A 72,089-nucleotide genomic window follows, 5' to 3' on the forward strand; every position below is an offset into this window, starting at 1 on the left:
GTCTTTCAAATCTTGAGTCAGGGAGGGTCAATGCAGGGTGATGGTTGGGTCGTGGAGATGATGGTTCAGTCATTCAGAGGGAGCTATTTTTGTATCTACTGCCATTGTCTCTCAACCACCCTCATTCATCCCCATTCATCCAGGAACCAATTTACATAGGAGGGGTAGGTATGAGTCATAGGTTACAACATCAGGGACACAAGATGGAGGCTTGACATTACAAAATGGAAACTTGACATTACTTTACAGACACAGGCCTAAACCATACAGTATTAACATAGAGACACTTAAGACACAATAACCGTACAGTGTAACACATTACAGTAATCCAACACACACACACAGCAAAGCACTATTACAATAGCTCATGGTTACTATAAAAGGGGACTTAAGTACACAGGGTTTCACCTTAACTTGTAACTACTTATATGCATATATATATATATATATATATATATATAATATTCACCCATAGAGAATAGAGGAGGGGAGAGAAAAAGGCAGAAATGATGGGGAAAGGAGATGTCATATTTTTAAGTAAATAAAATTTTAAAAAAAGAAAAACCTGGGGGTTTTGTTACAAGCCCATAAGTGTGATGTGGGTTTTCTTTCTCCTGAGGTGGAGCACCTTGCATTTTTCCATGTTGAATTTCATCAAGTTTGGATCCACCCACCTAGTGAGCCTGTCCAAGTTCACCTGAATTGCCAGCCTAGCCTCTAGCATGGCCACACTTCCCTATAATTTGGTGTCATCTACAAACTTAGCCAGTCTGCTTCTGACACCTGAATCCTGATCATTTATGAATGTATTAAAGAATCCTTGTCTGAGTACTGGGCCCTGGGGGATGCCACTGGTCACCATGTGCCATGTTGACTCATTTTCATCTAGTATCACATTATGGGTCCAACTACATAGTCAGTTCCCCAGCCATCAGATTGTAAGGTTGTCGAGGTCACAGTTCCCCAATTGTATCATGAAGACAGCATGGGAGACCAAGTCAAAGCTTTTTTTGAAATCTAAATATATGACATCAACCTCTTCTCTTTTGTCTAGGTGATGCATCACCTGGTCATAGAAGGAAATGAGGTTGGTCAGGCAAGACCTACCCACAATGAAGACATGTTGGCTATCTCTCAGAATGTTGCCTTCCTGTTTTTAATGGTTCCTTTGATTGTTTTTTTTTTTTTTTTTCTCCAAGATCTTTCCAAGGATTGAGGTCAAACTGACTTGCCTGTAGTTTCCTGGATCTTCCTTCCTTCCTTTCTTGAACATAGGCACTACATTTGTCCTTTTCCAATCTTCAGGAACCTCTCCTGAGCACCATGAGTTCTCAAATATCCTTGCCATTGGTCATGCTATGATGTCAGCCACCTTGTTTAGCACTCTGGGGTGCATTCCATCCGGGCCAGCTGACCTGTGGATGCCCAGCCTCTCAAGCTGTTCCTTCACAAGATCTTCCCCAATTATAGGCATATGATTGCCCTTACCCTAGTAGTCCTCCATCCTGTCAGGCAAGATGATCCCCTTGGGCTGGTGGAAAACCAATGCAAAGTAATTGTTGAAGAGATTAGCTTTCTCCTGGGTGTCAGTTGTCAGCTGCCCTGTTTAATTCAGCAAGGATCCAATGTTGCCTTTTTTCTTTTTCAATTTCCCATGTAATTGAAGAAGGACTTTTTATTGTTTTTGATTTCCGTAGCCATTTTGAGTTCAGTTTCAGCTTTGGCTTTTCTGGTCCACCCCCTACAAGTGCAGGCCAGTACTGCATAATCCTCCTTAGTGGTAGTTCCTGACCTGTCTCTCTGAAGTGTGGACTGTGATCGAAGAAGCTGAAGCCTTTGTGATGGCACCAGCACTGCAGTCTTCTGTTGACTTCTTCAATACATCCTTCCCTCCTGTGCCCATGAGCCGTAACTGGAAGGATAGAGAAGAAAACTACTTATACCCCCAACCCTCTGAGCCCAGCCCCCAGAGCCCTATAGTCACTTATGACCCATCCAGGATTGGTCCAAGCCATGTCATTTGTGCCCACATAGATAAGAAGCATGGGATAGTGGACGGAGGGCCAGACAAGTTTTAAGAATCGTTTCTGCTACATCCCAGATATGGACCCCCAGGCGGAAGCAGATGTCATGGGCCAGGGGGTCAGAGTAGCAGATTGCTTCCTCTGTCCCTCTCAGGAGGAAGTTGCCCACCACAACTACCCTGCTTCTCTTCTTAGCAGTGACAGCTAGCTGCCTTCTCTCATCTAGCGCCGGTGCTTTTGCTGATGTCTCTGTTGGTGGTGTGAGAGGTGCATATCTGTTGCTCAGTTCCAAGGGAGGAGTGACACTGGTACTGCATATCTTGGAACCCAAGATGACCATCTTCCAAGCATCCCCCAGGTGTGGCTCCCAGTTGATCTTCCTGTTGTCCATCGTAAAATAGTCAGGCATCCATGCTCTTCTCCCTTCGTTCTGTAGGAGAAGAACATGACTGTAGTAGTCATCGATATCTTGTTTGTGGGCCCTGATGGCATGAAGTCTACCTACCTGGACCTGGAGCTGAGTCACCTGGAACTCTAGGGACCTCACTAAGGAGCATACACCACAGGTGGGGGTGATCTTGCTCCCATTCCTAGTTGCTGGCAGCTGTGCCAGGCAGCCTTCATAGCCCAGAGCCAGGGCTTCTGTCTGGGTGGAGTCTGAAACCATGCGTTCCATCTGGGCAGAGGCCTCAGTGGTGCAAAGGAAGGGAGCACCAGGTGGGGCCAAGGTGGGAAGCCATAGGTACGACGTGTCCCCACCGCTGTATGGTAATAGGCTAAGCTACTACCAAAAAATGGCCTAAGAACTGGCCTGCAAACTGCTTCCCCTTTTTGCATTCCCTGTTTGCTGGCTTCCTGGTCACAGGATCCCTGGTTGCCTGGGGAGTCTCCTTTTATACCCTTCTGGGCCTGGGCTGACTCCTTAAATATGGTATAAATTGCCAGCCACAATTAAAAAAAATAGTTGAAAGAATAGAAAATGTGAGAAGAGTTTTATTTAGGGAGATTTAATGAAAACATAAAAATAAAAATAATACTCCCATTTATTTGGATGACATGATTTGAAGAGAGCAGGAAAACCATTTTACAATAAAATAGCATTTCAAGTTCTGAACCAATATAGCTTTCAGGCTAACATCAACAATTTAGAACATTATACATCATTGAACATGGAACCAATTTGTAAAATTGATACTTACTTTCAACCATCATGGATGTCAACTCATTGCAAATAATATATAGATAGCCTAAGTGAATTATTCATATATAGATGCACCCTGAAAATCTGTTTAAAATATTCTTACACATTTTCCATATTTATTTTTGACAATCTCACCCTCAGTCCTCAAATCCCACAATGACCAAAGTCTTGCATTGTCCTTCATTTGTATTCATAATGTGTTTTTGTATGAGCATGCACAATATTCTGTCAAATTCTAGCACTTATACTAAATTGGCATGACATTTATTATATTATTTGGGGCTCCTTGTACAAAGATACCAGAAAGAAAGGAGAATATGGGTAACACCAGAAATACTTAACAAGCATATATTCTGCACCAGGATTTTTGTAGTATAAGATATCCTTGAGCCTTGCTAATCTTCTGGAATTCTTTGTTCACAACAAGGGAAGAAATGAAAGAAATAGATTCACAAACTTTTGTTGAATTCATAGAGTATTCTTTTGGTCTAAATGTTATAAACAAGTGGAGAGTTTCATAAAAGTGCAGAATTAAGCTTGGCCTATTCCAGTTTCTGGAGTCACTGAAACAGGCCATTCATTTTGGATTGTCAATGTGCAAGTTAATGTCTTGCTAGTTGATTATAGTTTTTATACAACTAATCAATAACATAATTAAACTTGGTCAGTTTGGTGTCTCAAGTCCTTCTTAAAGATTTTCTCTTTCTCATTAGAAGCAACAAATAGTCATGCAACCTTCCTAGTATAGGAAAACCTCATATGAGTTGTCTCATTAGCTTGAACTTATTGGCAATTGACTTAGTGATATCAGACTCTGAGGATATACAATATGTGCTGAATCTTGTCTGTTTCACTGACCTGAGTAGTTGTTACTTACAGAAAATTATATTTATCTGTGTGCAGAGGACCATCTCTAGGCATGTTAATCATACACATTTTAATCATACACATTTGGATATTATAGAATGTTTTGAGGGATCAAATGATACCTAAGACCCATGTATTCTTTACACTGGCCCATTTTGCAGGGGTAGATTTTGCTATCAGATATTAAAGCAAAACTGATTGTTAAATTGGTTTTGATGTTTAGATGCCAAGGAAGGGCTGTGTGACCTATATTAAAATTTGAATATTTAAGCAACCAGTTTTAGTAATATAGCAGGTAAGGAATGAAGGGCATCTTTAATAATTTCATCATTATTCATCTAAGGCTAAATACTCATTTACTTAATGGGCATCTTTACACGTGCTCTGGGATGGAGGTGGGGTATTCTAATTAAAGCATCCACAGTGTCATGTGTATTCAGCATCCCACACTTCAAAATGACAGCAGAGGTGCTTTAACTAAAGCTTGTCAAATGAGCTTCAGTTCAAGCACCCCTACTGCCATTTTGAAGTATGGGGATGCTGAATACACATGATGCAGAAGCTGCTGGAGCATGCTAATTAGCTAATTAGACTCGATTAATCTAATTAGCTAATTAGCACACATTGGAACAGACATCCAGCATATGTTTAGGTGCCCAATGTGCTTTGAGTAAGAAACATGTATCCACAAAACTCTCATTTACAAAACTCTCATTTTAGGCACTTTCATCAAGATTGTATGCAAGCACGAATGCACCAAGTCAATATGCTCAGGAGGGCTGCATTCTGACCAGGCAGCTATGTGGCAAATGGCGTTGCTCTGGTACACAGCTGGGTGAATTCTGAAATTTTAGCTAGGCAAAAGCCCAAAGGAGGTGTTAATCACTGGAAGGGGATGGAATTTTTATATTTCCACTAAGTGATTAGAGCGTGATCCCAGGGAGCAGGAGACCCAGGTTCCACACATCCTTCTCCCAAAAGAGGTTCAAACTTGCATCTCTCATCTTCAGACCACAGGTTAGGTATTAGCTATACCCTTCACCAGCCCACCTTTAAAGTATGAGCACTGAGCAGCTGAGAAAGGGAGATACCAAGGGCCAGGAACATAGTAAACCATCACTATTCATTCAGCTGTGAAGTTGATGTGGCTGACAGCACCATATACTTCCCCTCTTATTATATTGCCCTGGATAGCTAAGAAAGCAAGAGTTATGAAACCAAACGTAAATTAAAGGAAGCCCCTAACTATGGCATAGAGCTGGGTATTGCCTGGATGAGGAGGAAATCCTGACATTTTACTGTTGTTCCCAAAGCTGCATTTTACCCAAGTGTATCAGACACTGAAAGGTATATGGAGTTTTTACTTATATGCTTCCCCTAGCACTGCTCTCCTCTCTCCCTCATCCTCTCCCTCCTCTTCTTCCCACCTTTTATATTCAAATAACTCACTCCACTATATACTCAGTTCTATGTTGCCCTTTCACTACATGTGGTGAAGTAAACTCCATTTCATAAAAGCTTGTACTCTCTATATATCATATGTAGTTAGTCTATAAAATGCATATAGTTTCTATTTGGAATCAAGTCATTGTAAGTCACAGCACAATAATACAATGCATTTAATAACAGGGAGAGGATTCTTGTAATTGATTGAGTGGAATCGATGCAGGTCAGGGCACCTCTAGCCTGCATTGCACAGGGTGATCACAATCCTTAGCATGCCCACTCTACTGTCCTGTGTAAGGTGGAGCTGCAGTGAAAGGTGCCACATATAAAAGCATTTTCAAGGGAGGTCTTACAATAGAGAGAGTAAGCCAGTGTCCCATTAAGCAAGGTGGACTAATAACAGAAAAAAAGAGCACTGAGTATAGTATGCATGTAGGCTTTCTTATTTTCTGAAAGATATGTGAGGTTTGTTGTAAATAGTCTGGCAATCTATTTTCTCCTGTCTTCAAGCACAGGCATAATCCCCTTCCTTTTATTGATACTAGATCATGTCTCCCAGTAGGCCTTCCTTACCTGGATGAAAAGGTACAGTTAAGAGCAGGGATCCTGGTTTTCTCTGATTAATAAAAAAATTAAAAAAAAATCCCCAATTTTCAAATAAAGTAACCCAAAATCCACATTTTTCCATGATTAAAATGAAACACCACTATATCATCTATCTATCTATCTATCTATCTATCTATCTATCTATCTATCTATCTATCGTCACAGTCCTTACTATGCCCTCTCTACCCTCCTATCTCTCTCTCTCTCTCTCTATATATATAATATCTTTAGATCTCTCTCTCTCTCTCTCTATTTAGATATAGAGAGAGATCTACATAGATATATATCCAGATATATATATATATATAGAGAGAGAGAGAGAGATAGTGGTGTTTCATTTGAATCATGGAAAAATGTAAATTTTGGGATACTTTTTATCAGAATTGGTGATTTTATATATATTTATATTTGTATAAGCTAAGAGCTTACATTTTTAGAGAGGTAGCTTGCATCTAAAAAGGTTGAGAGCCATTGACTTAAAAGGAAGGAAAACTAGGTTAGTTTATTTCATTATTGTCACTTTTATTGTATTAATATTATCACATGTCTGTGGTCAACCCAGAAACTGATCTTTGTGAATGAGTTGAATGAAAGAAGATAGGTTTTAGATTGTTAAACTGGCTCATTACTGTTGGAACATTAATATTTGTATTTGTTTGGGGTAAGGCAAACATGTCATTATTTTACCACAGTCTGCTCACATTTAATATAGTAAGTATAGCTTGTTTATATTTGAATAATATAGAAATATTTATATGTGCAGTAATTAGTTATACAACAACAAGGGTTTTGTGAACAGAAAAGAGATTGCTTCCCTCTAGTGCATTCTTATGTAACTGCAAAGGACCTATGAACATTTAACATTTGAGTCAATCACATACTGCTGGGTTTATGAGATGGCTTTTTTTCAAGATATGTAAAATTTGTTCATCAACTGGTTATTTGATCTGAGTGTCCTGCAAGGCTGAAAATAAAATGATAGTCTCACAAGTCATCATTCATCTGAAACAAACTTGTGCCTTTGTTATGACAAGATGCACACAAATACTTGGAAAAATTACATTTCAAGCATGAAATATTTACTTTAAGTGCACTGACTTCTAATAGCAGCTCTTAGGGTGACAATATTAGGATCTTGGGGAGCACTGTGTGTGCAGCTGAATAAAGGCTTTTTCCTGTGTCTCAGCAAAAGCTGCTGGTCACAAGGCAGAATGATATATTAAAAGTTACTTTGCAAATACTTAAGCAAACAGTTTTCTAACAATGGGATAGTGTGCAGGATGCATGATTTACTGTGTAAGGAGAACAAGATGCAGCCCACCAGCTATCGTCAGGAGATAAAGCAGAAGCAAGACCTTGGGGACGGCGCTAAAATCAGCAAAGAACCAGAAAGAACCAGCAAGAAACCACAATTGACTGAAAGAAGCCAGGGTCAAAGTCTTGAGCATGCACTCATAGCAGAGAGGCATGTACATGAATAAAATGCATAGACAATTCCATACTAATGAAGTAAACAGTAAACTGAGGCAGAGCTTGAGATGGGAGAAGAAATGGGTGGAACAGAAGGAGGGACAGAGGTGAAGTGAATGTTAACGAACACGAACCAAAGTGTATAAATGTGGAAAGAACTATTGTCTGGGCAGGTCCCCCCCGCTTGTTGTTTTTTTGGGACCTTTGCTCAAAGCTGTCTCCATTTTGAATAAAGCTGTTGTGAGCAATGTGTGCTGATGTTTGCTCCCTGCTTGTTCTGGCTACTGAATAACAGGATCCATGAGCAATTGGATAGTCATCGCCTTAGTCGTTGGGTGCCACATGTAGTCAGGGTCTAACTGTAGCTATTTCATTATATATTCTGGGTCATGTTGTAAGTGTAATAAGCTATGGAAGCCAGACATTCCAGTCTCAGAGGAAGACATCAACCCAAACTTGTAGAATAGAACATGTGATTCTGTACAAGAGTTCTGTTAAATGTCTGTTTATATTTTTCAACATCTGGAAAACATACTATATTGTGAATGTTTTTGGCTGACTGGTTTTATTTTGTAATTTAGTTTTATTGTACAACCTCAGAAGTCTGTTTATCTAGTTACACATGAGAATAGCAGCTCATTCAGTTTTCATCTCTGCTGTAAAACAAATCTGTATTGTCATCCTGCCTAATAGGTTGCCTTTGAACAATCTAGTTATACTTTGGAGCTAAAATAAAATTCTGGGCCAAGATTTGCAAACAAGAGGCCATAAAGTTTGATATTTAAATTCATATTTGTATCTAAATTAAATGACCTAGTTTTTAGTGAGATTGAATACTTGCAGTTATGATTAATGAGAGCTGCCCATGTAAAGCACCTCTGGAAATCAGAACTCTTTTCTTTAAGTATTTGAGTGAGTTATATTCTCAAAAGAGCCCAGCACTAATCTAACTCTGCTCCTATTATAGTCTATTGGGGTGCATCCAAACAAGTTTGTATATGTGTTTCTCTGGGGACAAATATCAGTAGCACATAGTTGTGCTGCTGCTACTTAACCTGAGGGTATCCCCCTATACATGTACTCTGGTGCGCAGCAAGTTGGCCCAGGTGGGGTAGGGGAGACTGCGGCCAGAACCTGGGGTGGGGTCCTGGGGGCCTCCTGGGGCTCCAGCAGTGCTAATCCGGAGGCCTAGAACTCCTGTTTCACATGGCGCATGCTCCTGCCATGTGCTTCATCCTGTTTTTTTCTGCTGCAGGTTTTTTTGGATACCGGGATATCCTACTGGTAAAGAAACCCACTGTGCTGCAAATCAGCAATGTGGTGAACATCTGTGAACACCCATCTGTATGTGCTGTGTATGTGGTTTGCAGTGCCACAGATGGGTCTGCAGCACTGCATACTGCATGTGGGCAATCATCTGGACACTCCTTTAGAGTTTAACTAATTCTGAGACCTTTCAGAAATCCTACCATAAGAATCTAACCTTAAGACAGCCATTTTTGGAAATGAGGAATGTGCATTTTATCTTATTATGCACAGACACACACAGACAGACACTTAAAATATTTGACTTGTTTAATACATTTACAAAGTAGGATACATTTAAGTTATTTTTATCTTTAAACATTTTGGCTGGTTATTCCTCTTTCTCCTTGTTGTTGAAAATATCACATTAGTCACATTAAGAGTTTGGTAGGGTAGATAGAAAGCATTTCCAAACTATTTATAAAAAGAGGGGCAAGATGATAGATCCTTTTCAAATAGGTGTAGGAGTACTGACTGAGAAGGGAGGACATCACAAGCTGTGCTCAATAAAAGTTTGACTGGAGCCTATCCTGCATGCCAGCAAAAAAGAATAAGGGGAATAAGCTAACCTTTTAAGTCTAGATCCAAAAATGTCCTGACACACCTGCACTTGTGCATTGCAAAGCCAAATAATTAGGTGTGTTCTTTCAAGAGGGTGATCGAAATTAACAGGATTAGAGACAGAGTTCATGGGGAAATAATTGAAAGAGAAGAAAAATTCATGCAGTATAGTTCATTAGGAGAATATTGTCTATTATAGTTATAAGTACAAGCTCCAGACTAGGACTTCTTTGGTCTCTAATGCTAGAACTAATAAGAAAAAAATAAAATGGGTGTTCATGCCTGAAAGCTTGTAAAGAATTTTTTTTCTAACTATTTAGTTGGTCTAATAAAAGATAATCACATGTACCCAAAGAACCTTGTCTGCCTGTGTCCTTAGAACACCATGGCTACAACCAACAAACCTAAAGCTGGATAGGATCTGCATAAACTTTTTTTCTGAAGGCTCTATGCCACTTTAGATACAAAATACTGGGTTAGATGCACCTGTGATCCCCTGATCTTATGTTTAGGCATCTCTAATATTAATTCCAGAATAGGGTGGTGTCTAGAAGTAGCTATTAGAAAAGATAAGTCACAGGAATATGTTGTCTGAATGCCAACTTCTTTCAGAGCTTTGGCACATACCTCCAGGCTTCCCAAAGGGGATATGCCTCACCCAGTACACAGAATGTAATATTTTTTTTCCGTAAAACTGGAGGAAGAAAGTGGAGAGTGTGTAGGATGTTGATTCTGTTTTTCTCATATTCCCAGCATCATTTTTCTGCTGGCATATTCAAGAAAATACACCATTCTAGATATAAACCCAGTACAGTGTATCCCTCCCAACAGTACCAGAGAGATTCTGTTAAATAAACAGATTAACAATGAAACATAGATTCTTGGGTTGGGAATATCACATCCTAATGACCAGGGATCCTGGTTTTCTCTGATTAAAAAGAAAAAAAAAATCCCCAATTTTTGGATTTAAAAAAGTAACCCCAAATCCACATTTTTTCCATGATTAAAATGAAATACCAGTAATATATAGATAGACAGATATAGATAAATAGATATTTGGGTTATTTACGTTTTGTGTGTGTGTGTATGTGCGCGCACACACACAGACACACACACACAGACACACACGTAAATAACCCAAATATCTATTTATCTATATCTGTCTATCTATATATTACTGGTATTTCATTTTAATCATGGAAAAAATGTGGATTTGGGGTTACTTTTTTAATGTAAATTTCTTGTTGTTTTTGTTGTTTTAATCAAAGAAATCCAGGATCCCTGCTAAAGACTTAGCATTTAATTGAATAGCTCTTTTGAATGCTACACTTAATCATGATATAGGAAAGTACTGTCTTTCTCCAGGGATCTCTGCTGTTGCACTTTTACTGAACACACTTCCTATTTCTTTTGAGACCAATCAATTATGCCAAACCATGACATGATGCTAAAAAGTGAAATTGAAGAGGAGACCATAAATCATATTCAATTATCTAATTAGGGTATTATCATAAGGCTTTAGATAAGGAAAGATTTGTACTTACCGTTCCAAAGCTGTTAAAAACAAGTTGTCGTTTCAAGAAGTTGTCCCATTAGAGATGGAACAAAAATATACTCTTGAATTAATTGACCATTTTGTCAGATGGACAAGGTCAAAATATGATTTGTAGGTCAAGTGTTGCCCTGCAGTTTTTATTTAGCCTTGGATTCCAAACAGAATATTTATATTTTGCTGTAGATAAGGTAAAACATATGGATAGATGGATAAGTAAGCTGTTTTCACAATGCCTGCTACTTAGGAAGGCAGTGGTTTTATATTTGTTGATTTTTATTTTTATTTTTTTAATTTTACCTGTTCATTTTTTCTTCAGTTAATCTCTTGAGATTTTACCATTTGAGGTTGTTTCCTCAAGGGCACAGTTTAGAGGAATTTAGAGTTAGGTAATTCAAACTGAATCCCTAAACTATAGCCTGAAAACTAGCCTAGTTAGATACTTGAACTGTAGGCTAAACCCAATGTGGATCTAAATTCAACATTCATGTACAACTCCTGCCTTATTGATATTATTACTTATTATTTTTCAAGTGCAAATAAATGTAATAGGAGAGTCATAAAATATAAGTGAAACATGACCTCACCCCTAAAGAGACTACAGTCACAAAACACGTAGTGGATTTACTCAAATAAGAGGATTTGGGACATGAAGCAACAGAAGGTAAGTGGAAAGAAAGAAATCAGAAAGTTAGTTTTTAAAGAATATATGTAACTTGAAGATACTATCTTATTTAATTTTGAAACATTGTTTCCAATAGCAAATTTTCATTCTCTTTATACTCTATTTGTTGCCTAAGTAGCATGAATCAATCATCTATATTTCTTTTGCTTTAAAATGTAATACATACTTGGACTTAAGAACTTTATTCCATGAAATCCTAAATATATAAAAGTGTCTTTGTGATAGAAATTATTTTACCCAGTGAACAATGCCAACTAATTATTAACTCTAGAATTTTCTCACCCAAATAAATTTAGTTTTAATATGAAATAACTAAATGTATACAGTAACTTACAGTCAGTCAAATATCTTCTTTGGATTATAGGTTGTTCATTGAATATTTCCTGTTTTAACTGGTTTATTTTCATTTTCAGTATGTTGTCAGGGAAGACCTTCTGTAAGTAACACGTGTCCAGTGTATTCACAAGCACCCTGTCCTAGAGACAAACAGTGAACATACTTTTATACTTATTACTAGCATATCCAAGCTTAACACCCAGTGTATTCACACACAAAAGCAAATTTGATTAAAATATACCTTCATGAATATTCAGAATACTTCCATGAACATTTCTTCTATGTTCCTGAAAATATGCTTTTACTGCCTCAATTTCAGTCTCATAATTTTCTATAATGGCTACAGAATGAAACATGCCATTAGTGTTATGTTTCTGCCTGACAGGTAAAATGGGATGATAAATTCAATCCAGTCATCTCAAATGTAATGCACATCGTAGATGTTGTATGTGGCTTAATTGTTTGGAAGTACATTTTTTCCACCTACAACTAATAAGAAGAGATGAATCTGCCAAATAATTTATATATTCTAAATGGACTTTGCCACCACAGATGGGGAAGATTCAGGCTAATAGCTGTGTGATAAAAGCTGCCCAGCTCAAAGGGACAGTAGCACCTGAACATATTGCTTTCTATTTTTGAGTGCCTGAGTCTGTTAAATTTTCCAGATGGCCTGAGGGTAAACAAAAGAGCTATTAACTTCTTAAGAGATTGATTCATAGTCTTGACATTGTGGTAGTAACTATACTTACTTATGGTTGTAAATAAAGCTTTCTATGTGTTTCAAAGTCAAGGACTTGGTATACATCTGTTCAATGGATAGGAAAGTCTGAAGTCTTTGAACTCTTCTTATGTGTTGCATCGCAATATGCTATCACTCACCTTCATGTTCCAATTAATAGATAAGAAACTTCATTGCCTCATTAGCATGTTGTTCCCTAAGTACAAGTGTGTATGATAGACTTTAAAAAGATAGGTATTGGCAACTACTCCTTTATAAATATAACTATGGATATAATTAAAGTTTGTCAAGTTATACACTATGTGCATATACACACAAGCAGGCATGTGTGCTTGCAGCAGCTCAAATAGAACTGGTTCAAATTTGAGCTGGGAATTTTTGCTTTGGCGCATGTGCCCAGACATGCACTTTGGTGTGGGGCAAATTGTGCCACTTGGGGCAAAATAACCTGGCCCAGCTCCTCCTGTATCTTCAGCCAGGGGGAGCTAGAGCCTGGGGCCACCACCAGTAAAAAAACCTGCCCTGTGCTGCCCCCAGCAGTATAAAAAGCTGCCTGGGTAAGTAACTTAGGGTTACTTGTTCTCAAGGCCTTCTGGGACCCGGCCAATTGGTATCTGGGGACCCATTATGCCAGCTGGACTGCTGAATCAGCTTTGAGAGTTCCCTGCACCCTTTACTCACTGCAGCAGTCTGGCAGTGGGAGCTGCTGCCTGGCTGTGACCTACTGCCACCTGTGACAGCATGTGGCCCTAAGACTGCTTGGCTGCCAGACCCAGATTGGGACTGCATGGCCAGTAGAGTCATCTGCACTTCTGGGCCAGCTGCCAGTGGGCTGTGGCTGCACAGTTGGCATTTGTACAGCACTACTGCCATGTGTGCCATCACCTGGCCATGTGGGCAGCTATTGACTGAAAGATGTTCTCAGTGTGGTGGCCTTATTTGAACTGTCAAAGCATGTCCTTCTGGCCCCAAGTGGCCAGGAGGTCAGTTACCTCCAGGTGGGTCCCAGGTGCCAGCCCGTAGCAGTTCCTCTGCCTGGGTCCTGCCAGTTGGCTCACTAGCAGGAATTCTGTTGTTCCCTATAAAAAACTTCAAAATCCATGACAGAAAAATCCTGAAGTTTATTCTTTAAAATATCCCAAAATCCATGTTCTTCCACAATTAAAACAAAAAACCTCTCTCTCTCTCAAGCTATCAAATTTTGATGTTATTTTGTTCCCAGCATGCCTCTTTCAGTGTCTCAAACTGGTTTGGGACGTTGCAAGAAGCACACACATGCCTATCTGGACACATCCTACAGTTCTATTTCTGGATGACATTTCAGATTGAGTTTCATGGAATTTATTTTTGCGTTGCATTTCATTGTAGGAACAAATACTATATCATAGGGACAGAGGCAAAGATGACTGTTCTTGTTCAGTAGAAAGTCAAGAAATGAAAGCTAAATTTATTACTTAAGCTTAGATTTCATTCATTTGTTTAGCATACTGACTGTTTGTGTGCCTCATGTGTGTTTAAATAAATATCATCTCTGTAGCTATTTAGAAGTCAAAATGTATTAAAGTTATATAAAAGGTACTGACACATGTATTCCAAAAGTGTTCTTTATCAGTATCTCCAAAACATAAAGATGGTCTTTTCAAGTTACATGAGTTGACAACTGACACTGTTTTGTACAAATCATCAGTTTTCAAATCACATTAGTGCAAATGATTAGGCTGAACTGTAGAGGTATTAATGATGATATTCAAACAGAAACACATTCAGAGTCTTCATACATGCTTTTGACACCTTCTAAGCTTTCACAAAATTATATTAATAGATTTAGCTAGTGCTTAATTAATTTCAATTATCAATGAAATAAACACTCTATCTGCTCTTTTAAAAGAAGCAGTGAATAATTGGAGAGCTTTGGTAACACTTCTGAAATTTATTTCAAATTATTGTCACTGCTATATACTACAACTGTATTTGCTATATATGTGATTAGCACAGTTAATTCAGTCCTGTCAAAATCTCCTTTAATTTTAGTTTCACATAAACGGTTAAATGATACAACCCAATACATGTTTCCTGGGATAGTAATATGCTATTTGCCTATCTGTGTTAAGTGACAAGCTTGAATAAGTGAAAAAACAAAGAGGTAATTATAGTAATTTATTCCACACTTTTGTACACAATTTTTTTTCTGAATATTGTTCATGCCACAGGAGCCAAATGAGTTGAATAGTACCTTTCTTTCTGGAACTGCTTGCACAATCTTCTCCCTAATCAGTGATTAGTGGCAAAATGTACCTTTACAATTATTTTCCCTACTTTTAAAACCTGATTATTCTCACCCAAAACAAACAAGGTTTTTCTAGTCAAATGTTTAATGTCAACATGGAAAATGGAGTTGGGTGTTCTTGGTGAAGTGGGGGCAAGAACTCCCTTTGCTTTATGCTAACTTGGAAAAGTGGATAATTCTGTGCGGCTCTCCTAATCACTTAATTATTTCTGAAAGAAATGTAGGAATGTGCTGATCTTCTGAAAGATAAAACAACCATCTTGCCAATCAAACAACCAATTCAATTTCTAGTAATCAATATGTATCAGAACCCCCAGTCTCTTTTTTTAAATTTATTTTAAAATGCATTCCCTCCCCTTCCCCAACCATTTCTGACTTTTTCTCTCCCTCTCTATTCCCTATAGATAAGTCTTAGCTCACTTATACTTAGGATAAGCTTTAAACATTTTTTATTTTGGTAGCAAGGCTTTGGTTTTGGATATCCACCATTTTATATTGTATTATTATTAGGTTTGTATTGATTTTTACTGTTGTATATTGTATTATTATCATTTTCAAATTGATTTTTTACTGTTTCATATGGATATTGTATGGTTTAGGCCTGTGTTTGTAAATGAACTAAAGTCATGTCAAGTGTCCATTTTTTTTTTTATGTCAAGCCTCCATCTTTTGTCCTCTGCCTGGGCATCCCATGTTGCAATGGTATGAGTCACGTACCCCTTCCATGTAAATTGGTTCCCTGATGAATGAGTGTGATTGGAAATGATTGAAATACAATGGTAGCAGGCCTCTACTGAGTGGCCTGTAATGCCTGGGCCATCACCTCGCATTGATTCACCCAGGAACCACGGACCTCACCCAGGAACAAAGACAAGAACAGCATTTGAAAGACAAAGGACCCTGCAAAACCAGCAACTCTCACCATAACAGACACCTAAAACTGCACATCCCTGCATGGAGCACACATGCGCAGTATGCCAGGGGCTGACCCTTGCCTGGGCATGCCTCCTGTCACTAGGGCCACACAAGGTCTGCCCCTATAAAAAGGGGCAGTGAAGACAGACCCAGTGGGACACCCTCTCCATCTGGACCAGCACCATGCCACACCACCTATCCACCCAGGGGCCTTGCCGGGAACCCTGCTCTGGACAACAGTTACTGGACAAGGATCCCTTTCCAGCCTGGATAGGTAGATATTACCTGCACACCTCCACCTACAATTTGGACTCTCTCTCTCCTCCTGGACTTCAGTGGACTTGAGCCCCTGCACCAAGCCTCTTTAACCCCTGCTGCCATTGTGTGTGTGTGTGTGTGTGTGTGTGTGTGTGTGTGTGTGTGTGGGTGAAAGGGAACCAATTTGGCATTGTGTCACCATCTCCCCTGTTCAATAAAACCACTGTCATTTGAAACCCTGAGTTGGGTCACATTTTAATGAATCCCAGTCCCTTCCCTATCTTTAATTCCAGCCTCATTCTCTCTCTCTCTCTCAGCTCCAGTCCCCACCCTCTCTGCTAGTTTCCTGATCTCCTCCCAATTCCATCTCCCCTTTTCTGCCACCTCTCAGCATCTCCTTGCTTTCCTGCTGTCCCTGCTGCTTTTCGTGTGATTTTTCTGCTGTCCTTCTCTCTGTTTTCAGGCTTCCCCCGCACCTTCTGTAATCTTCTTCCCCCCCACCCCTTAGCTGTCCTGCAATTTTCTCCAGCTTCCAGTACCTACTGCTGCACCCTTCAACTTCTCTAGCTGCCCCGGAGACATCCTCTGGCTCCCCACACCCAGAGCCCCTCTTTAACACTTTCCCTTAGTCCCATTTACCCTGTTCCCATCTACCTTTTCAGCTCCCCTGTAGCTCTGGCTCCAGTCCCAGACTCTGTGCCAGCATGCTTCCCTGTTCTGCAGGCTTTGGGCATTGTCTTTTAATCAATTAAGATCAATTAACCTAAAGTTACCCTCAAACCTCAGTTCTTCAGCCCAGGCCCCTCTAGTCTACCAGTTCTAATCCTGGTCCCAGTGACTTTCATTTCCAGTAACTTTAACTCCCTACACTTCTACTTTCTTACCTTAACTTTTCCCAGGTATCCCAAGTACACCAAGCACATGCATACATACACATTACAACACCCAACTTAGGAACTCTCCTGTGTGTATGTGTAGGTGGGTGGTATGTGTGTAAATTCGTGAATACACACATATAGATATCATTGTGTGTGTGGTATATGAATTAGTAATCCACGTATGTGTATTGGATGTGAAGGTGTTGGTAACTGGTAACTGATTCTGTCTAAATTTGGTGTGCGTAGCATGTATGGGCTTAAACTCGTGATTGCTGGGCATGAACCTAGACTAGTTATTTTGACTGTGTGTGTATCTGAGTTGCTAGTGTGAGTGGTGTGTTTGTGTACACACACATGACACTGTGTGCATGATATATGCATTAGTGATCTGTGTGTAACTTCTGGGGTGTATAGTGTATGTGCTTGAATTAGTAATAGGTATGCATGTGCCTAGGCTGGTTTGAATGTGTATGTGCCTGAGCTGGTAGTATGTGTGTGTATGCACCTAATTGATTTGTGTGTTTTGTATATGTGCAATTGTACACCATGCCCTCCTGTTTAACAGTGCAATATTGAGCTCCTGAGCGTTGGCCTGACCCTTCAGGGCAACAAAGGGGCTGCATGAAATTACACTTAATAAATAAAAAGTAGGTATAAAATTGTTAACTTACAGGCTAGTGAAGAGATAATTACTTGTAATTCTCTATAAAATACCAGCAAGTTTAATATTCTCCTTTCAGATAGAGCCTCATTATTAACATGTTCAGTTTCTTTGCAATCCTTAACCAGCAGGGATTTCATTTCAGCTAGGTACAGACTTTTATATGAATTCTGCCTGCCCTGTAGAATTTATAGGCAGACATGAGAGATATTTATAAGCATGGATTAGCTATTGATTGCCTGATTACAGATTGATTAAAGTGAGTAGAGTTAGTTCATCTCCATTACATAAGGAGCATAGGTAGGAACGTTTTTTACTAAAATTGTTTGACCTCTCTCAAAAAAAAAAGAATCATTCCATATTAATCCTCCTCCATTCTCATGAAATATAACTGTTGTTGTTCTAATGGGGTAACTTGTTACCCCACCTGCCTGAACAAAATGGAATCAGTGACAATGGTATAAATATTAGAAAAGCAATTTATTAAAACATACAGATTGTTTGAAAGAGTATTTATGATTTGAACCCAATATATTATTTAAACTAGAACTATAAACAAAATTAAAAAAATGTTTTTTAAAGTTTCAAAACATGAATGAACAATTTGCTAAATCTGTAGTTCACAATGTTTTCAAACTAACAGTTATTTCCAAAACCATTTCCTAACTATTTTAACTAAATATTGCATTCCTCACAAAGCAGTGATATACTGTGGTGGACACAAGCAAATTGCTTACAATATTTGAATCATTTCCAGGTTTACAGTTATCTGTCCTTGGACAAAAAGAACAACATCCAGTCATGTTTTCAGAAGGTTCTACTGGGGTACATTGTGGCAATTTGTAATTTAGGGCAGTCATACCAGACTTTATAGACGTAGACAGATTACATGTATCCATCATTCTTAGTTTTATTTTTCAATCAATCAACTGTTCTCCAAGCTCCTGCAAAAAAAAAAAAAAAAAAAAAGTGCCCTCTTTTTAAATGTGATCTTTGCTTCCAGTTCACATTGTGGCCTAGCCAAATGATGAGGCTGGCAATGGCAGCCACATCCAGCATATTGAAAAATACTGTCATTGGCCATGTATTGATTTTTTTTCAGTTTGCAGGTGGTCATACAGACTAAGTGGTCAAGGTTATCCACCCCACCCTTGTTTTTGTTGTAGTTATGGATGATGTCCAATTTTCTTTGCTCTCCACCCACTGACAGGTCATGGTGCATGCTTGAAAGCAACAGCACAACTTTGAACTTCTTTGGAACATAGGAAACTAGGGTAAGTTCCGTTCCCCATCAAAAGCAAAAATAGATGAAAAAGTTTTTCTTCTTCAATTTTCTTGCATTTTATTTGGGATATCAGGCATATTTTTCCAAATTGTATCCACATAGGTCAAATCCTGCTGCAGCATTCTTTCTGCCAGGTCAGTACTTGTGAAGCCATTGTTACCCACAATATTCCTTCACTTATTGTAACAGGGGTGAACCAATTTTTCAATGGCCTGGGTACCAAGATTACCTTGGTATGGAGCTTCTGGTTGCTTGCCCAGGTAGATGTCTCCAGACAGGGGGAAATGATGTTGCAACATCACAGCACCATTAAATTTTCAAGCCATATTTGGCAATCTTACTGGGCATATACTGTCTGAAGGGACAGAAACCCCTGAACGCAATGAGCTGCTCATCAACCATCAGGTGTATTCCTGGAATATACTATTTCCTGAGCTGCTCCACAAATTGTTTCCAAATATCTCTGAAGGCAACAAGCTTGTCTACAGCTCTCCTTTCCTCACATGTCAGTTTGTTGTCAATTCTTAGGTAGTTGGTGATTTCATGGAATTGTTTTTAACTCATGTTGGCATGGAAATCGAGGACCCCCAGTGTGTTGCTCCCACAAATTTCCCAGTGCCTTGTGGCCACCATGGTATAGACCACTCAGCAGTAAGAGGCCAATGTAGGCTTTCAGCTCTCTTTTGTCCAGCTTTTTTCACTTCTTTCTATTTTGAGGATGTCTATCATTCCACTTCCTGAATCTTCTTTCTTCCTCTTCGTTTGTTTCTCTTATGATAACAGTCAGGGTACCTTGTGAGAGAAGCGGGTGGAACATTTCCACCACTGTGTCTTTATTGCTTTCTCTTGTTGGCCCAGAACATCCATGGACTATGCCTTAGCTGGTCTCCAATGATGTATTAGCTGTGGATTTTTCCCCCCATGCTCTGCCATTCCTTCCACTAAAGGTGTCATCATCTAGAATGTTTTCTGGGGGTGGTGGCAGTGTTTCTGCTCCATGTCCTGCTGTAGCTCTTCTTGGTCTTGCATGGTGGTCCTGGGCTGGTCCTCTTCCCTTTCACACTGGAAGTGTTGACATCTCTTCTGCTTGTGGCACCAAACCCTTCTCATCTGAAATGGATGAAGCTTCTGAAACATGGTCTTCTTGCTCTGAACAATCTCCAGTGTCTGCAACAAAGTCAGCATCCTCATTGCCTTGGGATAAGATTTCAGTGGATATGTCGGTGTAATCCCCCATCCCCCATTACCTGTGCAAGTTGGGCTTCAGCACTGAATGTGTTGCCGTCTCATCCTGGACCGAAGGAAAAAAAAATAAAATTGATTGCTGATGAATGGATATAAATAGCAAATCAAAGACATGCCTATCCACCTATGCTGTCACAGAAGCAATTCTGCCCTGCCCTACAGCAATGCAGGTAGCACCCTCTCCTCCTGAGCACAGAAGCCAGAGATCAGCATCCACCCTTTGCAGACGAGTCAAATGTGGGTGAATACTGTTTGGAAACCACACATGCATAGGCTTATTAAAAGCAGGTAAAAGGGGCATGGGGGGTGTCAAGCCCTTCACATCAAAGGGGACTCCACAGTATTAGGAACTGCTGTATTGCAGATGTTCTTCTATTTCTCCTTTGCTGTCCCTTTTATCCTTGTCCTCACTTCAAACAAAGGCAGGGCAAACTAGTTTCTTTGTTATGAAAGGGGCAGGTGAGGTGGAGTTTTGCCATGAGAAAAGAAAGTAGAAGTGGAATTGGGTGTGACAAAGGGTTGTTTTTTTTGTTTTTTTTTTTAATTTTTGGCAAAGGGCAGGGTGTTTTGATAACCTTACAGCTTGCAGACAAAGTGATTAGCAAAAGGGATTACCACATTTTCTACAAAAGGAGAGTGGAAGATGGCCATCCATTAGTTACCATGGATAGCTGAAGTGGACATAAATGAGGTGTGAATGAATGCTGAGTTACCGGGCAGCGGTAGGCAGCAAAGGAGTTTCCAGGCAGTGGAGGCAGCAGAGGCAGCAGCAGCTGAATGGTGAGAAAGGTAAGAGGGGTAGGGGCCAGTGCAGCTGAAAAGGATCTGTAGGAGAAGCCCCAGAGCCTCTTAGCTGAGCCAGCTGGGAGCTGCGCTCCCGAGCCATGCACTAACAGAGCGCGCAAATAGGCACACTTTGTGGGGGCACGCTGGCATTTGCACGGGCGTTAGCGCAGGGTGCAGAGCATGGGGGGCAGTGACTCTTCAGGGGAGAGCACAGGCGGGGATCTTGATGGGGGTGGTGATGCAGAGTGTAGCCAGGGACCCTGCCCCAATGCTGCCCACTGCCCGGAATGCCTCTGAAGCCCCCACCCAGACACAGCCTTGGGGTGGGGTGGTGGCACCTGGGCCCCCTGCATACAGGCGTTGCCTGGCAGGTCCTCAGAGGCCCAGGGGCAGGGGGGAGGCCAGAGGTCCTCCTACCTGTCCCACATGTGCCAGGGTTGAGGTACTGGAGGGGCAGGTGGCGGTACTCCAGGCAGAGGTGAGCAGGTTGGGGGCAGAATCAGGGCAATTGAGGAGGAGATTGACAGGTACTTCCTTTCTCTGCAAAACCAGACACCAGGCAGAAGAGCAGACTGCAGAAGCCCCAAAGCTGATATGGAAGGATGGACAACAGTCACCTCTAGGGCCAGGCCACTTGCCACAGAAATGGATCCACTGGTGCAGCTGGGGAACAGATATGAAGCCCTGGCTGCACTGGAGAGTGCAGTGGAGGAGACAGCATGGGAGGAGCCAAAATCCATCCCTGAGAAAGCTGAGAGCCAGACAAGTTACTTGGGGAAAAGGACACGTGTCATCATAGTGGGCGACTACCTACTGAGAGAAGCAGAGGGAAACATCTGCCGCCCAGATCCCATGGCACATGAGATGTGTTGCCTCCCAGGGGCTGAGGTCCGGGACATCATGATGAGGATTCCTGACCTGATCCAGCCCTCGGACTACTATCCCATGGCCCTCATCCATGTGGGAAAAAAATGACACAGCCAGAAGTAGTCCTGACCATGGCATGGGTGACTACAGAGTTCTGGGGGCCAGGCTTAGGAGACAGGGGCACGGGTGGTCTTCTCATCCATCCTCCCCGTCAGAGGTCACAGTAGGCGTCACAGCACCTGTATCAGAGAGGTCAACCTGCAGCTCAGGAGTTCGTGCCATCATGCAGGATTTGGCTTCCTGGGACATCACACACACTTCCTGGCAAGGGATTTTCTGGGATGTGATGAACTTCACCATGGTGGACGGGTCAGTTTCAACCTGGAAGGGTGTGGGCAGTGGGGTCCTGCAGGGCTCGGTCCTTGGACCGATACTCTTTAATGTCTTCATCAGCAACTTGGACGTGGGAGTGAAGTGTACTCTGTCCAAGTTTGCAGATGACACAAAGCTATGGGGAGAAGTGGACATGCCGGAGGGCAGGGAACAGCTGCAAGCAGACCTGGACAGGTTGGACAAGTGGGCAGAAAACAACAGAATGCAATTCAACAAGGAGAAATGCAAAGTGCTGCACCTAGAGAGGAAAAATGTCCAGCACACCTACTGCCTAGGAAATGACCTGCTGGGTGGCATGGAAGTGGAAGTGATCTTGGAGTCCTAGTGGACTCCAAGATGAACATGAGTCGGCAGTGTGATGAAGCCATCGGAAAAGCTAATGGCACTTTATCATTCACCAGCAGATGCATGATGAATAGATCCAAAGAGGTGATACTTCCCATCTATAGGGCGCTGGTCAGACTGCAGTTGGAGTACTGCGTGCAATTCTGGGCACTGCACTTCAAGAGGGATATGGATAACCCAGAGAGGGTTAGGAGAAGGGCCACTCGTATGGTTAAGGGCTTGCAGGCCAAGCCTTACGTGGACAGACTAGAGAACCTGGACCTTTTCAGCTTCCACAAGAGAAGGTTGAGAGGTGACCTTGTGGCTGCCTATAAGTTCATCACGGGGGCACAGAAGGGAATTGGTGAGGTTTTATTCACCAAGGCACCCCCAGGGGTTACAAAAATAATGGCCACAAGCTAGCAGAGAGCAGATTTAGACAGGACATTAGGAAGAACTTCTTCACAGTTCGAGTGGCCAAGGTCTGGAATGGGCTCCCAAGGGAGGTGGTGCTCTCCCCTACTCTGGGGGTCTTCAAGAGGAGGTTGGATATGCATCTAGCCGGGGTCATCTAGAACCAGCACTCTTTCCTGCCTATGCAGGGGGTCGGACTCGATGATCTATTGAGGTCCCTTCCGACCCCAACATCTATGAATCTATGAAACCTCTCAGCAAGAGATAAAAGTCTTTTCCAACAGGTTGGTTGATCTTCTATGTCAGGCTTTAAAGTAGCTCAGACAGGGGGACAGGGAGGCAAAAGAAGAACATCAGGAACCTGCAATCCATGGGACATCCAGCAATACAGCATAGGTAAGCAATAAGCAGGTAAGCAATAAGAGGCATGTTGGGCATCAGAACCAGGGGGCAAAGGCATCAGTCACAGGGCTCAAGTGCCTATACACTAATGCTAGGAGCATGGGGAACAAGCAGGATGAACTAGCACTGCTGCTTGCAGAAAACACGATTTAGTGGGGTTAACAGAAACCTGGTGGGACTCTACCCATGACTGGGCGGTACAAATTGAGGGCTATAAGCTGTACAGAAAGGGTAGAGTAGGGAGGAGAGGGGGAGGGGTTGTGCTCTATGTCAAGGAGCATTATACATTGACCCTTATCAAAATGGAATTGGAGGAGGAGAGAGTAGAAGGATTGTGGGTTAGGATACATGGAGGTCAAGGGGAAAGGGATTTGGTGGTAGGGGCCTGCTACAGACCCCCATACCAAGGTGAAGAACTAGATTTGGAACTCCTGAGGCAGCTCTCGGAGACCATAAAGACTAGGGAAGCGGTAGTCATGGGGGACCTAAACTACCCTGACATCTGCTGGGAGACACAGACAGAAAATTCCCAACATTCACGCAGGTTCCTATCCTGTGTGCAGGACCTCCACCTGATGCAGGAGGAACATGGTCCCACTAGGGGGAATGTCTTACTGGACCTGGTACTGGCAGCCTAAGGGCAAAAAGGGGATCACATAAGCTGTGGAAACAGGGAGAAGTTACTAGAGATAAATTACTAATTACTAACTGCCTGCTCAGCTCGCAATTGTAGGGAGGCAGTTAGAAAGGCCAAAACTACCATGTAGATGAGAATGGCATCCCAAGTTAAGGATAGCAAAAAAATAAATAAATAAATAAAAATGTTTGTCAGCTATATAGGGAGTAAAAGGAAGGCCCAGAGCAGTATGGGACCAATACTGAATGGGCTAAAGCAATTGGTGACAGACAGGGGGGACAAGGCTGAACTCCTCAATGAGTTCTTTGCCTCAGTGTTCCTAAACAAGGGGCAAGACAAGTCTCACAATGGGATCATAGAGAGACAACAGCAGGGTGCCAGAACACCAAGCATTGGCCCTGAGACAGTGCAAAGTCACTTGGAAGAACTGGATGCATTTAAGTCAGTAGACCTGGATGAGCTCCATCTGAGGATACTGAAGACACTGGTTGATGTCATTGCACAGCCACTGGCAAGAATATTCGAGCAATCGTGGTGCACAGGCCAGGTCCCAGAGGACTGGAAAAGGGCCAATGTGGTCCTATTTTCAAGAAGGGGAGGAAGGAGAATCCAAGCAACTACAGGCCAGTTAGTCTCACCTTGATCTTTGGTAAAGTCTTTGAAAAGATTATTAAGGCTCATATATGTGAGAGCCCAGCAGGAAAAAAAAAAAATATGCTGAGGGGAAACAAGCATGGGTTCGTAGCAGGTAGATCATGCCTGACTAATCTAGTCTCTTTTTATGACCAGGTTATAAAACACCTGGATGCAGGAGCAGGGGTAGATATTGTTTACTTAGACTTCAGGAAGGCCTTTGATACGGTATCCCACACCATACTGGTGAACAAATTAAGAGGGTGTGACTTGAATGATTACACAGTCTGGTGGGTGGCAAATTCGCTAGAGGGTTGTACACAGAGAGTGGTGGTGGATGGGTCGGTATCGACCTGCTAGGGCCTCTGCCCAGGGGGACAAGGCTAACCGGGGCTGGTCTAAGGCCTCCACCCAGACTGAGCCCATGGGGGAGCTGATGTCCCCCTACCTCCTGGCCTGTGGGGGATTCCCCGCAGGGCCGGGGAGGGCAGAGATTGGGGGCCCCCACACCTGTCCAGCAGGTGCCCGTCTTAGGGCTCTGGAGGGGCAGGTGAGGGAGCTCCGGGAGGAGGTTAGCAGGCTGAGGGGGATCAGGGAGATGGAGGATGAAATTGACAGATATTTCTTTTTCCTGCAGGACCAGGCACCGAAGGAAGAAGCAGCCCGGGGAATGCCCTCTGCAGCAGAGTGGCAGACGGTCACAGCCAGGACCGGAGCAGCTTCTCCAGTTTGACTGGAGAACAGGTACGAGGCCCTGGTGACCCTGCAGGAGATGGAAGAAGAGGAGAAAACCCTTGGGCAGGAAGAAACACCACATTCTTCACACTCCAAACAGATCAAGAGATCCAAGAGGACCCAGGGGAGGAGGCGAAGAGTGCTCGTCATAGGTGACTCCATCCTGAGAGGCATGGAAGGGCCCATCTGCCGCCAGGACCCCTCAGCACGAGAGGTATGCTGCCTCCCTGGAGCAAAGATTCGGGATGTGACGGAGGTAATCCAGGCCAGGATCAAGCCCACCGATTACTACCCCATGGTCCTAGTCCATGTGGGTACTAATGATGCGGCCAGGAGAACCGCTGATCACCTGATGGCGGACTACAGTGCTCTGGGCGGTGTGCTGAAGGAGTTCGGTGCACAGGTGGTATTCTCTTCCATCCTACCAGTGAACAGACGCGGAAGACGGCAGGAGAACTGCATCCGAGAGACCAACTGGCAGCTTCGGCAGTTGTGTCTCGAGGCAGGCTTCGGCTTCCTGGACAATGACCCGCACATCACGACGAGGGACATGCTCAGCTGGGATGGGCTTCACCTGTCCCCCAAAGGTAAGCGTGTGTTTTCTACTAGGTTGGCGGATCTCCTCCGGCGGGCTTTAAACTAGGCTCATCAGGGGGAGGGGAAGATGACGGCGGGGGAAGCTGTGGACCACCAAACCAGGTGGCACCCACAAGGACAGCCCAGCCTGAAGAAAGAGAGCATTGGGAACCTGAAAGCCATGGGGATGCCAGCACGACAGCACAGGTAAGGAATGAGAAGGTAAAAATCAAAGGGCCCCTTGGGACTCGGAGTGGGGGCGCAGCAAAGGCACCAGACGCAGGGCTCAAGTGCCTATACACTAATGCTAGGAGCATGGGGAACAAGCAGGATGAACTAGCACTCCTGCTTGCACAAAACATCTATGACTTAGTGGGGCTAATGGAAACCTGGTGGGATTCATCCCATGACTGGGCAGTACTTATTGAGGGCTATAGATTGTACAGAAAGGACAGGGTGGGGAAGAAAGGGGGAGGGGTTGCGCTCTATGTCAGTAAGCAATATACATCAACCCTCATCAAGACAGAATCCAAGGATGAGGAAGTAGAAGGATTGTGGGTTAGGCTACATGGGGGGCAAGGAGAAAGGGATTTGGTGGTAGGGGTCTGCTACAGACCCCCACATCAAGGGGAAGAAAGAGATTCGGGACTCCTGAGGCAACTCTCAGAGACCATAAAAGCTAAAGAGGCGGCAGTCATGCGGGACCTAAACTACCCGGACATCTGCTGGGAGACGCAGACAGCAAAGTCCCATCGCTCACGCAGGTTTCTAACCTGTGTACAGGACCTCCACCTGACACAGGAGGTACATGGTCCCACTAGGGGGAATGCCATACTGGATCTGGTATTGGCAATGGGAGATGACATGGTAGCAGACCTCCAGATTGGTAGTCATCTGGGGGACAGTGATCACCTAATAATAGAATACACCATAAGTTGTCGAGTGGGTAAGGTAACTAGTAGGGTGAAAGTGCTAGACTTTAGGAAAGCTGATTTCAATGAACTCAGGCGATTAGTCAAGGACGCACTGCAGAATAGGAGATTTGAAGAGATGGAAGCCCAAGAAGGGTGGCTGTGCCTTAAGGAAACGATCCTTTGGGCACAAAGCAAGACGATCCCCGAGTGAGGCAAAAGAGGGAAAGGGGCCAGGAGGCTTCCCTGGCTGACCAGAGAAATCCAGGGCAGCCTAAGGGACAAAAGGGGAGCACATAAAAAGTGGAAACAGGGAGAGATCACCAAAGATGAATATACCTCCTCTGCTCGTGCTTGCAGGGAGGCAGTTAGACAGGCCAAAGCTACCATGGAGCTAAGGATGGCAACCCAAGTAAAAGACAACAAGAAATTGTTTTTTTAGATGTATAGGGAGTAAAAGGAAGGCCCAGGGAGGAATAGGACCCCTGCTAAATGGGCAGAAACAATTGGTGACAGACAGGGGGGACAAGGCTGAACTGCTCAACGAGTTCTTTGCCTCAGTGTTCCTAAGTGAGGGGCACGACAAGTCTCTCACTGGGGTTGTAGAGAGGCAGCAGCAAGGTTCCAGACTTCCATGCGTAGACCCTGAGACGGTGCAGTGTCACTTGGAAGAACTGGATGCCTTTAAGTCGGCAGGCCTGGATGAGCTCCATCCGAGGGTGCTGAAGGCACTGGCCGACATCATTGCAGAGCCACTGGCGGGAATATTCGAACGCTCGTGGCACACGGGCCAAGTCCTGGAGGACTGGAAAAGGGCCAATGTGGTCCCCATTTTCAAAAAGAGGAGGAAGGAGGACCCGGGCAACTATAGGCCAGTCAGTCTCACCTCCATCCTTGGGAAAGTCTTTGAAAAAATTATCAAGGCTCACATTTGCGAGAGCCCGGCAGGACAAATTATGCTGAGGGGAAATCAGCACGGGTTCGTGGCAGGCAGATCGTGCCTGACCAATCTAGTTTCTTTTTATGACCAGGTTACAAAACGCCTGGACACAGGAGGAGGGGTGGATGTCGTATACTTAGACTTCAGGAAGGCCTTCAATACGGTATCCCACCCCATACTGGTGAACAAGTTAAGAGGCTTTGACTTGGATGACTACACAGTACGGTGGGTGGCGAATTGCCTGGAGGGTCGCACCCAGAGAGTTGTGGTGGATGGGTCGGTTTCGACCTGGAAGGGTGTGGGCAGTGGGGTCCCACAGGGTTCGGTCCTTGGACCGATACTCTTTAATGTCTTCATCAGTGACTTGGACGAGGGAGTCAAATGTACTCTGTCCAAGTTTGCAGATGACACAAAGCTATGGGGAGATGTAGACACACCGGAGGGCAGGGAACAGCTGCAAGCAGATCTGGACAAGTTGGACAAGTGGGCAGAAAACAACAGAATGCAGTTCAACAAGGAGAAATGCAAAGTGCTGCACCTAGGGAGGAAAAATGTCCAGCACACCTACAGCCTAGAAAATGACCTGCTCGGCAGCAAAGAAGCAGAAGGGGATTTCAGAGTCCTAGCGGACTCCAAGATGAACATGAGTAGTCAGTCTGCCGAAGGCATCAGCAAAGCTAACTGCACTTTATCAGGCATCAGCAGATGCATGACAAACAGAACCAAGGAGGTGATACTTCCTCTCTATCAGGCACTGGTCAGGTCACAGTCAGAATACTGTGTACAGTTTTGGGCGCCACACTTCAAGAGGGATGCGGATAACCTGAAGAGGGTCCAGAGAAGGGCCACACATCTGGTTAAGGGCTTGCAGGCCAAGCCCTATGAGGAGAGACTAGGGCATCTGGTCGTCTTCAGCAAGAGAAGATTGAGAGGCAACCTTGTGGCTGCCTATAAATTCATCACAGGGGTGCATAAGGGAATTGGTGAGGCTCTACTCACCAAGGCACCGCTTGGGGTCACAAGAAATAATGGCCATAAGCTAGCAGAGAGCAACTTTAGACTGGACATTAGGAAGAACTTCTTCACAGTTCGAGTGGCCAAAATCTGGAATGGGCTCCCAAGAGAGGTGGTGCTCTCCCCTTCCCTGGGGGTCTTCAAGAGGAGGTTAGATAGGCATCTGGCTGGGGTCATCTGAACCAGCACACTTTCCTGCCTATGCAGGGGGTCGGACTCGATAATCTATTGAGGTCCCTTCCGACCCTAGCATCTATGAATCTTATGTTTTTCCTGGTTATTGATCGGTTTCTTGAAGTTCCAAACAAGATAACCCCTTGTCATTATAAAAGACAATTATTTACATGATTAAAAGAATGCTTTGAAGAAGCTGAACTAAAGGTATAACAATCTGTAAAATGAGCAAGCAAGTGTGCTTCAAGGAAGAAATCTCTCTGACAGACACCATCCACTGTTGTTCTCGAGAAGCTGGAAGAAACAGATAGTCTCCCTTCAAGGATTGTGCCAAGAACTTTACCTGTCAGCATTGGAACCCGAGTGCCTTGGACTGGTGAGACCCCAGCTCTCTCTCTCTCTCTCTCTCTATGCATAGATTTCTGAACCTGAATTGTATTAGTTAACCTTGAGCTAAGTTTCCCCAAATACTTAGTGAAACCAGGGTAGTATTGTAATTGTTTTTGTTTGTTTTCCTTTGCATGTCTATTACCATGTACCATTATAAATTTCATATACTTAGCAATAAATAACTTTTATCGTCAAACTGGTAATAACCAGGTGTACGTTTCCTTCTCTACTTTCCTTCTCCACTTGCTCTGCAGCAACGCTTCTTCTACCTAAGCTAAAGATCCCTGTGAAGCCCAGAAATATGGTGGGGTCTGCTCATCAAGAGGCTACCACTACTAGGACAGTTAGGGCAAAAGATTGGAACGTGTTGAGTTTGAAACACATAAGGGGATCAGCTTGTACAGTTTGGCTCAGATGTGCCCTTATGAACTGAATGCTGGCCCATGAGGGTGTCAAATGGACACCCAGTCTGATTCAGAGGTATTCTGTTCACCTGTGTGCTTGTGTCTGACTGCAATTTATTGTTACCTTAATGAACTGATTCCTGGCATATGAGGGTGTCAGTCTGTCCATGCTGATCAACCCAGCTGGGTCAGGCGTGTCACATTAATCTGTGTGTGTATGTCTGATTTGGTGACTGGAGGAACCCAGACCCATTGTAACTAAGTCCTGCAAGATAGCTCCATTGGGGGTGAGGACTTGCAGAAGGGAGAGATACAGCTCCATATAGAAACACTAGTAACACAAGCAGCACATTGATAAAATTACAAAGACCCTAGAAATGTATCCCTACTAAATGAACACACCCCAAAGTGATGGGCAAATCTGGTAACAAGGGCAATAAACTCCAGCATGGTATATGCCAGGGTTTATTACTACACATGAATCACATGTGTAGACATGTCCTGCTACAATTAAAATATAATGCAATATAAAAATCAAATAAATAAATAAAACACACAGGCCAAAACAAACAAACAAACAAAAACAAACAAAAAACACCAGGATACATGCAGCAGCACATGAGATAGTGAGTCATCATAATAAAATAATACAAGTTTCCCTCATGTTATGCGGGTTCTGTATATGCAAATTCATTCTTATACAATGACCCTTTTTACATCCAAAATTCATTATATGCAAGGTAAATTCATTATATGTGAAGTAAGTCTGTAAGGGAAGGGGTTAAAGGGGAGCAGCCCAGCCCAGCATCTGCAATCAAGTGGCATTGACAGCTCCCAGGGCCACAGCAGGGAGCAAAGTGAGGGAACTGTCAATGGGAGCTGGGTGCAGAATGTGGGGGGCACAGATCTTGCTGCTACATAAACCCCAGAATGGCTGTGGATGGGGGGGGGGGGGGCTGTGCTGGGCTCCTTCTGCGGGGTGGGGGGGATGTGCCCCCAGATCAGTACATGGGATGAGAGCAAGCTGCCACTGCAGGCTAGGGCTGGCAGCAGCACCAGGGTCTTCCTGGGGGGAGGGGGAGGCTTGGGCTACACTCTACTTGGGGTGGGCGGTGGTGGAGCTGGGAGGGAAGGTTGGGTGGGGCTAAGGTGAATTTTGGGGTGGCTGCAACCCTGCTTCCAGCATCACCACCACTGCTGAGCCCAAGTACAGCACAGTCCAACCCCCCGACTGGGAAGAGAGTTGTGCCACCACTGGACCCAGCCTTCCCTTATGCTGAGCACTGATCCAGGGCAACACAGCCCCTGGGAAGAGTCTGGCACAGTCCCCCAGCCTACCTCTGTCCCGGGGTGCATATAGCAGCAACAGCCGCAGCCCCACCCTGTCCCACGCCCCACAGCCACTGAAAGTTCCCTTAGCTTTGCTTCCTGCTGCAGCCCCAGGAACAGCTGATGCCACCTACCTGCAGCTGCTGGGTTGTGATGCATCTGTCCCCACACCCTTTCCTTATTCCCTGTCCCAGCCCCACTCCCTCTTGTACTACCATAGGAATTTATCCCTATTTGTTACCTTATAAACTGGGTTGCCTTTATGTGAATTCAAGTTATACACAGTTTTCCGGAAACATATGTACTGTATAAAGCAAGGGAAACCTGTATACCAAATGGCGATAAAGCTTGTCAATGCTGTTATGATAAACTTGAAACTATGGTGTTAGTCCTAGTATTTGATGTTGAAGGCTAGGTAGAGACATTAAAAAAAAACCTGAGCTGGAATCCATCTAAGTTATGTGGTTTTCTGTAAGCAGCATAGTCTAGATCAGTAGAAAACAGAACACCCATTTGCCCTTTGGTGGAAAAGGGAAAATCTTAGGTTTGGTTCTGTATTTTTTAATTTTTTTTTAAGTCTATGAATGCCAAACTTCTGTTCTGTTATGGGTGATTTCCAATCACTTATATTGGTAAAAGTATGTCTGTACCTGGCCAAAATGACATATGTATAGCTAGTATAAAGTATTGGAAAACACTTCTACTCCCTTTTTTCCCCTGTTATAGTGAGGTTACCTCAACTATCCTTTTGTACAGATAGGGAGGAAAAACGAACAGTCCTACCCTTTGCCTGTAAAATACATTCTGCTGTGCATTGTCACTTTGTCACACTTCCTCCCTACCCAAATCATTTCCATTTTCACCAGCCCTAGGTCCTGCTTAAGTTGTTTACTGCTGCCTTGGAAAAGTTTGGAGGGGGAAGAAAACCACAAATGCATCAATGTTTCTACCTCTGTAATAAGCAGCACTCTATGGGTGAGGAAACCTAAGGAAAGCAAGTTACTGAAAAGATGGGCCAGAATAAATCAGTGGGGAGAGATTGGAATAAAGAAGGAAACAGATCACAAAGAACATGAACGTGGAGGTGGATGGGGAGCGATCCTAGAAAGAATGTGCATGTCTCAAGTAAGGAATGAAGTCAGAAGGGGTTAAGTACATGGGCACTTTTGAAAATCTTACTAGGTACTTATTTTCAAATTAGGCCCCTTGAAAGCCTGATCCTATGTGAATATGCAAATTTCTGGGGAGTACAAAGAGACTGTGTATACAGTGTACAATTCAGTGCATCATAGAAATACCACAACTGCATGAAAATAAGCTGATTTAATATTAGAAACATCTTCTGTAACAGCGTGGAGTACTATGAAGCCTAATTTTCCTGTGACACAAAACAAATAAGCCAAGAGCTCCATGCTGCAGCTAGACTGTCACTAGTGAAAAATATAGAGTGCGGATATAAACTGAGTGAATTTTTGAAAGGTAGAAAGGTAAAGTGTATGTATATGTCGTATCACTAGAGCTGTAAAAAAAAAGTCTCATTTGAGGCAGTTCTGATCATCTCAGGTTTTTACTCTGATGAAAACAGGAGCATCACAGCTCTTTACACAGACCTTCCAAAATGCATTTCTTCTCCTTTGCCAGGAGATGACCTTGGAGAGAACATAACCTGGCAGGCTTGTCCCTGGAATGAGCTACAATTAAGTTAAGTGACATACACAGACATGCCCTTTGGTGGAAGTACACTGCAACTGCAGCACATTGAGCCTGGGGCTGCTCTGACCAGGCTCAACATGCTGCGGAGGGGCTGACTGGGGCATAAGGGTGCTTGGTGCAGGGTTTGTAGCCCGTGTGGGTGGCAGGCATCCCCCACACCGAAGCACCCCTATGCCCCAACCAGCCCAGCAGTGTCTACATATGCATTGTGGCACACTAAATAACGCTGCCATAGGATAGTTCTTGTGTTAACAAGTACTAACCTACGGTGGCATTTATTGTGGCCTAATAAGGCCACGCGTGTAGAAGCCCAAACTTTATGCCAGAACTAATTAGGCAACTTGCAGTAAATATTTCATGTAGACTCTCCCAAAGAAGGAGAATTTGTGGAAGAGTTTCAGTGAGAGAATACTTTAAAGAAGATGAAGGAGGGAGATGAAAAATGTAAAAGTAAGAGAGATGGAGAGAGGTGGGGACTGCACAAGTGGGGAAAGAAAAAAATAGAACACAGGAAAAAAGCATTGTGATATTAAGGGGAAAAAGACAAAAAGGAAAAAGGTAAAATGCATACTCAAAGAAAGGAATAAAGTGGAGTATAGGAAAAGAAATTCAGGGAGGAAAAAAAGTTTCATTTGAAATGATTTTACTTTAAAAATATTGATTCTACAAAGAAGCATGCCTGTCAGCAAGGAGAGGCACTTAGTCATGTTAGCCTAAAGTGAGGAAGAAAGTAGCGCAGCGTCACAACTTAGATACTAAGGGTAGAAATAGATGTTTTCAAATGAATTCTGGCTTATGTTTACTGAGGCATGTGCCAGAGATCCCAGGGGTACATTTCAGTAAGCAGGCAAGCCCTGACTTTCTTGTTTATTTAGACACACACTGGAGATCCCGGGGACATGTGGGGAAAAGCTGGGTAAGTGGAGAAGGGTGGGCAGGGGGAGGGGAGCTGGGTGCTAATAGGGCTTGAGGGGCCGGATCCTGTCTGGAAATTCTCTGAAGTGTTGATAATTGGACCCCTCAAATGTCTGGAGCAACTTCCAATGATGCTGAAGAGAACGGGCAGCTCTAGGTTGCTCATGCTCTTATGCCATAAATAAACAGATGTACGTTTCTAAATAGAGCAACAAATTGATACCACATCTGTAATAGTCACTGTTTGTGGAAAGACGAGGGCTATGGATATCTATTTGCTTGGCCTTTGTGCTGCTGTGGTGCAAAAAGTGCAGAAGAGATGTCTCTTTCCATCCAAAGATACCACCCTAATCTACCATCTCTCAGAGAAGAAAATTAATCTCTGATTCCGATATACCCTGTCATAGATGAAGACAATGATAGGAGTACTCCCATTTAGGCTAAGCAGTCACAGGCTTATATGATATACAGAATTTATTTGAAACTTGGAGGAGATGTTGGGAGAGCCAATTATTGTTACAGTATTTAGTAGAATGCTACAGAGAAGCTGTAGGTTTTTTTGTTTTGTTTTTGTTGTTTTTTTACTGAAGAATCATTTAGCTGTGTTTGTATATAGTGCCTATATTTTAGTCCTCCCATGTGCACTTGCCAGCAGAGATACAGGAAGGATTCATAACTTGGTCCTTTTTGCAGAAGTTCAGGTATATAAATGCTCCTTTGAGAGCACTTAGCTCATCTGGGCAGTTCAAGAGGTGGTGCTTCTTTAATACTAGCCAGACACCTCTACAAAGTCTCCCAATCACTCCAGAGCTACTGAGCTGAACCAGTCTGATGATAATGATTCTTTGACCTTGGCAGCCAACCAAGTCCAAAATGAATTAGTAGTTCAGTTCATTAGAGCTGAGGTAGGGAATCAATGTCCTTGCACTTTTATTAAGCTAAGGTTCTTTTATTTTTTCTAGATTTGGTGGAGTTACTCATTTATCTTGCCCTTTTCCTCTGTCAGTTCTTCAGAATTTTTCACTGTATCAGTGCCAGACATCAGGTGGAGACTCACCACCTGGTGTTGGTTCTTTTTTGGGATTTTTTATTTTATTTTATACTGCAACTAGCTTCTTATTTTGTAATTCTTCAGTATGTTCCTGAAAATTATCTCTGACACCTTAAGGCCAGCAACAGAAATTTTAAGAATTATTATTTTAAAAAGAATCCTAAACTATGGGGGGGAAAAAAAAAAAAAACTCTTCTCGAATAAGTATTGCCCTCCTTGAATAACACCTTGCAGAATGCATAAAAGAAGAAAGAAAAAATAAAAATAATATTTCAATAATATAGAAATAATATTACCCTGAGACAAATTTAACTCTGGTCTGTTCAAATTTTCTTCTCATTTTAACAAATTCACCCATCACTAATATTAATGTTGTCTTTCTAGAATTGTTTCGATTTAAAATAGTTGATGGTTGAAAATTATTGCTTGCTCAGTACCTGTTAATTTTTATATTTAAATTTTGTATAGTTTTAGAGGCACAGTGATTTATGAGACCTTTAGAAATATACAGAGTGAATCTACATGTTCAATTAGTATAGCATGATAAACTCTGGCACAGTTTGCACCACATACATAGGCGCCATAGAATCAGAGAAAATTAAGGTTCCCCACAGACTCAGGTGCCTCTCCCTAAGCATCCCCAGCTATAACATCCCAGTCAACACTCTGTCCAGAAGGTTTTAAAAACCTCCAAGGATGGAGATTCTACAACCACTCTGGGTTACCTACTCCAGTGTTTAACTACCTTCCTAGTGAGAAAGTTCTTCCTAATATCCAACCTAAACTTCCCTTGCTCTAACTTGAAACAATTGCTCCTTGTTCTGCCATCTGCCACCAGTTAGAACAGTCTAGCTCCATCCTCTTCAGAACCATCCTTCAGGTAGTTGAAGACTGCTATTAAATCCCATCTCAGTATTCTCTTCTCCAAACTAAATATGCCCAGTTTCCTCAGCCTCTCCTCATAAGTCATGTGCTCCAGGCCCCTCACCATGTCTGTTGCCCTCCGCTGCACTCTCTCCAACTGTTCACATGCTTTCTGTGGTGGGAGGCCCAAAACTGGACACAGTACTCCAGATTTGGCTACACCAGTGCTAAATAGAGGGAAAGAATCACTTCCCTTTATCTGTTGGCAACACTCCTACCAATGCAGCATGATAAGCTGTGACAAAAGGAGTCAATTTGTGGCTAGTCACCATCCTGGCTACTCCTCTATCTAGGGCAGTCTGCCCTGTCTCACCTGCCATGACTTGTTGGAATAAACCTGATGTAATAAGCGGGAGGCTGCCCCTTTAATACTGGATGCCAAGGGGTTTACATACAACTCTGACCTTCCCTTACTGTGTCCCATGCCTCGCTGATGGCATCCATAGGGCACAGTGCCTCACTGTGACCTGTGCTCCAGGGTTTCATCTGGGACTCTCACTCCTCCCTGCAGCTGACTGCCACTACACCGCTACACTGTGCGCCAAACTACCCACTATGACTTCCCCAGCCCCTTTACAGGCTGCCCTCAGCCTTTGGCTCTGATTGCCCTGGTATTCTCAGCCACACACTACACATCCACTCACAAAGGCCCAGCTCTGCCTTTGACCCCTAACTCTCCTCTGCCCCCTTGCTGAGACTACATCTCTGCCCACTCACTGGGGCAATGATTTACTACCCTCATTGATGTTCTCTCACTCAACAACTCTTTTGCAACCCTTCAGGGCACTCCTGGCAACCATACTCTGCACCCACCACCTCCTCATTGAGGCCAACACTCCACCCCAGTAGGTTGTAGTTTTCAGTCATATGCAGGACCAGGAGGATCCTCCCATGCCCATAGCTCCTGCCCTTACCTCCAAGGTGTTCCTGAGCAGCTGCTTAGCTGGGTGGTGTCTTTCCAGCTGTCAGAAGTAGACTACTGGCTCAGCTCTGAGGGCCGAAGCTAAAATAGAGGTCACTCAGACCTCTCCTCCAATCAAATGGCTCTCCTGTGGTCATGTGGCACTGTCATCAGGGCTGTCCCACACCTGCTGGATGTCCTGCTGCTGGCTCTGGCCCTTAAAGTGACAGGAACCCACCCAAAGGAGCTCTGATACAAAGCCATTAATGTTCTTGGCAACAAGGACACACTGTTGGGTCATATTCAGCTTATTGTCCACTGTAACCCCCAGGTCATTTTCTGCAGAGCCGCTCCTTAGCCAGTCAGCCTCCAGACTGTACTGGTGCATGGGATTGTTCCATCCTAAGTGCAGGACTTCACACTTGCCCTTATTAAATCTCATGAGATTTTTTTTTTTGCCCAATCCTCCAGTTTGTCTGGGTCTTTCTGAATCCTAACCCTATCCCCCAGCATACCTACTACTCCCACCCAGGTTTCTGTCATCTGGAAACATACTGAGGGTGCACTCTATACCATCTTCCAGGTCACTGATAAAGATATCAAACAAAACCAGCCCCAGGACTAACTCTGGGGCCCTCTACTTGATACCGGCTGCCAACTAGACATTGAACCATTGATCACTACTCTCTGAGCCCAGTGATTCAGCCAGTTTTCTATCCATCTTGCAGTCTATTCATCCAACCCATACTTCCTTAACTTGCCTAAGAGAATATTGTGGGAGACCATATCAAAAGCCTTGCTAAAGTCAAAGTATACCATATGCACTGGTCTCTCCCGCATCCACCAAGCCAGTCATCTCAACATAGAAGGCAATCAGATTGGTCAGTCATGACTTGTCCTTGGTGAATCCATACTGACTGTTCCTAATAACTTTCTTCTCCTCCAAGTGCTTAGAAATGTGTTCCTTGAGGATCTGCTCCATGATTTTTTTCCAGCACCTAAGGTAAGGCTGTCCAGTTAGTAGCTTCCTGGATCATTCTTTTTCCCTTTCTCAAATATGGGCACTATATTTTCCCTTTATAAATTGTCTAGGACCCCTACCAATCAGCATGAGTTTTAAAAGTTGATGGCCAGTGATTCTGCAATCACATCAGTTAACTCCCTCAGCACCCTCAGGTGCATTCCATCCAGCCCCATGGACTTGAACATGTCCAGTTTTTCACTATAGTTTCTAACCTGTTCTTTCACCACTGTTGGCTGCTCACCTCCTCCTAAGACTGTGCTGCCAGGTGCAGTAATCTGGGAGCTGACTTTGCCTGTGAAGAATGAGGTGAAAAAGGCATTGAGTTGAGTACATCAGCCTTTTCTGCATCCTCTGTCACTCGGTTCCCTCCCCCATTCAGTAAGGGAGCCACTTTCCCTGATCTTCCCCTTTTACTGACATACTTGTAGAAACCCTTCTTGTTACCCTTCATGTCCCTTGCTAGCGGCAAGTCCAGTTGCACTTTTGCCTTCTTGACTTCATTCCTGCATGTCTGAGCAATACTCTTATACTCCTTCTTAGTTCTCTGTCCAAGTTTCCACTTCTTATAAGCTTCCTTTTTGTGATTTATCTTACTGAAGAGTTCCCTGATAAACCCAGTTGGTCTTTTTCCATACGTGTTAGTCTTTTTGCACATCAGGTCAGTTTGTTTCTGAGTAAGTTTTCTTTAAAGTGAGCCAGCTCTCCTGAATTCATCTTGCCTTCAGACAGGCTTCCCAGAGGATCCTGCCCATGAGTTCCCTGAGTGAGTTGAAGTCTGCATTTCTGAAGTCCAGAGTCTTCACTCTGCTTCTCTCCGTTCTTCATTTCCTCAGGATCCTGAACTCAATCATCTCATGGCCACTGCTGACATATAGTATCCCTATCAATTCTTCCCAGTTTATGAGCAGCAGATCAAGAAGAGCATGACCCCTAGTTGGCCACTCCAACATTTGTACCAGGAAATTGTCCCCAACACTCTCCAAAAACTTCCTGAATTGCCTTCACACTGCTGCATTGTCCTCCCAGCCGATGTCAGGGTGATTGAAGTCCCCCATGAGAACCAGGGTTTGAGATTGGGAAACTTCCACTAGCTATTTGAAGAAAGCCTCATCCATCACTTCCTCCTGGTCTGGTGGTGTACAGCAGACACCCACTACAACATCTCCCTTCTTGCTCTCCCCTCTAACTTTAACCCAGAGACTTTCAGCAAGCCTATCCCCAGTTTCATACTGGAGTTCTAACCAATCATATGGCTCTTTTATATAAAGTGCAAGTCCTCCTCCTCTTCTCCCCTGCTTGTCCTTCCTGAACATTTTATACCTATCCATAACAGTGCTTCAGTCATGTAAGCTATCCCACCAAGTCTCTGTTATTCTGATCATGTCATAGTTCTGTGACTGTGTAAGGACTTCCAGTTCCTCCTGCTCGTTTCCCAGGTTCTGTTCATTTGTGTACAGTCTGGTAAGGGAACTAGCCGGTTGCTCTGATTTCTCAGGAATAATGAGAATGCCTCCAGCTCCTGCTTGTGCTTTCTCCCAGTCACCCACTCCCCCACTTACCTCAGTGCTTTGTGTCCACCCCCCAGGGAACCTAGTCTAAAGCCCAATTCACTAGGTTAGTGAGCCTATCTTGGAAGATGCTCTTCCCTCTCTTTATTAACTGGATCCCAATTTGAGCTGGGATACAGCAGCCACAGGCTGCCAGCAACCTCAGGGAGTAATTTAGTACTTGGGCTCCAGATTGCAGCATTGTGTGGTGGAGAGGCTGGCTGGGGCACAAGAGTGATAAAGTGTGGAGTCATGCGGCAAACAGCCCCTACACTTTAGCACCCTTATACCTCAGCCAGCCCCAATCACTATCTACATGGGTATTTCAGCAAAGTAAATTGCTCTGTGATAGGATAGTACTGTCTCCAGCGGAACTATCCTACATCGGATTAAATTAATTTATTGTGTCCTAATACCACCGCACACATAGACAGTGGGCATGTGTACATGAGACACTACATCACCATAGTGACAAGCTATGACAATGTAGCTCCTTGCTACATTGACATAGCATCAGCAGGCACAAACCATGATCTGGGCACAAACTGTAGCTCATGGCTACTGCACAGTAAGGTTGGAAATGACCCATGCATCACCAGGACTGCATAGTATTGATCTTTACTGCACAGTATGTTTACTGCACTGATGTTTACTGCTAAAGCAAATACTAAATCACTGCACAATAATAACTACACAGTCAGGTGCACATGTATGTTCCCACTGAAACTTTACTGCAGAGTTAATTAGTCAGCTCTGCAGAAAGCAAATGTGTAGATGTAGCCACATTCATGTTTGTCTCAGGCAAACATGTTTTTTGCCATGTAAACTCATCAATGATTACCATTCGTATTTACTCTTAAGCTCCCTTAACATTAAGAATTTGGAATTTGAATGTATGTATGTTCAAATAAATGTTATTTGAAATTAAAGGTAAAATGTTATTATTTAACAAAGCTGTATATTATCTGCTCTACAGTATGTACTATCATGTAAGAATATGGTGTTTTACTCTATGGGATATATTTTACAAGATGTTTTAATAATTTAAAATAATAGCAGCCAATAGTTTGCTATCTACTTTATGTTGTAACTCCTCATTTACTCCTTTAGCTGCTTCCACTTAAAAATTGACAACACATCAGAGACCAACAGTGTTTTGTACTATTTCAGTGCAGGGATTTCAAATCACTTTAGAAATATTTAGGTTAATCCTGCAAAGTCCTGAGACTCCTTAGTTATAATAACTTTGCCTCCTCTATCTGAAATTATCCACAATTGTTTTGTGTTACTGAATTACAATATAAGATTAAGAAGATTTGATAAATGTATTATGCAGATGAGACAAGCATCTGTCCAGGATGGTTTAGACAGGGAAGATCCTGCCTTTAGAAGGAGGTTGGACTACATGACCATTTAAGCCCTAATATTTTTTTTTTCATTATATTATTTGACCAATGACTTTATAAGATGGGTCTGACTCACTTGTACACTCCTTGCTCTAATCTGTTAATGTAAAAAAGGTCCAAAATTAGGATGATAAATATAATTTCTTCTCACTTTAAAACTATGCTGAGGGTCTTTAAAGTGGATATAAATTGTATTTACCAATTTTTAAGGATTCTTTGCATACAAAAAGTGAGATAAAGGGTAGTTAGCATAAATGAGATGTTGGCCTTATGTCAGTGTGAATGTGCATATTGTACAATATTCTTTAACTGACTTGTAAGTGTCAGAAAGGCTAACTGCATTTAGTAGAAACTGGGGAAAAGAGATGTATCTATTGATAAAAATAAAAAATAAAGAAGTTGTTACTGTAATGGCAGTTCCTAATTAAAAAGTGTTATATGTGCTGCCAGGGCATATATTTTTTAAATATTAAAAAAAAAAAAAGGAGCTTCATTCAATGCCGAGACTAGATAATGACCTTTTAGGCTCATTTTGAATCAGGGCACACATGCTTGTTGTGAAGCTGGACACAAGCTGGACACAAGAACAGCACAAATCCAAAGAACAGATGGGAAATTTGTTTTAATTGACTTTTCTATGCTGAGGTATAGAGGGGAAGATTATGCTAGTAAGGTCATATTCAATTCTACTGACTTCCCTCAGTTTTCTTTCTCATTCAATATATTGCTTTACTTGGCAGAAGAGATACTTGTGCAATATGGAAACTCAACTCTTGGTGAGAGGACATGAACAAATGTTATTAATACAGGATTTTCTTGGGAATGCCAATGTATGCAAGAAAACCACTTGTCATTACTGATGAGACAGAGATTTAAGGTGGAATTCCATTCCCTGTTTTGTTGCCTAAGTGTGCAGGTTTGTTTATCTGCATAGCATTTTTTGTTAAGTTCCCAAAATGGTACTTACACACTTGTTGATATTCTATTCCTGGTCATGTAGTCTTGACTGAACAACTGCATGTGCAAGTACATAGATGTGAGGACTGGGCAGATGTAGTAATAGCCAAGACTTATACGCATACCTCTTGTGGACATGTATCAGCTTTAGATGCCCAAAATGGCAGATGCCATAACCTTGAAAACATAGCATGTATTGTAGTATGTAGAGGCTTGTGATATCTTAATAACTTATTTATTATTTACTGAAACCTATATACAACTATATTCATAAGACTGAGGTAACAGCTTTGCCACTGACTTTGCAAAGGTCTTGTGGCTGGACCATTACAGGTCTACCACCAAGAAGTTCCTACTGTCCTAACCCTGCCTGCCTGGTGTGAAACCACACTTCCTGAACACTATGTATGCAGGAAAACATACCCTATGTCATAAATGTTGGCTTGGAAATGGCATTTAAAGCTCTGATTCTGGGGGGATTGGCTTAAGGTATAGTTATATGCATTATAGGGTTTCAAGGTGGGTAGCAGGAATTAACTGATTTCTAAGGAGCTTTGGTCTCTCACACAGAGTTCCATATAACCATGGAAGCAGACAGGCTGTCTAGCACAACAAGGCCAATGGATAGACACAGCCTGAGAATTGAGGAAGGCATGCCATAATACAAGATCACACCCTTCAAGGCAGATTGCTTGTCCAGAACAACAAGGACACAAAGCCTGGGAACCAAGGGAGTATGTACCATACTGCCCATAACATGAGGTAAGTGACACCAACTACAAGGTCGCAGACCAGAAGGGGACCTGAGCCCCAGGTTTGGGGGAATAGACCAGTTTAGAAGAAGGCCCGGAAGGCTACATGGATGTGTGATCACAGAGAGACAGCCAAACAGAGATAGCCATGGATAAAGAATCACCAGGAGTCATCAAGGAGGAATGAGAACATAAAATCAGATACCTGAGAGTAACAAAGGGTCTCTCCCTGTTCCTTCTTGTCCCTCCCTGTCCTTCCTTCTCTTCCTTGAGAGGGGTCCCCATCCCTGTTCCCTCTGGCAAGGGTCCCCAAAGCCACCATGCACTGAGGGCATACCAGCAGCCTGTCACTTGGACCCCACTGGAGTGGGGTGTGGGCCTCAGCATCCCACCTCCAGACTGCTGACACTTAAGAGAAAGAGCATCAGAGTGGAGCCTGCATCTTGACCAGATGTAGTTTGATTCTGATGACAGCCCTAGGATTGGTAGATATAAAATTGATTTCTTGTATTGTTGTTGTTTTATTATCACTCTGTATCAATAAACTCACCTATTGATCATTACATGAATATGAGCTGTCAGTGTGAGGCGGTGGTCAGTGTGACAACAACATGCTGGCATGCATCAACTGATGCATCTTATGTAAATCTAAGGAAGTGATACTCCCGCTGTACTCAGCACTGGTGAAACTGCAATTGAAGTACTGCATCCAGTTCTGGGTGCCACACTTAAATAAGGATGTGGAAAAACTTGAGAGGGTCCAGAAAAGAGCTACCCATATGATCAGGGACTTGCAATTCAAACCATATGAGGAAAGGCTAAGGGACCTGGCCTCTTTAGCCTAAAGAAGAGAAGGTTGAGAGGGTATTTGATAGCAGCTGACCGCTGTATCAGAGGAGTGCGTCAGGAGCTCAGTGAACAACTGTACACTAGTGCACCCCCAGGGAAGACCAGGACCAGTGGGTACCAACTCCTGAAAGGCCTCTCAGGCTTAATAACAAGAAAAACACCTTCATAGTCAGGGTGTCCAGACTGTGGAATAAACTGCCTCCAGAAGTGGTGCAGTCACCTACACTGGAGGTTTTTAAGAGGAGACTAGATAGTCACCTCTCTGGGGTCACCTAACCCCATGTAATGGGGGGGCCTTCTCGGGGCCGATTTGCCTTTGGCCTGCCCACCTGTTTCTGGGCCAACCACCTGCTTTTCTCACCTGCCACACCTTGTTAATTAATTAATAATCTTAATTAGGCAGGAGGCTGCCCATTTTTTTGCCCTGATGCCAGGGGGTGCTATCTGCGGCTCTTTTCCTGCCCGAGCCTCAAAGATGGCATTTATAAATTCCTATTTTTGTTGGGATCTTATCCACTGTGGTCTTACCACTTCTTTCTCTAGCTAGGCCTGTCAGTCAAAAACCCACTAATCAGGGCTTGACTCCAAGGCTCTAGTTCTCAAAAACTCACTCGGGCTCCTGTGCCCTATCTGGCGCTGGGGTCTGCTCACCCCCCAATTCTGTGCCCTCCCTGGTTCTGGGGTCCCCACACCGCAGTGGGCCCCCAATGAGGCCTCCTCCTTCCCCAACAGCCTCAGTACGATCCTCCGGCAATTAACATCCAATGCAAACCATAGTCTTCTATGGCTATATAATGGAAAAATAATAATAAAGAAATAAGAGAGGCAACATGCCTGCTTACATTAGATAATCTGCTTCTGGCACACAGTGTGGCATATTCTTCCAAAAGAGGCTGCTGTCGTGGCACCGTGGTCATTGGGAGTCCCTCTTTCTGCTGCCTCTCTGGCGTTCTCCACTCACCATTTATAGTTTTATAGTTCATAGTAGCTAGAGTCAGGAGGGACCTGAACAGATCATCTAGCCTTACCCCCTGCCACAGGCAGGAATGAATGCTGGCTTCACAAGACCCCAGACAGGTGATCATCCAACCTCCTCTTGAATTTGCCCAAGGTAGGGGCGAGGAACACTTCCCTGGGAAATTAGTTCTAGATTTTGGCTACCCTAACTGTAAAATATTGCCTTCTGATCTCTAACCTAAACCTATTCTCCATCAGCTTATTACCATTGTTCCTTGTCACCCCAGGTGGTGCTGGGGAGAAAAGGGCTCTACCTATTTGCTGTTGATCTCCCCTGATGAGTTTGTAGGCAGCCACCAGGTCTCCCCTCAGCCTCCTCTTGCTGAGGCTTAACAGGTTCAGGTCCCTCAGTCTCTCCTCATAGGGCCTGCCCTGCTCCCCTCTCACCAAGCTGGTGGCCCTCCTCTGAACCTTCTCCAGGCTGGCCACGCCTTTTGAAGTGTGTTGCCCAGTACTGGATGCAGTACTCCAACTGTGGTCTGACCAAAGTCGCATAGAGGGGGATTATCACCTCTCTGAAGTGGTTTGAGATGCATCTTTGGATTAATGACAAGGTATGGCTGGCCTTGCTGGCTGCAGTCTGGCATTGGCAGCTCATGTTTATCTTGAAGTCAATAATGACTCCAAGATCCCGTTCCACCTCTGTGCTTTCAAGAGGGGAACTCCCCAGCCTGTATGTATGCTGTGGATTCCTTCTCCCAAGGTGCAGCACCCTGCATTTATCTACATTGAACCCCATCCTATTCTCATCTGCCCATTTTTGTAGTCTGTCTAAATCTAATTGCAGCCTCTCTCTTCCTTCAAGTGTGTTCACCTCGTCCCACATCTCAGTGTCATCAGCAAATTTGGACAGCATGTTTTCCACCCCCTTGTCCAAGTCACTTATGAAGATGTTAAACATTGCAGGCCCGAGGACCGAGCCATGGGTTACCCCACTGCTCACATCTTGCCAGGTTGAGTATAACCCATCCACCACTACTTTCTGGGTGCACCCCATCAGCCAATTTCTTACCCATCCAACTGTGTAGGCATCAATGCCACAGTTGCTTAATTTATTGATGAGGATGGGCTGAGAGACAGTGTCAAAGGCCTTCTTAAAGTCTAGAAAGACTACGTCCACAGCAACACCATCATCCAAGGATTTAGTTACTTGGTCATAAAAGGCAATCAGGTTGGTCAGGCAGGACCTGCCTTTGATGAACCCATGCTGATTGCCCCTGAGCATGATCTCCCCTGCAGGCCCCCCACAGATGTGCTCCTTGATGATTCTCTCCAAGATCTTCCCAAGCACCAAGGTGAGGCTTACAGGCCTATAGTTACTTGGGTCCTCCTTTTCTTGAAAATTGGGACCACATTAGCCAGTTACCAATCCCCCAGCACCTGGCCAGATGACCATGAATGCTCATACAGCCAGGCCAAGGGCTCCATGGTGACCCCTGCTAGCTCCCTCAACACCCTTGGGTGGAGGGCATCTGGACCTGCAGATTTAAAAATGTCTAGCCCTTCCAGAAGATCCCTAGCTACATCTGCACTGACTGAAGTCCTGACAGAGCTATGCCCGAGATTGTCCCTACCTCTGGTAGGTGGGATGTCCCAGTCCCTGTTCAAGAAAACAGAGGCAAAGAAATTGTTAAAAATATCAGCTTTCTTGTCTGGAGTAGCCACAAGATTACCGTTTGCATCATGCAGGGGCTCTGCATTGCCTGGTGCCCTTTTCTTGCTCCCAATGTACTTGAAAAAGGACTTTTTGTTGTCCTTAATCCTGGATGCTAGCCTGAGTTCCACCTCTACCTTGGCCTTCCTAATAGCCCTCCTAGACTCATGAGCCGAGGAGGAGCACTCCTCCTTGGTGATAGCTCCTCCTTTCCACTGGTTGTATGCCCCCCTTTTAGTCCTCAGGCATTATTGAATGTCCTTGCTGAGCCAAGGGGGTTTCTGAGCACTCTTACCCCCCTTGCTTCTCTCAGGGATTGTTATCCTTTGGGCCTGGAGGATCATCCCCTTAAGGTATGACTATCGCTTGTGGACTCCAATCTCCTCTACCTTCTGGGCCCTCAGTGCCTCCCCCACTAGTCTCCTAAGCTCATTGAAGTTGGCCCTTCTGAAGTCAAGGGCTTTAGCCTTTGTGCAAGCCCTTGACACCCTGCTTTGGTTAGTGAAATCCAGCAGGTGATGATCGCTATTGCCCAGGTAGTCAGGTTATAGGGTTATGGCCTTCCTCTTTCTGTCACCTGACTGACTGGCAGGGCTTGAGCTTTAACACCTACTTAACTGGCCAGCCATGACTGGAAGGTTCTGGATTTAAAGGGACCACCCTGGTTCTTGGTGACAGGGCTGGGGTTCCCTGTTACACCCTAGTTGTCTTCCTGCCTAAAGCACGGGGGCTGGAACTGATGATCTGCAAGGACCCTTCCAGCCCCTAACAATCTATGAATCTATGAATCAACTGATAGGTGTCGTGGTTGGTCTAAGGGTTGTTCTGACCCAAAACAAAGGTCAAATAGGGGTTGGGTCCAAATCCAGTGCCAACAATAAATATATAACTATCCCTATAATAGTCATATAATATGTTAAAAGTGTTCCAACAACAATAGAAAATTCAAATATTTTTAGCTAGTAGTTATGGTAGCAGCAGCACATGAACACTTTTACTATGATCTTGTTCTGATACATGTGACCTGAACACTATCAAGAAGAAGCTTTAGATTTCCATTTTTCTATGCCTAATTTACCTTTAAATATTCAGGGCAAGTTTGTCTTTCAGTACCTAGGACCAAGGCTCCCTCTAAGGTGTGTGCATGCATGGCCATGCACAACTAAAAGTGTGGCCGCTCACAGCCTTTGCAAGGCAGCACACCAGGAGAGGAGCTGAAGGTCAGCACCTAGGTGAGGTGGGGGCAGGAGCCTGGCATGGGCTCCACCAGATCTGGTGAAGTGCTCCACTCCCCCGCATCAGGGCTGGGGAGTGGAGCACTTCCCCAGACCTGGCAGAGCCCACCCCAGCCACCTTCCCCAGCCTCCATCCCTGCCCTGCCTCACTTCAGGGAGGAGCCACTGCCTGCCTCGAATGTGGCTCTGTCAGCTCCAGGGAACTGTTCTGCTCCCCTGCATGGCCTCAGGGAGCAAGGAGGCATGTGGCATCAGGGCTGGGGAGCAGAGCAGTGTCCCAGACCTGGCAGAGCCTCACGGGGCAGGCAGTGGCTCCTCCCCAAGGTGAGGCAAGGCAGGGATGGAGGCTGGGCTCTGCCGGCTGTGGGGAAGTGCTCCACTACCCAGCCCTTATGCAGGGGAGCGGAGCGCTTCCCCAGAGCCAGCAGAGCCCATGCCAGCCCCAGGCTCCAGCCCCTGGCCCCTGGCTCCCAGCTTTAGCCCCAGGCTCCAGCCCCCAGCTCCAGCCTCTTGCCCTAGCCCCAGCCCCCAGCCCCCAGCTCCCAGCCTCTGGGCTCCAGCCCCAGCCCCAGCCTCCAGCCCCTGGCCATAGCCTCCAGCCCATAGACTCTTGACTCCAGCCTCTGGCCCCAGCCCCCAACCTCTCAGCTCCAGCCTCCAGCTCCAGCCTCCAGGCCCCAGCTCCAGGCCCCAGCTCCAGCCTCTGATCCCTGGCATTCCAGCCTCTCGGCTCCAGCCCCCAGCCTCCAGGCCCCAGCCCTCAGCCCCCCTTAAGTAAGTGTCCCACGCCGGGCCAAAGTGGCGTGCTAACAGACCGAGGCAGCGTGCTCATGGACCACTACACCTTAGAGGGAACATTGCCCGGTACTAATATTTTTTTCCTGCAGTATCTGTTTATTAATATTCTTTAAGAGCATAATAGAAAATGCACCATTTCCGTAAAAACAGACATTGGATTTTCGCAAGTGAAAGCCTCTTATCATGGGATCCTACAGAGTAATTAACATGATGTAAGTTCAGCAACAACACTCTGGACACTTATGTGTTGAACTAACAAGTATTTATTAATATAACTCTCTGGAATCATTTCAGAGTGAATCTTAACAGTTGCCCTAGTATGTATGCAAGACTTATACTTGCTATGTCCCTGACCTTGACCCGGCCCAGTCCTGGTGAGTGAGAGGAAACCAGAGTATGTCCCCTGGCTCCTCGTGACAGAAAAAATGGAGTCCCCAATGCTGCAAAATTGCCACCAAACAAACTGAACCCTGCAGTGCTGAAAATGAGAGCTTTGTCCTTAAAGGAACACTGCAAGGAAAATACAATAAGACACAACAGGTAAAAACCCTTCATCCTGCTTTAAATACAGGTAAAGTATCAGAGGTAACACGTCTTCCTGACACAATCTCAGCTATTTTGAGGTATTGCCATTCAAGTTGTGTTTATCATAGAAACATAGAAGTAGGGTCAGAAGGGACGTTGTAGATCTTCAAGTCCAACCCCCTGCCTGGGCAGGAGGAAAACTGGGCTCAAATGACCCCAGTCAAGTAGGCATCAAGTCGCTTCTTAAAGACCCCCAGGGTAGGAGCCAGTACCACTTCCCTTGGAAGTCGGTTCCAGATCCTAGCCACCCTAACTGTGAAGTAGTTCTCAATCGATGTCTAATCTAAACCTACTCTCCAACAACTTGTGGCCATTATTCCTTGTTATCCCGGGGGGGGCGCTAGGGGAAACAAGGTCTCCCCCAAACTCTTCTGGTCCCCCCTAGTGAGTTTATAAATGGTCACTAGGTCCCCCCTCAGTCTTCCCTTGTGAAGGCTGAACAGGTTCAGGTCCCATAGCCTCTCATTGTAGGGTCTGCCCTACTGTCCCCGGATCATATGGGTGTCCCTCCTCTGGAACTTCTCAATGTTGGCCACATCTCTCTTGAAGTGGGGTGCCCAGAACTGGACACAGTACTCCAGCTGCGGCCTGATCAGTGTTGCGTAGGGGGGGGATCACCTCCTTGGCCCTATTTGAGATGCACCTGTGGATACATGATAAGGTCTGGTTAGCCCTGCCGACCGTGACCTCGCATTGACGGCCCATGTTCATCTTGGTGTCAGTAATGACTCCAAGATCCCTTTCTGCCTCCGTGCTCTCAAGAAGGGAGTTTCCCATCTTATAAGTGTGCTGCTGGTTACTACTGCCCAAGTGTAGCACCCTGCACTTGTCCGTATTGAAACGCATCCTGCTTTTCTTAGCCCACCCCTGCAACCTATCCAGGTCTTGCTGCAGTCTTTCCCTCCCTACTAGCGTGCCCACCTCACCCACATATTGGTATCATCAGCAAATTTAAACAGGTTGCTTTTCAACCCATCGTCCAAATCGCTGATAAAGAAATTGAACAGCCCGGGCCTAAGGATCGAGCCCTGGGGGACTCCACTGCCCACTTCCCCCAGGTTGAATATGATCCATCCACCACCACCCTCTGAGTATGACCTTTCAGCTCATTTGTAATCCATCGGACTGTGTAGGCATCAATGCCATGGTCACCTAGTTTTTTAATGAGGATGGGGTGGTCGACAGTGTCAAAGGCCTTGCTGAAGGACAGAAAGACTACATCCACGGCAACACCTGCATCCAATGCTTTTGTGACCTGATCATAAAAGGCATTCAGGTTGATTTGACAACCTTCCCCTAACGAAACCGTGCTGGTTGTCCTTGAACATCATCCCCAATGCCGGCCCATCACAGATATGCTCTTGCTGATCTTCTCAAAGAGTTTCCCCAGGATTGAAGTAAGACTGATGGGCCTATAGTTGCCCGGGTCCTCCCTCCTCCCTTTTTTAAAGATGGGGACCACATTGACTATCTTCCAATCATCTGGCACCTGGCCTGAGCACCACAAGCACTCATAAAGCCATGCCAAGGGCCCTGAAATAACCCTGCCAGCTCCCTCAACACCCTGGGGTGGAGAGCATCTAGACCTGCTGACTTGAACACGTCCAGCCCCTCCAGAAGCACTCTAACCCAGTCCTCCTCAACCTTAGGTATGGAGCTGTTCCCCTCAAGTCTGTCTTGAATCACGGTGGGGGTGTCCCAGTCCCTGCACAAGAAAATGGAGGTGAAGAATTTGTTAAAGAGGTCTGCCTTCTCCTCTGGCGCAACCACCAGATTGCCCAGTGTATCTTGCAAGGGCCCCACATTTCCCAGTGCCTTCTTCATCCTCCCTATATATTTGAAAAAGGACTTTTTATTATCTTTGATCTTGGATGCTAGTCCTAGCTCTATGTCTGCGTTAGCTTTCCTAACAGCCCCCCTACAGGCCCGAGTGGTGGAGGTATACTCCTCTTTGGAGATAGCACCCCCCGCTTTCACCGGGTGTATGCCACCTTTTTGGCAACCAGGCATTCCCGAACATCCTTGGGTACTCTTGCCCCCCTTGCTTCTTGTTGGGATCATCACCCCTTGGGCCCTGAGTATCATCTCCTTAAGGAACAAGCACTCATCTTGGGCACTGAGTTCCCCTGCCCTCAAACCTGTTCCCCAGGTGTACCTGGGGAGCTTCCATCACTCTAGGCTAAGCAGCTCTGGATCTGGACACCTTCTGCCACTCCTGCGTTGGATGCATCTCCTGTGGGGGCTGTACAGTAGGTGACCGGGCCTGCAGAGAACAGAGATAGGCATCAATTTCATCCTCTGCATCGCTGATCCCCCTCAGCCTGCTGACCTCATCCTGGAGCTCCCTCACCTGCTCCTCCAGGGCCCTAAGTTGGGCACAGGAGGGACAGGCAGGGGGACCACCAGGCCCCACGCCCCCAGGACCCCACTGAGCCCCCCCCACCCACAGACAGGGGGACAAGGGGCCACCAACCCCGCCATGAGCTCTGTCTGGGTGGAGGCCTCCAAAGAGTCCATGGCAGGTGGCAGTGGCAGTGCCAGGGCGAGGCCCCTGGCAGAGGCACTGTACATCTTCACCATATCTGCAGAGCTGAGTCTACTGCTCTCGCTTGCTGGAGGTGCCCCTCTGGGCTGCTACCTCGTGCCCGCCTTATGCGAACACCGGCGCAAACGCCAGTGCACCCTTACAGAGCACGCCTGTTTGCGCACACTGTTCACACAAGCTGCCCGCGCACTGCTCGGGAGCGCAGCTCCCTATTGGGCGAGCTAAGAGGGGCTTCCCCTTCAGATCTGCCTCAGCTGCACTGTACACTCTGCCCCACTTAACTTAGGGGGAATCAGCTGTTGCTGCCCCCTCTGCTGTCTCCTTGGCTACTGCCACCGTCGTTCGCAGCCTGCTGCTGCTAATGCCTCTGCTGCCGAGGTAAGGGGACACACGTGCGTGTGTGGCACATGTGTGCCCTGCTTCCTCTGCTTCTGATCCCCCAACATATATATGTATAAATGACTGCCCTGTTTGGATGCAAATCAAAGCTGGGGAAAATCAGACTTGGGATAATCTTACCTCCTGTTTTTAACCGTAAGGACAATTAAAGTCTCAGTGCTTAGTATATAGCTGTGCCAAAGATCAGGCCATCCTAAAACAAAACAAAACATTAGTATACAAAAAAAAAGGGTAGTTACATGTTACAAATAACACATGTTAACTCTAAGGAATGTTATGCTCTGTTAAAATTAGCACATGCTGTGAGCAGTCACGCCTTGAGGGTCAATACCCCCTCTCTAATGTGCACAGCTCTAACCTACCACTAGTAGCCTGCTGAGCAGGGGCATGGCTAGGAACTGTTAGGTCTGCTCCAAATCTGCCTAGATTTCTAGCTCTCTAGCTGCAGTATAGGCCAGGGGAAAGGGAGAAAAGGAAAAATGGGAAGGAGCCCCTTGCAAACACAAACACCCTCCCACTACATGGATCACCTGCAATGTCCCCCAAATTCTCTCACTAGTTTCCCCTGCTGCCTCAATTTCTCCCGGCACTTTGATTTATCCATGTCTCTCATATCACCCCATTGCTTGCTATCACCGCTACCTGGATTGATCCCTCCCTGCAGTAAGCACCAACTTTACATGCCTGGATCCTGGCCACACATCTCCACCAAGCTATATGGCTGCATGATCACCCACCAGCCCAGTGACTGTCTGGCAGCTCCCTGAAGTGAAAGAACAGGATGGGTGGACAAGGAACTGCCAGACTGCTGCGGGGCTTGTTGCAGAATGCATGGGCCTGATGTGGACACACAAGGAGCTTCTGGGTCTACCTGTGGCTGCCCAGAAGCTCCCTGTCTCCTCCCTCCCTCCTCCTCTCCTCTGCAGGAAGAAGCTAGGAAGACACAGGGCCCAGTGGGGACAAAAAAGGCTTGATTTGGCTGCACAGAGAGTTGCTGGACACAGCAACCTCCCTTCCACAGCTACATGGAGGCTCCCCACCCATTTGCTCCCCACCCATCCCTACCCTCCAACTCGCCTCCTGCACTCTCCATTCCTGACTCTCGTCTCTCCTTTGCACCCCAACCCACTCCCTCCCTTCCTTCCTCCCCACTCAGATGCTGCCTGGCTGTCATAGATTCATAGACATTAGGGCTGGAAGGGACCTCACAAGATTATCAGGTCCAACCTCCTGCCCAAGGGGCAGGAAGCCTGTTGGGTTCAAATGATCCCAGCAAGATAAGCATCCAAGTGTATTTTAAAGGTGTCAAGAGTAGGTGCTTGCACCACTTCTGGGGAGATTCTATTCCAGACTCTGGGGACTTGGACAGTAAAGAAGTTTTGTTTTGTTTTTTCTTATGCCCAAACTAAAATGGTCTTCCCAAAGTTTGTGACCATTATACCTTGTCTTCCCTTGGGGTCCCCTGGTAAACAGATGTTCTTCCAGTTCCTGGTGTGCACCCCACTATACTTATAGGCCACCACCAAGTCTCCCATGAGTGTTTGCTTTTCTAGGCTGAAAAGTCCCATGTCCCTCAGCCTTTCCTTATAAGACTTGTTCTCTTGTCCTATGTTCATGCATGTGGCTCTCTTCTAAACTCTCTAAAGCTTCTCCACATCCTTCCTAAAGTGCAGAACCCACAACTTGATGCAATACTTCAGTTGTGGCCTCATCAAGGCTGAGTACGGAGGGAAGATGACTTTCTGGGTCTTGCTTGAGATGCATTGATAGATATAAGATGGGGTTTTGTTTGCTTTGCTGGCCGTGGCATTACATTGGTGGCTCATGTTCATCTTGTGGTCAGTCATGATCCCCCAAGTCTCTTTTAGTCATGGTGATAGTGAGTGCAGCACTACCGAGTTTATAAGTATGATGTGGGGGTTTTCTCCTGAGGTGGATCACCTTGCATTTCTTCATGTTGAATGTCATCGGGTTTTGATCCACCCACCTTGCAAGTCTGTCCAAGTTGGCCTGAGTTCATAGATTCATAGATTCATAGATGTTAGGGTCGGAAGGGACCTCAATAGATCATCGAGTCCGACCCCCTGCATAAGCAGGAAAGAGTGCTGGGTCTAGATGACCCCAGCTAGATACTCATCTAACCTCCTCTTGAAGACCCCCAGGGTAGGGGAGAGCACCACCTCCCTTGGGAGCCCGTTCCAGACCTTGGCCACTCGAACTGTGAAGAAGTTCTTCCTAATGTCCAATCTAAATCTGCTCTCTGCTAGCTTGTGGCCATTATTTCTTGTAACCCCTGGGGGCGCCTTGGTAAATAAATACTCACCAATTCCCTTCTGTGCCCCCGTGATGAACTTATAGGAAGCCACAAGTTCACCTCTCAACCTTCTCTTGCGGAGGATGAAAAGATCCAGTTTCTCTAGTCTCTCTTCGTAGGGCTTGGTCTGCAGGCCCTTGACCATACGAGTTGCCCTTCTCTGGACCCTCTCCAGGTTATCCGCATCCTTTTTGAAGTGTGGCGCCCAGAATTGCACACAGTACTCCAACTGCGGTCTGACCAGCGCCCTATAGAGGGGAAGTATCACCTCCCTGGACCAATTCATCATGCATCTGCTGATGCACGATAAAGTGCCATTGGCTTTTCTGATGGCTTCGTCACACTGCCAGCTCATGTTCATCTTGGAGTCCACTAGGACTCCAAGATCCCTTTCCACCTCTATGCTACCCAGCAGATCATTCCCTAGGCTGTAGGTGTGCTGGACATTTTTCCACCCTAGGTGCAGCACTTTGCATTTCTCCTTGTTGAACTGCATCCTGTTGTTTTCTGCCCACTTGTCCAACCTATCCAGGTCTGCCTGCAGCTGTTTCCTGCCCTCCGGCGTGTCCACTTCTCCCCATAGCTTTGTGTCATCTGCAAACTTGGACAGAGTACATTTGACTCCCTCGTCCAAGTCGCTGATGAAGACATTAAAGAGTATCGGTCCAAGGACCGAGCCCTGCGGGACCCCACTGCCCACACCCTTCCAGGTCGAGACCAACCCATCCACCACGACTCTTTGGTTGCGACCCTCTAGCCAATTCACCACCCACCGGACTGTGTAGTCATCCACATCACAGCCTCTTAGCTTGTTCACCAGTATGGGGTGGGATACCGTATCGAAGGCCTTCCTGAATTCTAAGTATACGACATCCACCCCTCCTCCTGTGTCCAGGTGTTTCGTAACCTGGTCATGGAAAGAGACTAGATTGGTCAGGCACGATCTGCCCGCCACAAACCCATGCTGGTTTCCCCTTAGCATAATTTGCCCTGCCGGGCTCTCACAAATGTGAGCCTTGATAATTTTTTCAAAGACTTTACCAAGGATGGAGGTGAGACTGACTGGCCTATAGTTGCCCGGGTCCTCCTTCCTCCCCTTTTTGAAAATGGGGACCATGTTAGCCCTTTTCCAGTCCTCCGGGACTTGGCCCATGTGCCACGAGCGTTCGAATATTCCCGCCAGTGCCTCTGCAATGATGTCGGCCAGTGCCTTCAGCACCCTCGGATGGAGCCCATCCGGGCCTGCCAATTTCAAGGCATCCAGTTCTTCCAAATGACTCTGCACCACCTCAGGATCTACGCATGGAAGTCTGGCACCTTGCTGCTGCCTCTCTACAACCCCAGTGAGAGACTTGTCTTGCCCCTCTCTTAGGAACACTGAGGCAAAGAACTCGTTGAGTTCAGCCTTGTCCTCCCTGTCTGTCGCCAATTGTTTCTGCCCATTTAGCAGGGGTCCTATTCCTCCCTGGGCCTTCCTTTTACTCCCAATATATCTAAAAAACAATTTCTTGTTGTCTTTTACTTGGGTTGCCATCCTCAGCTTTGGTAGCTGAGGATGGCTTTGGCCCGCCTAACTGCCTCCCTACAAGCACGAGCAGAGGAGGTATATTCATCTTTAGTGATCTCACCCTGTTTCCACTTTTTATGTGCTCCCCTTTTGGCCCTTAGGCTGCCCTGGATTTCTCTGGTCAGCCATGGAAGCCTCCTGGCCCCTTTCCCTTTTTTGCCTCGCTCGGGGATCGTCTTACTTTGTGCCCGAAGGATCGTTTCCTTTAGGCACAGCCACCCTTCTTGGGCTCCCATCCCTTCAAAACTCCTACTCTGCAGTGCTTCTTTGACTAATCGCCTGAGTGCATTGAGATCAGCTTTCCTAAAGTCTAGCACTTTCACCCTACTAGTTACCTTACCCACTCGACATCTTATGTTGAATTCTATTATTAGGTGATCACTGCCTCCCAAATGGCTACCGATCTGGAGGTCCCCTATCATGTCATCCCCTGTGCCAATACCAGGTCCAGTATGGCATTCCCCCTACTGGGACCATGCACCTCCTGTGTCAGGTGGAGGTCCTGTATACAGGTTAGAACCTGTGTGAGCGATGGGACCTTGCTGTCTGCGTCTCCCAGCAGATGTCTGGGTAGTTTAGGTCCCCCATTACTACTGCCTCTTTAGCTTTTATGGTCTCTGAGAGTTGCCTCAGGAGCCCCGCATCTATTTCTTCCCCTTGGTGTGGGGGTCTGTAGCAGACCCCTACCACCAAATCGCTTTCTCCTTGCCCCCCATGTAGCCTAACCCACAATCCTTCTACTTCCTCAACCTTGGATTCTGTCTTGATGAGGGTTGATGTATATTGCTCACTGACATAAAGTGCAAACCCCCCCCCCTTTCTTCCCTGACCTGTCCTTTCTATACAATCTATAGCCCTAAATATGTACCGCCCAGTCATGGGATGAATCCCACCAGGTCTCTGTTAGCCCCACTAAGTCATAGGTGTTTAGTGCAAGCAGGAGCGCTAATTCATCCTGCTTGTTCCCCATGCTCCTAGCATTAGTATATAGGCACTTGAGCCCTGCGACTGGTGCCTTTGCTGCCCCCCCGCTCCGAGTCCCAAGGGGCCCATTGTTTCTTACCTTCTTGTTTCTTACCTGTTCTGTAGTGCTGGTCTCCCCATGGCTTTCAGGTTTCCTATGTTCTCCTTCTTCAGGCTGGGCTGTCCTTGTGGGTGCCACATGGTTTGGTGGTCCACAGCTTCCCCTGCCCTCGTACTCCCCTACCCCCGACGAGCCTAATTTAAAGCCCGCCGGAGGAGATCCGCCAACCTAGTAGAAAACACATGCTTACCTTTGGGGGATAGGTGAAGCCCATCCCAGCTGAGCATGTCCCTCGTCGTGATGTGCGGGTCATTGTCCAGGAAGCCGTAGCCTGCCTCGAGACACCACTGCCGAAGCCGCCAGTTGGTCTCTCTGATGCAGTTCTCCTGCCATCTTCCTCGTCCGGTCACTGGTAGGATGGAAGAGAAAACCACCTGTGCACCGAACTCCTTCAGCACGCCACCCAGAGCACTGTAGTCTGCCATCAGGTGATCGGGGGTTCTCCTGGCCGCATCATTAGTACCCACATGGACTAGGACCATGGGGTAGTAATCAGCGGGCTTGATCCTGGCCTGGATTACCTCCATCACATCCCGAATCTTTGCTCCAGGGAGGCAGCAAACCTCTCGTGCCAAGGGGTCCTGGCGACAGATGGGCCCTTCCATACCTCTCAGGATGGAGTCGCCTATGATGAGCACTCGTCGCCTCCTCCTCTGGGTCCTCGTGGATCTCTTGATCTGTTCGGAGTGTGAAGAACGTGGTGTTTCTTCTTGCCCAAGGGTTTCCTCCTCCCCTTCCATCTCCTGCAGGGTCGCCAGGGCCTCGTACCTGTTCACCAGTTGGACTGGAGAAGCTGGTACCGGTTCGCTGCGACCTGCTCCGGTCCTGGCTGTGACTGTCTGCCACTCTGCTGTGGAGGGCACTCCCCGGGCTGCTTCTTCCTTGGGTGCCTGGGCCTGCAGGGAAAGGAAATAACTGTCAATTTCATCCTCCACCTCCCTGATCCCCCTCAGCCTGCTAACCTCCTCCCGGAGCTCCCTCACCTGCGCCTCCAGAGCCCTAAGACGGGCACCTGCCGGACAGGTGTGGGGGCCCCCAATCTCTGCCCCCCCGGCCCTGCTGGGGATCCCCCACAGGCCAGGAGGTAGGGGGACATCAGCTCCCCCATGGGCTCAGTCTGGGTGGAGGCCTCAGACCTGCCCCGGGTAGCCTTGTCCCCCTGGGCAGATGCCCTAGCAGCACTCCTCATAGACACCATTCTACAAGCTGCTGTTTGTAGACCTGCGTGGTGACTACGCCCTACCCCTACAGGAGTCCCACTGTCCCACAGACACACATGTACTGACCCCTCTCCTTCCCGCTGCTGATTCCCGAGTGCTGGGAACTACGTCACCCCGCGGCTTTAAAGCCCGCAGTTTGAATTACCCGCCCTGCTCCAACAGCCAATCAGGCACCCCGGTCTACCCGGAAGTGCCTGCCGGCAGTTCCGCCCCTACGCTCCCCCGCTGGGGGGATCCACTGCCGCGGGAGCCTGCTCCCCCAAGGGTTAGCCCCGGGGGTGCCCCCTGGCCTGGGAGGACAGTCCCTTCCCTAGCCCTCCCTGTTTGCGCGCTTTGTTCGTGCCGCGCAGCTCGGGAGCACGGCTCCCTACCAGCTCAGCTATATGCAACCTGGGGGGCTTCCCCTCCGGATCCGGCTCAGCTGTGCCGGGTCCCTCTGCCCCACTTACCTTCGGGGGATCAGCTGCTGCTGCCCCCACTGCCGATTCCTCTGCTGCTGCTGCCGCCGCCGCCCCCGCCCCCGCCTCCGGTCAGTCAGTTGCTAAAAGGGACACACGTGCATGCAGGACATGCCATTCTATTCTCTAGTCAACGCCATAGAGTTGCCATTCTATTCTCTAGTGCAGGGGTCGGCAACCCCTGGCATGGGTGCCAAGCATGGCACACAAGGCCATTTTGCTTGGCATGCCATGGCCAGCCCCAGCTCTGGGTCACTGCTGCCAGTGACAGAGCCCAGGCTGCTCCCAGCAGGGCTTGCAGCATCCCAGCTAACTGCTGGGAGCAGTCTGGGATCCGTCTGGCAGCAGCTCCCCAGAGCGAGACTGGCTGTATCTGGGAGGCTCCATAGAGCTGTGCCAGGCTCCGGCATCAGCTCCGCACCGGAGCCAGCCCAGGCTCTGGGCAGCTGCAGCAATCAGTGGGCTGACTATAAGCAGCTGTGCCGGGCTCATCACCTCCATGCCAGGAGCAGGGGAGAGACCAGGGCTGCACTGCCTCAGGCCCCTCCCCCATCGCGTGCTCTGAGGTGTGCCTGCATGTGCCGGTGTGGAGCTGATTGGGTAGCTGCTGGCAGCCACAGAGCCCAGGCTGGGGGGCAGGGTCTTTGGGTGGGGAGCAAGGAGCAGTAGGGCAGGGGGGAAAGGGCAGTAGGGCTGGGGGGCAGGGGCTTTGGTGGGGGGCAAGGGGCACAAGCAGGGCATTCTTCCATGTATCCCTTGCCCTCATTTTGTTTTTCTGCCACACTGGCACTCTGGCACCTTCTGAGGTAGGCATTAGTGTTTTTCAGCACTCCAGCCAAAAAACATTGCCTACCCCTGCTCTAGTGTGACCACACTTCCTCCACTAGCTTAGTGTAATTAGTGAATTAGGCTTCTGATACCTGAATACAGATTGTTTATAAATATGTTAAAAAGTATTAGTCCAAGTATGAAGCCCTGGGGGATGCCACTGATCACCATGCTCCATGTTGACATGTTTCCCTCGATTATCACTCTCTGGGTCTGACCACAGAGCTAGTTCCCAAGCCATTTGGACTGTAAAGTTGTTAAGGCCACAGTTCCCCACTTTAACCATGAAGACTTCATGGGAGACCAAGGCAAAGGTTATTTTTGAAGTCCAAATAGATTATATCAACCTCTTCTCCTTTGTCTAAGTGATGTGTCACCTGGTCATAGAAGGAAATAAGATTGGTCAGGCAAGACCTACCTGCAATGAAGCTATGTTGGCTATCCTTCAGAATGTTGCACTCCATTAGCCTTTTGTTAATGGTTTCTTTGATGGTTATTCCCGATATTTTTTCCAGGGGTTGAGGTCATACTGACTGGCCTGTAGTTCTCTGGATCTTCCTTCTCCCTTTCTTGAAGATGGGCACCATGTTGGCCCTCTTTCAATCCCCAAGAACCTCACCTGAGTGCCATGAGTTCTCAAATATCCTTGCCAAAGGCCATGCAATTATGTCCATCAGTTCTTTTAGCACTCTTGGGTGCATCCCACCCAGGTCAGCTGATTTATGGGTGTCCAGCCTCTTGAGGTATCCCCTCACAAGATCATCACCAATGATGGGCATGTATTCACGTATGCCCTGGCAATCCCGCATCTTGTTAGGCAAGGTGATCCCCTTGGAAGACAAGTGCAAAGGAGATTAGGTTTTTCCTGGTGGTTGGTTGTCAGCTACACCATTTGGTTTAGAAGGGTCCAACGTTGCCCTTGTTTTCTTTTTGATTACCCATGTATCTGAAGAAGGACTTTGTGTTGTCCTTGATTCCCATAGCCAATTTAAGTTCAGTTTCAGCCTTGGCTTTCCTAGTTAGCTCCCTATAGGTGTGGGCCAGTGCCAAATAATCCTCTTTGGTAATGTTACCTGACTTCCAACCCTTGTAGGCTTCTCTTTTCAGATACAGGAGATGCATGAGTCCCCTATTTAGCCACGGGGGTTACCCAGCCCTTTTGTGACCTTTCCTATGGGCTGGGATGGACTTCCTTTGTGGTTTAAGGATTGTGTCCTTTAGGAGCAACCACTCATCATGGACTCCCCTCTCTGTTAGATTCTGGTTTCTTGGGGTCTTGGCAGCCAGCCTCCTAATCTTATGGAAGTTGGCTTTCCTAAAATCAAGGATTTCTGCATTGCTGACTGAATTCCAGCTTTGCAATGGATAGAGAAAGTGATCAACTCATGATCACTGTCTCCCAGCTTCCCTTCAATTCTCAAGTTGCTCACTACATCATCCCCTTTGGCCAATACCAGGAGCAAGGTTCCCTCTAAGGTGCAAGAGTGTGTGGATGCACGTAAGTAAAAGTCTGGCCACAAACCAACTTTTTCAGGCCATGCACCTGCCAGAAGAGGAGCTGGGCTGTGGCATGGGACACTTACTAAAGGTAAGCTCCTCCCCAAGGCAAGGTGAAGCAGAGGCGGATGTGGAGGCGGAGGCCTGGTGCAGGCTCCGCTGGCTCTGAGGAACTGCTTCTCTGCCCTACATTGCCTTGGGGAGTGAGGAAGCACATGACATCAGGTCTGGGGAATGGAGCACTTCCCCAGAGCTAGTGGAGCCTCACTCATGTCAGGCAGCGGCTCGTCCCTAAGGTGAGGCAAAGCAGGGATGGAGGCTGGGGTGGGGGCTGGTGTGGGCTATGCCAGCTCCAGAGAACTGCTCCACAGGCTCCACCAGCTCCGGGGAAGTGCTTCACTCCCCAGCCCTGATGTCACATGCCTCCTCGCTCCCCAAGGTGATGTGGGGGAGCGGAGCAGTTCCCCAGAGCCTGCGCCAGCCCCCATTCCCCAGGCCCCAGGCCTCAGCTCCCTCTGCCTGCCCTGGTTGAGGAGTGAGGAGCTTACCTTCAGTAAGTGTCCCATGCTGCACTGAAAGGGGGAGGCGGGACTGAAGCGACACACTCATGGACTGGAGCGATGCATTCGCAGACCGCTACTCCTTAGAGGGAACATTGTCCAGGAGCGCCTTACCTCTTGTTGGCCCATAGGCTTCTTAAGAAGAGTAGAGTTTGTCAGTGCAGATGAGAAAACTATGAGATCGGTCAAATTTGGCAGAGTGCTTCTCCCATGAGATGTCTGAGTAGTTGAAGTTACTCATGACAACTGACCACCAAGAGTTCCCTTGTGAATGCACAGTCAGATCTTCCTCTTGGTTTGGAGGTCTGTAGTAGACTCCTGCCAACATATCCCCTTCACAACATTCCCCCCATAATCTGACCCAGAGGGTCTCAAGTTGCTCTTCTTAGGTGCCAAAATTCACTTGTAGGGAAGTGTACTGTTCCTTCACATAGAGACCTACACCCCCACCCTTTCTAGCAACATGATTCCTCCTGTAAAAGCTACAGACCTCTATATCTATGGTCATCATAGGTGGAGTCACACCAGGTCTCCATTATTCCTATGAGATCGTATTGATTTTTATTTTGCAGGAGAGTCAGCTCCTCCTGTTTTTCCCCAGGCTCTTGGCATTTGTGTACAGGCAAGTAAGTCTGCCATTGGAGATCCTAGGCTTCCCAGCACTACTAGAAGAGTCCTCTCCCTGGGCTGAGGTAGGAGTGTGTTCTATTGGGAGTTCACTTGTGTCTCCTGTGCTGCATGACTTACTAATTCTGTGGTTGTCACTTGGTGGGCTTACACTTGTGGTTGTCCACCCATCTCCTGGTGAGCATAGTTTAAAGCCTTGTCAAGTAGGTCAGCCATTCTGGCTGAGAAGAGCTTCTTCCTCATTGGAGTGAGGTGGAGGCCATCCCTTCCCAACACATAGGTGCCTCCAGCTGTCAGTCCATGGATATAGGGTTTTGGAAGACAGCTAGTTCATGCTGAAAGTCATGCTTCCTTAGATGCTGGAGGACTGCAAACTGGCTGTTTTAACTCAATGGAGCAGCCAGGAGTTAATATAAGTCAAGCTAGATAGCATGGTCCAAACATAATCCTTGCTGAAATTGGTACATTTTGAAAATGCCTAGAGTGAACTTACCACTTGTTAAGAAATTTTAGCATAGACACACACATTTTAAGGACCCTTAATATGGTCTAATTGTAACCTCACCCAAACATGATTTAGCACCATTGTTAAACAAAAGTCACACCTTATAATGATTCTTTGCTCCTGTACAGTAAGGTAAGTGGAGAAACATCTGCTAACCAGAAGTCCCTAGGTCGAATTACTATTCAGGTGTCTTACATCTTGTGTGTGTCCCACAGCCAAGGAAGGGAAACAAAAAACTCATATTTCTAATTAAAAAGGCACAAAAATTAAAGCCTTAAAAGGCTCTTTGGAACAAATACAATAGTGTTTTATTTACTACATATCTTTGATTTACCATAGAGGAATAATATTAAAATACCATTTTATTTCAAATGTATTTAATAAAATGCAGTATATTTTATTAGTTATTAAACTAATAGTTATTAAATTTGTTTATAAAAGAAAAGCTCCAGAAATGAGATTATATTCACACCAATAATAACAGATTACAGGCAGCCACAATGAGAGATTTATCCTTTTAAGCTGCAGTATTAATGAATGCTGATTATGCAAAGTGAATTATCCATAATAACAAAATGTTTGCAGATAACAGAGATTGCTTTTATTCCCCCCTTCCCCCATGAATATCAAATGTGCTAATAATCTGCAAACACCTGGGAAGGATATCCATTTTCTGTATTATTTTAGTTACTGTATCTGGAACAGTGAAGGTTTCCTTTTCTTTTCTTTTCCTTATTTCTTTGGATTTCATTTCTGGAAAACAGAATGAAAATGAAATGAGTTGGCTTTGGAATGTGAAAACAGAAAGCAAAATTGCTTGATCTCTCAATGCATTTAGGATAGCTTTCACTATTCAAGCAAGCATGCTAGCTGTAACAAAATGAAATACAGTATAAAAGGAAACAGGCATAAAAAACCCTGAAAATCTAATAAGATACTGCTGATTACTTGCCTGAATTGGTACACTGTTTTACATTGTATAAATCATTAATTAAGTATGATTTTGAAAATATAGTGCTTTTTTTAAGGGTTAGACTGTGCCATTAGGGTCATCAGGCCTTTTGTAACCACATGACCTAAAAGTAGAGCATGGAGATGTTGAGCCTCACCAAAGGATAATTCTTTTTTCTTCCTTCAGTCTGAACAAGGGAATAATTTATGCTTCACACTCCATACCTGAACTTCTAGCAGCTTTTTTCAAGCTGTCATGTAGGGTCCTTGCCCTCCCACTTCCTTATAATGGAGCACATAATCTTCACTTCCCTGAGCATGAGAAGTTTTGGTGAAAACCACTCTAGCATGGCCAAAGAAGTTGGGATCTTTATTTCCACCTGCTCTCCTGCCTGGCTGTACTAAGTCAGAAGCCAGACATTAAACTTTATATTACAGAAATACTGAAAGGCTCCAGTCAGGTTCAGGAGTTCATTGTGCAGGTGTTGATGTTGTACAAACACATAAAGTCTCAGTTATTGGCCAAAGGGCAGAGATTCATATTACCATTCATAGAATAACAGAATCATGAAACATCTAGCCTGTGCAGACACATTTTAAAGATCCAGAAGGGTTTGTGGCATCAACAATATTATGCATTTATAGGACATGCATTTCTTACTGACAAAATCATCTTCCCTCAAAAACTTGCAATCTAAATAATATTTTCTCTTGATTTTTTTATGAGTCAGGTGAAAATTAAGTATATGCTGAAGGAAGCAAATCAATTTTTTTTTTATAAAGCTTTGCCTTTAGCACTTGGTTTCTGAGGGTTTTTTTTTTTTTCCTGTGGGGATCACAGGCTCTCTCCTGAAACCACTTAAAATGGATCAAAGTGATATTAACTTTTTATTGGAAGCATACAGAAACGAACGTGCCTTTTCTTTTCAAGGCACTGAATTACTTTGTCAGTTTTGTATATTAGTTACAATTAATACTCTCATCTACACACAGAATGTTCATCTTTATAATTTCTTGCAACATTAAATATAGGTATGTTAGTTTGGGATTATTGAAATTTTTCTTTTGCATAAAATTGACCCTGCATACTGTACTTCTTGCTAATATGTTGGTTCCATATGGTTACATCTGCATTATAAACAGCCACTTTTGTAGTAAATGATAGTGCAGTTCTTACAGGGAGTCATCAAGAAATAATACTGACTCTAGACCAGGAGGGCAAATATAAGTGTAGGATTTCTTGGTTACACACAATTGCATATTTATGCTTACTTGGTGACTTTGCAATGCTTCTGGTTCTGAATCCAATCTTGCAAACATGTAAGGACATATGCATGTTTCCCTGATGCCTTAAATGAAAATAATCACACAAGAAAATGAAGGCATGCATTTACTAGGCCTTTGGCTTGGTGACAAACAAGTTGGATGGTTAGTATTTTTTCATGGCCTAAGATTTTTTTAAGATTTCCCAGCATCTTAAGATAGAAGCTGGCTATGTGCATCCTACAGATGGAAACATGAGGTTGAAAGGCAATTCACCAGAAGGAATGGCATGTTAAAACAAAAACTGTTTTAGAAAAATAAATGTATATTGTGAATTTTAGATAGGAACAAGCTGCAACATGATCTAGTGAGAAGAAAGTAAACAATTCGTTCAGAATATCTTATAAATATAATGGGCTTGCTGTTTCTTTCTTTCTTTCCTTCCTTGTTTCAAAATGGCCACCAACAGGAGTGTTTGCTCAGAGCTCTGACTTTCCCAGGGTCTTACCTGGTATCGGGAGGGCCTCAAGGTCCTGGGAATGTTCCTTGGGTTATCGGTCTTCTTAGCACAGAACTGGAAGGACCTTGGTGCCAAGGTGGAGGCGTGTCTGCAGAGATGGCACTGGTGCCTGCCCAGCCTCTCCTACCATGGGCGGGTCCTTATTGTCAACAACCTGGCAGCTGTGACATTGTGGTACCTTTGTGCTGTGTTGGAATCCACGCTGGAGCTGCTTGAAAAGCTCCAGCGACTGCTTGTGGTCTTCTTTTGGGATGGACGTCACAGGCTCCCCCAAGCCATTCTGTATTTGCCACAGACTGAGAGGGGCCAGGGCTTGGTTTACCTGGTAGGTAGGGTGGCAGCCTTCTGCCTACAGGCCCTCCAAAGGCTCCTCTACTGCAGGAACCCCCTCCCCTGGTAGCAGCTAGCTAATTTGTTTTTGCACCGGGTGGGGGGGCCTTGATTTTGACCAGGAGCTGTTGCTTCTAGAACCCACCCTCCTGGACTGGGGTGTCCTCCTGCCCTTCTATCAAAGCATGGTGCAGTCCTGGTACGCTGTCTTCTGCCTCCTGCCCCAAACCAGGCATCTGCGGTTTCTGCAGTTACTGCAGGAGCCCCTGGTCCATAACCTAGCCGTGCAGAGCGTTCTGCCAAGCCTCACCTCTAGCAGCCTTGTTGACTCCCTCATCCAGTCCCATAACATCCAGCTGGGACACCTCCTCAACATGACGCAGTCAGACTCTTTCCACCACTGCCCATTTCCTGGTTGTAGATAGTAACCTGCATGGTGGACCTACCACCTTACTGGCTCTCCCTGTGTCTCCTGACAGTGGTACCAGGATCTGCTTTGACATACTCCCCCAGAAGGCCCTGTATCTGTGGGTGATTTGAGTCCACCATGCCCACATCCTTGCCACTCGGCTCAACATGGTGTAGTGGAGGAACATAACAGTACCGGCGCTCACTCCAGCCCCCCCACATGGTGCAAGCTTTGTAAGCCCCTCATCTCCAAAACACCGGTGACCTACAGTGGTGGTTGCTACATGAGATACTGGCCAATGGCACTCTCATCCACCCGATAGACCCAGCTGTGTTAGTAGCCTGCCCCTTTTGTCCAGGGGGAGTGGAGGGAAATCTTCGTCATGCCTTCCTCAGATGTCCCCAGCTGTCACCACCATTTGCTGCCCTCAGTACCTTACTTGAGCCACTACACTTGGACTTCTTGCAGGCCATTTACTTAATGCTCCCTCCCCTACTGGGCAGCCAATGGTGTGTCATTTGCTTGACCAACTTATTCCTCAGCCAGGCTAAGATGGCCATCTTCAAGAGCTGCAGGAACCTGCTTGCAGGGACCAACTCAGATGACTCCCTGCAGCTCTTCCAGTTTTTGGTGCAGGCATGCCTGTCACTGGAATTTGAGCATGCAGTCCTCCAGTGGACATTGCCTACCTTCCAGGTATGTTGGGCAGTTCAGGGGGTGCTTTGCAGTGTTGAGGGTGGTTGCTTAGTCCACGCACTGTGATACTGCTAGCCCTTTCTCAGGATAGACGAAGAGGTCTCAGCAAGCAGATGTACTAGATTTTTTTTTTTTTTTATTTTTAGACTGCGAGGGCAGGCCTTGCAGGCTGGAGCCCCAGGTTGTACCTGGGCCTCTGTGTGGGGAATGCTTTATTTCTTTGTTGTATTGTTACCCCCTTTTCCTCTTAATAAACCTTCATAAAAAAGGATTTTTTCTTTCTTTTCTCTCTTTCTTTCTTTCTACAGTAACTCTGTTAACGTCCATGGATTTTATCCAGATTTATGCTAGAGTGGCTCAGAGAACAATTTCAGCCAAAACAAGCAATGCATTTGTGTAGCCATTTATTGAAATTTAATACTTCATATCATTATAAGAGGCTTTTATTATTACTACTATTTTCATTGCATTCCTAGAATTATAAAAGGATTTTTAGCAATTTCCTTGGTTTAAGTGGCTTTCTGAATCAATTAGCTCATCACAAGAAAATATTTCAGAGGTGATAGAGAATAGCATTGTCATTACAGAAGATGCTGCTTATATTCAAAACGTATTATTTGATTAGTTTTATATCTATTTTGCCTGCTCACAGATGGACTCAGTTAAATGGATGTACTGTCTCTCTATTAATGTGTATGTGCAACAGAGATATTATTGTGCTATTAAGAAAAATGGCTACACCATCCATGCTTCTGCCATAGTACAGTCATGATACTTTAAGAGGAATTAGTCTCACTTATCACCCTTTTGTCTAAGATCAAGTGCAGTAGGGCAAACACTAATACATGGTCTCCAACAGACTACCAGTCAGAAGTGATGGGAGGGGGGAGGGGGAGGGCAGAAAGGACATCCTGACCGCCCCTTCCAGTGGATCATAACCAAGAACACTTACACCTGGATGCTCCCATACCTTCTCAATTGTACCCTGCCTGCTGTTACTTTTGTACCTGTGTGTATCCTTCAAAACCCACAATCCTAACAATGCATTTTCTTTGCATAGGGACTTTGTATCCTCTCTTTTATGTAAATGCTATGGCCTTTGCTCTCCTATCCACCAGACCAACCCGCCCCCAGGCTAAGTAGACTATATTCTTAGTTACATAGTAACTAAGTTACCTTCATCCACTCTGTACTATGTAGCCACCATGGCTGGGTCAATATATCTCCTTTTACCCCTTCAGCTTTGTAATTTCCTTTTATCATTCACTAATAAAGTAAATCCTCTCCAATGACGGTTGTTAGAAGCACAACTTTGTGATACAGATGACACAGGATGGTGCACATAAGGTAAGACAGTGAGCAGTGGTGAGGCTGGATATTTCCAACACCTTTGTCTCCATGCCCCACTGCAACATCTTTAAAATCCTCCAGGAACTCAGAATGCTGGATTGGCCCATCAACATCACCCAGGAGCTCTTCGATGGCTGCACAACCACCATCCAATCATAGGAATGTGAGACACCTGGCATCCTAATCTGGATTGGAGTCCGTTGAACCCCAGAATCTTCAACTTGGCCATGGAACTGCTCCTCCAAGAGGTGACAGAAAGTCCTGGAGGAGCATAAACTGAGTATCCTGGTCCACACCAACAACCTTGTCCTCCTAGCCAGCACCCGCTAGCAACTGTGGCAGGTGCTGGAAATAAGCTCCAAGGTGGCTGTGTGGGCTCCACTTCAGTGCCTCCAAGTGTGCATCCCTGCACATCAACTACAGGAAGAAAAGCAACATCTTGAACTCTACCCTCTCCATCCAGGACAAGCAGATGAGGTACCTGATAGACAGCAAAAGCTACCTACACCTGATAATTCCCACCAGGCCCTCAGTGAAGCAGAAAACAGAGGAAATGACAGAGAAAACCAGGTGGAGTAGAAGTAGTGTTAAACATCTGAGTCCACTTACATACCTAAAAGTGGAATAGAATCTTGTCCTCAAGTACCAGTAGTCTGGATCTAATAGATCCCTGGAAGTCTTCATGGTAGCTTCTGGGAATACCTAACAGCATGCCACTTTGACCACCTAATGCCTAAGAGCTGTATAAGCTCTGCTGCGATCCAATGTTATCCTGGATAGGTGAAGTTTCCTGAGGCACATGATAAATGAGATGTTTTGAGCATTAACACTGCCGAAATTAGTTGAAAATTGCTACCAGGGGCGGTGGTGCTGCTGAACTTTTTCTGAAAAATCTACTGCTTCTCCAGTCCTTGAAGTGGCGGCCTAAATTTATAGGCCCTCCTCTTCCTTAAGGGATTTGAACCCACATGCCACCAATGTTTCCTAGGTAATCATATAGGATCTTACCTTCCCATTGAACATGGATTATTATGTAGCCAAAAATGCAAGAGTTATGGAGCTAGTGCAAGAATAAATAGGACCACGATTCTGTAGGTTCTTATTCTTTCCCAGGGAGTACTGGTTCCAGATATACTATTGTAAAATGCATAGTATCTTAGTGACCCAGGAAGCCAGAGGGAATGTCATAGAGACAGGGCTCTCATAAGAGGGAGACTTAACCTAAGCACTGCTACTCTTAACTAACATTGTGACTTTCCACAATGACAAACAAGTGTTCTATCCTCCTTGTAAAATGTAGGAAGAAAGTTGGACAACTAAGAATGAGATTTAAAAAAAGAGAGAGAGAAAAAAATGAAAAGCTGAGTAAGAAGCAATTTAAACTAATTGATAACACAGAGGAAAGTGTTATGAATTAAGCCAGGGGTAGGCAAAATATGGCCTGTGGACCTGATCCAGCCGGCCAACAGATTTGATCTTCCTTGCTTCCAAAAATTAGAGAGTATCTGATTGTCTGCACCTTCATATCTACTAGTCTGGGGGTAAAAATACTCAATTGGCATGTCCTGATCGACAGTCAAACCCCTACAGTGTTTGAAAGAATTTGAAACCACATCTCCCACCTATCAAGAGAATGCCACAACCAATAGATGAGTGGTAATGCCAATCTGTCTTGTTGAAGCTTTTATACTTGTAGTGAATAAATCATCACCAGGGATCCTGGTTTTCTATGATAAAAAAAAAACCCACCCAATTTTTGGATTTAAAAAAGTAACCCAAAATCCACAATTTTCCATGATTAAAATGAAATGCCACTAATATATATATATATATAGCCCCTTGATCATTATTGATTATTGGATCAGTGGGCAAGAGAATGTTCCTGTAGCCCACAAGACAGTTTAAAATTGTTTATTCTGCATTATACATTTCACAGCTTCAGAAAGAGTTGCATACTCAAAAAGTCTGATGTTACTGAAATTTGTATTAATTTTTAAAATAATATACTATTAAGGTAGGCTATATATCTCATTGTTACACAGGAACAGATAGAAGCTTATGTGCTAATATATATATAAATTCAGTACTTTCTAAGTCTGTGTTTTTATCTTCTAAGGTCCACAAAAGAACATTCTTTTGAATTAACCTTTATGTCAGGAGATTTAGAGAGGATTTGTTGGTTGTTTTTTTTTTTTTTACTTTTTGTTTTCTATGGTAGGGGAATATATTCCCTGTAATAAATTCAACAGGTGATTTTTGTCGATTTTTTTTTTTTTTTCAGAATAAGGAAGAGTTATTTAGGTCAAATTCCAAATATTTTTTGTCTCATATTTGTATGGCAATAATTCTAGTTCTTCATGAATGCCTTTCAACAGCAGGAACTCCAAGTATACATTAGCATCCTCAAGAGGGCAACTAACCATAAGTCCTCAGAAGAAGTACTTAATGAAATCTCATTTCTTTTCAGTAGCAACTCGACTAGTTCTACAAATATGACCCTAAGGCACAAAGACTTTCTGCCTTTATTGCTGCCTATTAGTTTGCATGACAACTATATGTGGTGCATTATTTCCAAATGGTGATGTCTGCTCTGCAGCTAAGAAAAAAGAAACATTCCATGATCGTCATCTGATATTCACTCTTAACAGTATATGCATGCAAGATTTTCTCTGAAACCTAGTGTTATATTGCCTAAACTGCTACAAACTGGAACTTGACCTATTGTTGCTTATGTTATGGGATATAAGAAAAGGCTTTGTTCATCTGTCATGTTCAGATTGATTCCTGCAAGTTTAACTACAGTATCTAAAACTTGCTGAACATGTTTGATGCTTGCACACAGCTGCAGTTAAACTGTATTAAGCCTTCAAGTAGTTGCACCTGCTGACATCATGAACATTTTTCATATCAAAAGGCTATAATGGTGAGAGTTTTTTATCATCAAGGTCATGTGCAATTCTTAAACAAAGTTGGTGCAATGATGTGTAACTTCTTCAATTTGTTGCTTTAGAAGTGATATATTGGCATAAAGTGATATTATTTAAGAAATAAGAAAGTTCATAGGATTTCTTACTGTTTTCAAGATGCAGTATTGACTGAGGCAATGAGGAATTCTCCACCTTCCTCATAAAGAAGGTTGTAATATTTTTGAAGGTGCTTAAGTGTCATAAGGGTTCAAATTACACTTTGACTCTTGGGATGGTCTGCAAAAAAAACAAAATTGGGATGCCCTAATTAAATCAGAGACGCCCCCAGGTTATGATTTTTTAATCTTATGGGGGAGAAGGGGGCTCTCATCTCTTATGAGGGGGTTCAGCCCCCTCCCAGCTCCCTCGTCATTTAAACACTGAGTGCCATAGAAGCCTAAGCTCCATTTTTATAAAGAGCTTAAATATTCAAGGTGTGTAGGAGATATCTATACTCTAGGTTTTGTGCGGTTTTATTAGTCATGCTGAGAATAAGGGTATAATAGCAGAGACCCATACTGTTTTAGCTTCATTGCTTCTGGTACCTAAGCTGGTTCATTTGGAGCTAATGTTCTGTCATTTCATGTACGTGTACCATAAGACTCAAATGTCTAAGTCCATTGACAAGATGTGTCCAGATGTGCACAACTGTGTGGTATGTGGTGCTGCAGACATGTCTGAGGCACCACATACCACACATTCAGCTGCTCTCCATGCTGCAGGGAAGCAGCATGGGTTTCTTTTTTTTTTTTTTTTTCTTTTGACCCCTGGATATCCGGAGGTCAAAAAAAAACCTGAGAAAAGAAAAAATGGAGCGGTGCATGTGAGGGCAGCATGTGTCACTCAAAACCAGAGCATGGCCAGCTGGAACCAGCCAGCCAGGCTCCAAGCATCAGGATAACCACTGCTGCAGCCCCAGGAGACCCCCATGACCCCAAGTAAGGCAATCTTCCCTACCCCACCTACGCTAACCTGCCACATGCCAGAGGACACATGGCACAGGCATTCCCCAGGGACAACTAGCAGTGGCACAAGGTGCCCCAGGAAACCAAACTGTGGAGAGAACAGGCAAGGGAATTGAAAAACAGGCAAAAAAACCCCAAAAACCAAAACAACCCTCACAGAGAAAGAAGAGTCTCCTGAAAAAGAGATGGCAATGCTGGAAGAAAATTGAATACTGTGGGAGTGGCATTTCTGGAGAAGCTTCTCTGTGAGAATAGAGAGGCCCCGGAAGGCAAAGGGAGGAATGCATGAGGAGGCAGAGGAAGGAGAGGCATTCTCTGAGACCCAGGACATTGGGAGAGAGCCTTGTAACTCAAGAGCTGACTCCAAGCTGGGAGGAGAGCTCAACCAGGACATACTGAGTCACAGGATTGTGGCTGAAAAGACAACATGGGGACAAGTGGTGAAAGTGGCAGG

This window comes from Alligator mississippiensis, chromosome 1 (assembly GCF_030867095.1).
Source record: "Alligator mississippiensis isolate rAllMis1 chromosome 1, rAllMis1, whole genome shotgun sequence".
Classification (NCBI taxonomy): domain Eukaryota; kingdom Metazoa; phylum Chordata; order Crocodylia; family Alligatoridae; genus Alligator; species Alligator mississippiensis.